The 72,089-nt window shown below is 39.1% G+C and overlaps 3 protein-coding genes across 4 annotated transcripts in view; 2 read left to right on the top strand and 1 right to left on the bottom strand.

Moving 5' to 3' along the window:
* kcnj19a (potassium inwardly rectifying channel subfamily J member 19a) overlaps positions 1-12,146 on the bottom strand; it is a 14,818-nt gene extending 2,672 nt beyond the window's left edge. For both annotated transcript variants that reach the window (XM_062438404.1, XM_062438405.1), the window contains exons 1-2: positions 11,481-12,146; positions 1,748-1,964 (exon numbers count right to left, since the gene is read on the bottom strand). In XM_062438404.1, the coding sequence (XP_062294388.1) occupies positions 1,748-1,964; positions 11,481-12,146 (883 nt within the window). The remainder of the gene's footprint in view (positions 1-1,747; positions 1,965-11,480) is intronic.
* Positions 12,147-18,233: 6,087 nt separating this feature from the next.
* Positions 18,234-28,048, top strand: znf281a (zinc finger protein 281a). The gene is made up of 7 exons (XM_062438828.1): positions 18,234-18,363; positions 20,138-20,591; positions 23,242-23,334; positions 23,630-23,756; positions 24,802-24,885; positions 25,011-25,129; positions 25,256-28,048. Exons 2-7 carry the CDS (start codon positions 20,187-20,189, stop codon positions 26,867-26,869), a joined length of 2,442 nt encoding a protein of 813 aa, XP_062294812.1. The 5' UTR covers positions 18,234-18,363; positions 20,138-20,186; the 3' UTR covers positions 26,870-28,048.
* Positions 28,049-49,763: 21,715 nt separating this feature from the next.
* si:ch211-198m17.1 (uncharacterized) lies at positions 49,764-54,802 on the top strand. The gene is made up of 10 exons (XM_062438503.1): positions 49,764-49,818; positions 50,618-50,716; positions 50,817-50,926; positions 51,013-51,071; positions 51,169-51,302; positions 52,322-52,364; positions 52,614-52,651; positions 52,753-52,840; positions 53,527-53,725; positions 54,674-54,802. The coding sequence occupies exons 1-10, from the start codon at positions 49,764-49,766 to the stop codon at positions 54,800-54,802; spliced, it is 954 nt and encodes a 317-aa protein (XP_062294487.1).
* Positions 54,803-72,089: the final 17,287 nt, after the last annotated feature.

Here is a 72,089-nt window from a genome sequence, read left to right as displayed (position 1 = left end):
TTTCAAAGAGGCTGAATTAAACCGTTCGGTAGTTCTGCAGTTTTTAGCAAACATCTCTCAAACAGGAGTCAAAAGTGCATTTGTTGGGAAGTATCTTAATCTGAGGATTAGTATAATCTGAGTATTTAAATCAGCAGGATAGAGTCAAACTAAACTACATTGTCCATGATCATGTGGCTCATTTGTGTGTATTTAAATAGCTTTTTGACAAGGACAGACCCATACATTTCTGAGTGCCATTGATAGCATGGGAGTAGGGTATAGTTATCGGATTTGTCACTAAGTATGACTACAGGAAATGTCTCTAGGAATGGGAGAAGCGCTGGGATAAGTGCATCGCATCTCAAGTGGAGTACTTTGAAGGGGATTAGAAAGGTGGATTTGGAAACACAGACAATACTTATTAGATGGATCTATTAGATGTTGGTTTTGGTGCTTCATTGGATTTGCTGACCAAACTGTTATATTGCCAGCCTTATCCTTAAAAGAAAATAAAGAGATTATGTTTAGGCTGGTTTTGACACATTATTGAGTAAAACTGTAACTGTGAAGGTTATTTGTTCTATAGAGTCTTTACTCTCCATCTATACGTCTACTCTGTAAAGCTGCTTACACCTGCTCGGGGTAATGTACTTCTTCACACTTGATAGAAAAATGTTTTGTGCAGAAACGTGCTCAGAGCCACTCTTTCTGCTTTTGCTCTGACGTGTAAAAACAGAATCAATACTGCCACTAAGACATGAACTAAAACTGACTCAAGTATTAAAGCAACTGCATTATAATGTGTCAAGTCTGGTTGAAAGACAATTGAAATGAATTGGGGAGACAATCAACAAGCTGAACAGCTGTGTCAGTTCCGGCTGGATGTGAGGGGATAACTCTTAATGCTTTCGGGTTAATGGGATACGTGTTACTGTGAGGATGATGGGATATCAGGATCCACTGGAGGTGACACTACCAGGGTTTCCCTCCAGTGACAGTAAACTTGTGGCTGCACCCTGATTTATTGGTATTATCAACAGAGCGCACACCATGTTGCCTGCCTGCCTCTACGCTTCTCTGCTGATCCCTCCTCCTGCTCTAAGCCTATTCAGCTCTGTGGTTTCTTCTACAGCGGTGGCAAAGTGAGGGTTATGGGGGATGGATAGAAGCAGGGCTGCAAAGAAAAGAGTATGATGGATTTATTTGTGTTGGACTTTAGGGAAGAATCATTCTGTCAAATATGTTTTAAAAAAAAAGAGCAGTGTTGTTGCTGAGACTACTCTAGCATGGCTGCCTGTAGTTTACAGCAAGGGCTGTATACCAATGTCTCACAGGCTCAGAATTACCTCCGCTCTCAGCTGTCATCTGAAAAATGGAGTGGAACTTCTACTAAAACCCTGGCTCATTCATCAAAATGACACACGCATCTATGACCACAGGCTTTTATTATGCATAGAGTGGGCATAAACTGATTCTGCAGTAATAAAATATCCCTCATAATTCAATCAGTGTTTCGTTCTCATGTGTTGTTCTCATTCTTACTTTTTCAGGTCCTACCTTCTTCAAATATGCAAAATGAGGAAGGCAGTGAAATAAGATTTCACTACAGTCTAGATTACGAAGCTGATATTAATATAGGAATTTACATTTAGATTGTGAGGTAGAAGAGTGAAGAAAAGAAGTGATGAGAATTGGATTGAAGGGACACAAAAAAGCATTAAAAGAAAGAGCTGAAAGAAGCTTTAATTCGAGCAGGATTCCTCACCAGTGGTCTCCACGATGCCCTCGAGAATAACAACAATCTCAAACTCTTCGTTCATGAGCGAGCGCTGGGATAGGTCAAAAAAGGGGCTCTTGGGATTGATTTCATGGCAGATGGTAAGAGGGGAAACCAGGAAGAGCTGGTCTGCACCCGTTCCAAAACCAACATCCAATTCACACTGGTCCAGAGGCAGGAATTCACCCTCAGGCGTCTGACGAGACTGAGAGTCGGAAAGAGAGACAGGGACAGAAATAGAGGAAGACAGAGGGAAAGAAAGTGAAATAAAGATAGGAAAAGATATAAAAGAGGATTAAATGCACAACATGGTAAAACAAAATAACAAAGATTCTTGTTCTTAAGCGTAATTCTATAAAAAAAAAACGTCCACTATATCATCCTCCTTAAAAAGTGACATGTATGCAATGACCACAGACTTGGCACTTCACATTGATTTATAGAGGAAATAGTAGTATGTGGATATGTAAACTAGACATATGAGACATCAGTGTTTGGACAGGACGTGCCCAAAGAGCGTTAACTGATGCGGAAGCATTTAATTGCCCAGATGATGATGGAGCACAGCACCAAGGTCTTGGATGTATTTTCTCCTTTCCTGTCTTATACTGTTTAATCAATCTGTCTACCTTTCCTCCTCCTGTTTGCTCCCCCCACTTAGCACTCTGTTTTTTCCCTTAAAGGTGAATCCATTTTCTTATATCCTGCTCCTAGAAAATAGATGTCTGGGTTTTTTTTCTTTAAAAGAAAGCTTTTTCTATGTTAAAAAAAACAAAAACGCTTGAAGAGATGGTCAACTCTACTAAAAACAGCCTCATGTGTTTCATGTTTTGACAAATAATATTATTTCTGTGTCATTTAAAAATATGCCCCTCAAAGGTCATCTTTTTCCGTCGTGGTTTGATAAAAAATAATGATATTATAAATTGCATCACAAAAATACTCTATGCTTGGAGAACTTTCTTTTTAAATCAACAATACAGAAAAACTTGAGTTGATTTTCTCATAAAGAATTTACGAACAAAGACAAGTTTTAAACTCTTTTTCTACATTGTTTCACCTCCAACTAGTAATTTAGATGTGTCAGCCACCAGCCACCCACTCATTATTTCTCCACCACACAGTTTATAATAATGATAACGATCTCCTACACAGACACAAACGCAGTCCCACCCCATCTCTGTAACCCACTTTCTGCCATTTCTGGATCTTTTGTTCTTGTTGTAAATCCTAAAATATTCTCACATCATTCCCACAAAGGCATTTTGCTCTTTCAACCTTTATAACTGAGTCATTGTCATCTAGATGTATTTAGTATTAACCAGTAATTGACCATTCCCCCAAAGCCTCCTCCCTCATTGATTACTTTTGATACGTCTGTCGAAAACTGGTTTACAATTATAACGTTTTCAAAATTACCGTTGAAAATATAGTAATTTTTGAACAATGGGTTCTTGACTTCAAAAAACAGGCTTCTAATTTCTATCTGCTAACCAGCAATTTTGCTGATGGTCGATTGCAGATTTTATTAGCTCTAGTTAGCTAGCTAATTAAGCTAACGTTAACTCAATGAGTTGTGGTTGAAAACACCCTCTCTGGATGAAGTTTTAATGTTTGACATGAAATCTTGTGAAAGAGTCTTAAGAATGTATTTTATTGCTTCATTGTGCTAAAAGACTGAGGCTTAAGTTGCATTTAGCAGTGTAGAGCTAATTATTCCTAGTAATTAAAAAATGATAAGGGAAAATTAAAGGCAGACTGTTATTTCCCTTTTTTTGGCCGCTTGGCGTGTTCTTATTTCCAAATGGTATGTTTCATTTTTATTGTGAAAAGAAAAAAAGGCTTTTATGTTTGGAACTATTTGATGAGCATGACAGAGATGCTAACATTCCCATAAACTAAAAGTGAATTTGGATTTTTATTTAACCTACGACCCTCACAGACTGGTGCTATCATTAGAGCCACTCCCTGACCTGACTTCATCAGGTAGTCATGCTAATAACTATATTTTCACATGAAAGCAGAGAAACAATTCAATCTGTTAAATTCGATATTTACACTTTTGATTTTTGGAAAGGCTAAGATTGGACAACTGCATTTCAGTGGAAAGCAAAGGAAGAAAAAACACAAATGTGAGCAGAAGTTTGACTGTAATAATTATAAAACAACTTTGAGGACTGTTTTTAACTGGTTTCCGAATATAAATATTCTCTAATTTCAACATTTGTAGTCATATTTACAGGGGATTTTAACATTGGTGCTTGCTATTATATCTAGACGTTTTTACATCAGATATTTTGGTGAATCAAAAAAATAAGGATTTATATTTTCATTAATAAATTAAGTGAGTGAGTGAGTTTATTACATCTCTTGTACTGCTTTCTATCTCATTTATCCACCAAGGTCACTCCTGTACTGCAGCTACATGCCACTCAGAGCCCTTTCATCCTGACCCTCCGGTGACATTGCTGTATGGTTTATATTTCCGAGACGCAACATGTGAATGAAGTGTGAGTAAACAGGCTTTCTATATATATCTCCTGCGAATATCAATGAGATGCTCTTCTGGATTTTAGTTGGGAACAACTTTCATGTCAAGGGACATTGATCACTTGTCAGGTGCTTACAGACCGCTGAATACTGTTTGGCATCTTTCCTCCATGTGGGATATCTCATGCTAGCTTAGGGAAATTCTACTTTTCACTCTCTGTCTTTGTTGCTTAAGATTAAAAAGATGGATGACTGTATGCAAACATTGACAGGCAAAGCTTCTTACACAGACCCTGTTCGCACTCTCCTACGCTTCTTCCAGCACAAAGATTCAGAGATAGCCGAGCTTGTCTACCGTGTTTTCTGTGAATCTGATATTCTGTTCCAACAAATAAACAGATTTTTCTCTCCAAGCTCTGACGCATCAAGACAAGGACTTTTTAAAATTCATTTTGTTCAATGCTTCTGGGGATATGTTACAGCAAAAGCACCAGATGAGAACACAAAACACATTTCTGTTCAAAATCCTACCTATTACATCTGACGACTCACCAACCCAGTCAACCTGCCAGCTGTTCATTATCATTAGAAAGGCAACATGGTTTTGTTTCATGCTCACAAAAGGAGAGTTTCAACGGTGTGAATGATTCTCATGGATGAAGACAGGTGATAAATAAAATTGATTAGACTTAAAGTGGCCTGATCTTCCTACTCAACTCTACTCCATGCTGTGCTGAGCCTTCATCAATCAGTTGCCTGAGAGTGGGGGTGGAGGAGATTGTAGGCTGTCAGGTCACTTGACAAGCCAGCTGAATCAAGCAAGCTTTCACACTACCAGATACAGTCTGCCTACTCTACATTTAGACAGCTTGGGTCAGTCTTACATTTCAACAAACAACTAAGTGTCAGCCAATCCATCCGAGATGAGTAAGATGAATTGGTCAAATCAAATCAAGACTGGTAGTGTAGTTTCATAAAGATTTCATTCCGTGCTGAAACATCCAAGCAATGTGAAAATAGCTCCAACTCTTCTTCCTCCTCTTGGTGGAAAACAATAAATGTGCGTCAAATCATGAGCAAGGAGAGACACAAACAAAACTCCATCTCTACTTATTAAACCTCTGTTTTGTCCTCTCTCCTTCATTTACAAATGTTGCCTTTGTCAGTCAACTCACCCACCACAATTCCTTTGTTGCTGCACTGACACAACAATCAAACTAGCATTTTATGACACAATAAACCCTAAATGCAGCTTAATGACGACACCTGTGCTGCATGATCAGGAATGCTGACGTTTAAAATGAATGATCACAGAGATGGTTAGAGGCGACAGAAAGTGGATTCTTAATTACTGCAACACAGTCCATTGATGGTGTCTGAGCAGGCTCACGTCATCATTTTTCAAGGGAGGCATTTTAAGATGTATGAATTCTTGGGTGCGTCGCTGAGAATCTAGTGCGGACAGATGGACAAAATGGTAAGAAAAAGATGCACTGTTAGATTTACTCAGCACAGTGTGAACATAGTCTAAGTCACTTCTACTTTGAACCTGATATTTTTGTTCTTAAGCATAAAGAAGGTCATGGGCAAACACATCAAAACTCTCTGTCAGCTGTTTTTTTAAAGTTTGTGTTTGCATTAAGGGGATAGCTTCTTACACGTATACTCAAGTCTTGTGCTGCAGGCAAAACATCTGTATCATGGCCCATCCAAGGTTGGAGTGACCGATTATTATTCACATTTCTAACTCACTATGTTAGAAATCACCATTCTGACAAAGATGACACCAACTGGTGCACCAAACATTTACATAAAACCACCTTTGCCAGACTTTGATAAATTGATAATGGATAATTCACACATAATTGCACTCAATAATACAATTACTATTTTCATTATCAAATAATCTTCAGATTATTCTCTTGATTAATTGCTTTATTGTTTCAGTAAGTGTCCAACGAACAGCCCAAAATCCAAAGACGTTCAGTTTACTATCATGTATGTCCAAGAAAAACACAATATCTTCATATATGAGAAGCCGAAACCAGCACATTTTTTGATATTTTTGCTTAAAAAGTGACTAAAAGGAATATTTCATTATCAAAATATTTTTAATTAATTGACTCATTTTTGCAGCTCTATACTAATTTACATGTGTTACAGCGTCAGTGCATGGCAACTACTGCATGATAACGGTTAGGCAAATTAAACATTCATTTTAGATAATTTAAAAAGACGATGTTAATTTTTTTTCTCCCTGGTTTTCTGGCATAAAAGTCAACCGTTACAATCTTTTCTCCACCTGCCGCTGTGTATAAATGGCAAAGTGCTTCCTGGATTACATCTGAATGCTGGCATCAACATAATTGTGCACTAGAGAATCATTCAATCTTAAAGCAATCCATAGGGATACTTGAGTCTTTTCTCAATGTTCTAAAAATATCGGGTGGCCAAACTATCTCACAATATGAAATCACCAAATTTTGTCTGGATTGTCAGTCTAGTGATATGGAGGCATGTGAGGTCACACTGATTAGTTGATTACAGAAATATAGTCCACAAAAATCGCCATGTTTTGAAGTAATAGGGTCTTGCCTGAAATTTATGTATGCTGCGTCGCCTTCTGCTTGCAAACTGTTTTAAATCTCAATGTGGCATTTAGGGACTTTGGCAGAAATGGTCTCCCAATATTCTTTTGCCAAAAATGTGTGTTGTCTTGGACTGTGCTGCCTCTGATTTTCACTTGGATGTGGAAAAGTCTGCAACTAGGCTCATACATTATTACTGTCAGTCTTGTGTGTAAGAATTCTGAAGGTGTGGGGTTTCTTCAATAGGACCTATACTACATTTTTACCTTTTGTGTTTCCTGGCACAGACATAGGAAATAATACACACTTCACCTCACACGGCTTCTTTTGAATGCATACTCGGCAAGGAATCCAAGGTGAAAAAACAAACTGGAAGTGCTTTTGTCTGTACCTTTTGTGTATTTGTAAGCATGAATCCTCAACAAAAGAAACAAAAAAACCTTACAGGTAAATGTGTGAGTTGAAGTTCTTGACTCGGGGGCTCGCTAATCAATGACTCCAGGGCTTCAAGGCCTTTATCCAGCCCTCCACAACCTGATGTTATAATTGCATCTCTATTCTTATTAGAAAATAAATGGAAATCAATTCTAGCCCTTGTGACGAGTGTATCTACCCCATCCAGCAATCCTCCCAGGAGATATTCAGCCTCCCTTCTATGTATCTGAAATAAAAAGCACAACTCATACAATGAAAACATTAAGAAAAAAATCTGTTAGTAATTATTTTTTATCTCTCCCCTCTCTTACTGCCAGCCGCTCTCCAGCTCTATCACCACTTTCCATCACTTTCAATCAATCCCTTCACTCTCTCACCCTCCTCTCACAACCCCTCCGGTAATACCAGAGTTATATTTTCAGCTAGGATGTTCCACCAGGATGCCTTCTGAGGTTGTCATGGATGCCCTGCAAAGCTGCATTTCAACTGCTTATGGTGGGACTCTGTATGACAGCTCCCATTGGTCTGTCTTTCCTGTCTTCTTGCTGTCTGCTGTCATCCAGTAATCATCCACGACATTTCAGCAGAGTGCTGGTACACCGACATACTGTCCAAACACAGCAGCGCCAATAAGCGTTTCCATTTCCTCTCTTATTCAGCACTTATTGCAACTTATCCTGGACAAAATGAGCCGTGGCTTCAACTGAGGACTCAATTCTGAATTGACAGTAGTAGCTCTGTCACTGATTCACATACTGTTGCATATGTGCAGGAGCCATTAAAGTGTGTTACCTTCCCAGATCAGGGTTTCAAACCACTTTTGAACCATATCTATGTTCTTTAGGCTTGAATATCTTGAAGCCGATTTTATCAGTATGAACAGCTCTTATGTGAGGAAAGGGAGAGATGCTGTTGTGAACATTGCATGAATGAGAAGGCATTTTAGTTACTACCATGCTATAATTTAGACTTCTTTAGACACTTTACAGCTCACTGTAATAACTTAACCACCGTTACAGCATGTTCTACACTGGCTATGATGGCAACTCCCACACAGACCTGGTCAATAACAATTTTTTTTGTTGCAGCTGTGAGGTAATCTCTTAGCTTAGTAACAGCGGACAGCTGATCTTCACTGTCTTCGTGCAGCTCAACAAAGTATAATGGCTTGTTTAAGCGGTGTCAACCCAGCTCATACAGGCAAAAACCCATTATTTCTGCTTCCTGGGCAGGGAAGACTAACCTAGGTGTAGGCAGATGGCCAGTGGCACACTTCTAACCAAAGGTCAATAGGTCTTTGCATAGCACGGTGAGGAGAACATGGGGAGTGAAATACTGGAATGCACTGAGTCCAGTTAGTGTCGGCAGCAGTAAACCTTGTTCTATATGAAAACAGATGGAGCATGACAGCAAGCTTGCCTAATAGTTGCTGAAGGCTCAGTTGATAAGGAACAAGGTTAAGACCATTCTTTTACAGCTACATACTTTGAGTTGATTGCACTTGACCTTATTTGCTGTGACATACATGCAAAGCTTCAGTGGTCACATCTGCAAAGATGAGCGCCCTGTAGAGTTTCATTAAGGTGGGAGTACGCTTGAAAAGAACTACTTTGTATGACATGACGTTTAATCGCGGTGGCTGGCAAAAGTGTTTGTCGGTGATTCCTGTGGTCACGCTTGAAAGCAGGGTGAAAAAAACCTGCTATCATGGACGAGACGCTATGATCATTCAAGTGTGGAAATAGCGGCTCACACTTAATGTGAAAGGTATTCATAATGTTTTACACCCTCAACAGAATGAAGAGAAAGCTTGAAAGAAAGTGTCAAGCCCTGCTTTCCTTTCTAACCACCACACATTTGGCCAATCACTGTGTGAAGTAGCCGTGAATGTCAGATTGACAGTTTTGAGCTTGTTGGATGCAGCTCTTTAGTTTTTAGCACGGGAAAGGTGTTGGGTGAAGGGAACTTTGGATATTTTCATCCATTCAACAAGCACTTTTTCTTTGAAGCATAACCGTGTCCTTAGAAAACCTGGATAATGTTCACACAATAACTAGGTTTGTTTTCAAAATGTCATATTCAGACCCAATAAGTAACTCAGCTCAGAGTTTTATATAAAAATCTATCTAAAGTTTCAGAGAATACTCATAATCAAATTATGAGGTGGTGTGTTTTGATTTCTATTAGATTTGATGTCAGAGCTGTCTCATTGACTCAGTTTTGGAAACAGCTTGATGAACATGTTACCAGAAGAACCTTTTCACAATCTCTCTCACACACACACACACACTGGTTTTATACAAGTTGAAATGTTTAAGTTATTTATCTGATGAAGCACGACTTGAGGAGGGCTGCAGTTCAACAGCACCACCAACATTTCTGCACAGGGACTGCACTGAAAGCATGACATCTGAAATATGATTACTTGAGTTTTTTTATTTAAGGTTTTTTTTAAACATAACGTGTGACATCTAATAGCTAAAGGTATGTTCAGTTTAAACACAACTGACGTACATGCACACTGACTCACTTATTTTTAATTTTTTTGTGTGTGTGTTCTGTTCTCTGGCAGAGCTACTGCAAAAATTCTCAGGAAGAGAGTCTTTGAAGCGAAAGAACAAGGTTAGACCACAAAGCCCTGGAGCAAAAATAAAAAAATACAAAGGAGCACACAGTGGATGCTGTATTTATTGTATTTCTCAGAGTGAGGGAGTTTAAAAATGATGTGGAGTTGGCAGAGAGGTCTTGAAATTTATACTGATTGTATTTCTTGCAATCCAGAAGGACAGGTAAAAGAGGAATAGCCTCTTGACTATAACATTTTAGTGAACCTCGATTATTTTATGATTCTACATCTGTTCATTTCCTCTTTTTTAAAAACACAAATCCTCATTATTTCAGTTCTAATTCTGGATGTTTTTGTTTAAAAAAAATCACTTTAAAACCTTTATATTTGACTCTATTACATCATATTATATCATAGGTGTGTTGCACAGTCTGAGATGCTGAGAGCTTACAGCTCAGTCTCATAGGAGAGTCAATGGGAAATCAGCGTAGACATGTGTGATTGTACTTTATGCCTATGGGGCTCTTCACTTTCTCCGTGCTTGTAACAGTGGAATAGCTCCCTGCCTCCCTCTCTGCCTGCATGCATCATTAAGCTGACCAACGCTGTGCTAGATGTGGCTGTGTGGAGGAGAACACAGGCATAAACAAGCTCCAAGCACCTCACTAATGCTGTTTGTCTTCTTTATGGCCCATTTTGTATGTTGAACATGGATGTGGTTGAAAGGAGCTCTATTATGAAAATTAAAAGAGAAGCCAGTCAACCTTGCTGCTGTTTTGTGGTGATTTTCTGCATTGTTGCTTGTTTTCAGAGTGTGAGGTTCATTAGACATATTCCCCAAAAGCTAAGTTCTCTATTATTGGATAACCAACGTGGCACAGTTGGAGGATTCAAAGTAGCCCAGTGGCTATGCACTCCTTAGTTTTTTTGTCCTTTTACTGTCTACTGTGTCGTTGAAGCTATGTTAAACACTGGTATGCTTTCTAAAACATTTTATATCTCAGGGAAGAGAAGGAAAAAGAACACCTTGAGGGGAAATAAGGAAGATAATGCTTTTTTCCTCCTCCACATTTTATATCTTCATGCTCAGTTCCAGGAGTGCTATTTCTCTGACGCCACTGATCTGGGGTAGTGTGTGAAGTTTTTGTGTGTAAAAGTCTAACTTTATTCCTCATTGTGCCATCTTTCTGTCATGTCCACTTATTGATACACACCTTTCTGTCCACATGTAACCAGCACGAGAGGAGCTGATGCTGGACACAGTGACTACACACACTGCCACCATCCCCACAAAGACCCAGCAGTCCCTGTACTCTCTTATCTTGGTGGTTTGAGATGCACCTGGCTGCTACTCAGCCTCACCATCCTGCAGCTGAAGGATTATGGTAATGCTACCTTAAGCCTGTATTGTTTAACAAGGCATATATTGTGTACTGGGACCTGCTTACAATTAGGATTTAAATTACAAGAGGTTAGTTATAATCTTTGACATGCAATATGAAACGTTTCCTTTTCTTTTTGTGCTCATTGGTGAAAATAATTTGCTCAATTTCAACTCTGCTCCTACACTTCAAGGTTTCACTGAGTTTTCAAGAAGTTGTTCTCATCAATAGACACAGAGTACCTGGCCTTTTGAGCTTACCTTAATGACTTTGCATCTGATCTGAGCAGACACCATGTGGCTGTTCCTCAGGTTGCCCACACGGAACATAAGGCACAGTTTGCCGTCTCGCTGAGAAATCACCGCGCACTGACTGAACATGAGCGTCTCTGCGCGCTTCTTAGGTTGGGACATTTTTATGAACATGCAGCCGATGAGAAAAGCGTCCACTATGGAGCCCAGTAGCGACTGGAACAAGAACAGGAGGATGCCCTCTGGACACTTCTCTGTGATATACCGGTAGCCGTATCCGATCGTGGCTTCAGTCTCGATAAAAAACAGAAAGGCTGAGGGGAAGTTGTAAACATTGGCCACACAGGGGGTGTAGGACGAGTCGTGGCCGTGATTTATATCTCCCCTGATGTAAGCGATGATCCACCACATAGATGCCATGACCAGCCAAGCGACCGTGTAAGTTAGGATGAAGATGAGCAGGTTCCATCTCCACTTTAGGTCGACCAAAGTGGTGAAGAGGTCAGAGAGGTATCTGCTAGTCTCTCCACCGAGGTTTCCGTGCTGAACATTGCAGCGACCGTTCTTATCCACGAAGCGCTGCCGTTTCTTCTTGACCGGGGCAGCAAAAGTGGTTGCCCGATTTGTGTTAACCACTTGGTAGTCTTCGCCAAATTTTCTACGAAGTGCCGCCATTTGAGCTCCTCTCAAGTAAAGGGAAGATGACTTGCTGTTTAATTCATGTTTTTGGTTGTTTGAGCCACCAAAACACTGGTTACCTGCAGTGCGTAAAATGCGCCATGGCCACTTTAGCGCACACCGATGTAAATCCTAGAGATAAAAAAATACTTGAATGTCAGTGTTTTCAAAGCATACCTACTACCCCCCTTTTAAATCCAACACTCTTCCACTTATTTATGGGTTAATGTAGCGTAGCATCAGAAGATCGCTGACTGGAGCTGTGCGCTCTCCTCAGTCTCCAATCCCACTGACTGGCGCGATGCTCACCAGCGGAGCGAAATACAAGGAGCTGTCTACCATTCACAGCTTCTGGTGGGCTGTAAAAGATGAAGCGTGAGCGTGAGCGTGTGCGTGTGTGTGTGTGTGTGTGTGTGTGAGGGGGAGAGATGCGAAGAGAGTGAGGGAAGGGGGCAGGGAGAGAGGAGGAGAGAGTTACACAAGACTGCGTTTGTGTGTAAAAAGAGAGAGAAAGACAGAGAGAGGTGGACAACATTCAGTTCATTTGGTCAGTTAAATCAGTCATCAACTTAATTGATATATTAATTAATTATACGACTCATTCATTCATTACTCATAGAGCTTTAATTGATTTTACATTCTACCTGATCCTCTGTACCATTAACAGCATGGAGCCTCACAGAGAAGCTAAATGTTGAGTCTGAAGGTTCTTTGTGCTTCCAAGTTAGACTGTGCCATCTACTGGATGGACAAACTATGTGCATATTTTATCTTAAATTGGTCCATTAGGGGCCACATGAGGGATATAGACTAATTTAATTACAGATAGGCTACAGAAATTCTTTGTGAATCCGTGCCAAAATGTATGATATTAAACTGATATATAATGTAAATTAAATAAACAATAACACAAAGGGCTTACAATACGAGTTTGAATTTTAAATATTTTCCAGAACTTCTATTATTTTTGGAACTCCTTGTTTTAAATAAATGAAAAGTACCACTCTATGTCCTGACAGCACCCCATTTTTAAATCTGGCATTGAATCTGTGCCTCTCCTCTTTCCTGTAATGCCGCCTTATTGATTCACACATTGGGAAGCTACTACAGTGGCGGACTTCCTGGACTACATTTCTCCCAAAGGACAGTTGTGAAAGCGTTGAAACGGATCATCCTTGGTTCTTTTTTACCCTCATTTTAATCAGACAGAACACAAAGGTCTGCATCATGTGGAAACAATACTATTATTGACCAAGCTTCATTACAGTCCACAAGCCAAAAACAGATTGCTACATAATTTATTCATGAAGATGCTTTATCATGATATTTTAAGAACTTCATCAGTATATTACCTGATTTTTGGCCTCTGTTTACCTTTTAGTTGTTCTCTGTGGAGGCAACGGGCACAAATTGTAGTTTTGTACACAATTTAAAACGTATCAAATTTTAAAGAAATATGGAAAACTGAAGCTTATGAGGAATCAGTGAGTTAAATGAAGCAGCTTCAGCAGTCGTCCAGTCTCAATGATACACATCTGAGGTTCTGTGAATGAGTGAATGAAGGTGCTTTTCTCAGAAACACATTTTCTTCACATGTCCACAAACAAAAAGTATCAATACTGTTTTTTAAATACTAAAATTCCCTTAGAAATGTTTGTTTGAATAAATGAAGTGCTCCTTTAGTTACGCTCTCTATATAATCAGCTATAATCAGATATTACATTGAGTTGCATATTTCATTAACACTGATTGACACCCTGCACACTCGCACAGGTGTTTTCAATTATTCTGGCTGATTGGACCTCGGCTCTGGTTGAAGCTGGGCTGCTTCACAGATGCAATATTACATACAAGCACAGTCTGTACTTGCCCTCACAGCCCTGACAAGATGTCTAATTATCTCTAATGAGTGAAAACACCTGTGATTGCTCTGCAGTGTTACAGCCTCACATCACCCATTTGTGGATTTAATCTTTCATCTGTGATTTAAACTTAACATGATGTTACACCAATTTCTTGCCGATAGTAACCACCAACAACTACAGCGGTAGCTCAAATGTTCTCAGCCACTTGAACAATAAAAGAGAGGCTTGATATTTCACCATCCCAGTGGCAAGTGGTAGAAATCAGGAACATCAAACAAAGAAATTGAATTGCAACTATCAGAATGATCTAACATTAATTTTAAAGTGTTAAATGAATTCTGGCAGGATATTGAATGCAGACAGACTTCTTGTGGCAGCATGCATTTTGTGACTAATATAAAGATACATAATCATCAAGAAGACCTACAGTCTATTTCATTTACAACAACACATTATTCAAATAGGTTTCCAAAAAAGACAGTATTTCCATTAATAAAAGAAAAATAATGCACCACAGTTTCCTGCTGTGCTGTTCTGCTGTTCACACTATTAAAATGAGCTGCAGAGGAGAGCAGGACAAGACAAGTTTATATGATTGCAGTCAAATTGCTCCTAATCATCATGCAGTCGAAGACATAAAGCTTTTTCTGTCTCATACTTATTGATTTAATCACAAATCAATGAAAATAAGTTATATTAACCCCATTGAAATCAGGTTGAAGAACCTTTTTTAAAGGAATGTTGAATTTTAGTTTTTTTTCTGCTAAACATACTGTGATTAAAATGAACATGAAAAAAGTGGAACCAAACATTTAATTGTAGTTTACACAACACAACTGATGGGGATCTTCTGTCTCAATTGAGGGAACTGATATACGGCTGTGATCCTTCCGACAATTGAGGATTAGAGCGTAGACGGCCAGGATCGCCATCTGTTATGTGTAGGCATCAGGCTTTCCCAGTGAGAGGTTTCCAAATCAGCACAACACAAACAATCAGCAAACCTTGGCTTTCCACTATTCACAGTTTTCTTGGCTTCCACTTTTAGATGATGAGGAAGAAAATTCAACATTCACATCCAAATTTATTTTATGCGAGGTTGGGATAGATTCAGAGGAGGAGGGGGGAGAGGGAACAAAGACTGCGCAGACTGAATTATTGATGAGGACTTCGCATTGATAACACTTTGTGTCATATGATACATGAATTGCCACAGATTCCAGATGTGAAAATAATCAGTTTAAACTCCTTTCTATAGCCAAGGTGTACAGTATTTGCAGGTTCAGGAATGTTCACTTCTCTGTCTCCTGCACAATGACGGAAGATTACTTGATTCAAAGTGGAGTCAGTGGAGGATGACATGACTCAAAGTGCAGGAGTCGTCATGTCTCTGACCTTAATGTCTCATTCAGTCCCTGCCATCCGCTCAGCTGGTGGAAAGTTGAGCCGCACATTGACATTTCTTAACCTCAGCTGAGACTGACATATAAGATTCAGAAGATGACACTGAAATGAAAACCCCCGGATTTCCTCTTTTTGTCTCTGAGCGGACTAAAATAACAGAAAGATGCTGAAGGCAGACGAATGTTCTTTTAGTGCTATCAGCTGATAAGAGGGTGTTTTTTTCATTAAGTTTGATAAATTGAAAAAGTGCAATCAGATGAACATCTTTATACTTTGATAAGGTGTGAAGGTTCATAGCCAAGAATTTAGAAACACTTCGTCATGTTTAGGTATGGATTTAAAATAAGTTAAAAAAGAAATGTTCTTAAATTATACGTTCACAAAAGTTTGTCTTAAACCTGTCGACTGCCCAAATGAACATTAACACGTTTTTCTTTCTGTAATTATTCCTCTTGTTCATACTGACCATTAAGAGATCCCTTCATAATGTGCTTTTATTGTTAAGTGATGGGGGATAAAATCACCCTCCTTCCATGCAAAATGTATTTAAAGGTCTATTTTTAGGTAATTCCTAAAGAGTTCAGCCATCCAAATCAATCAAATCAATATCATTCAAAGCTTCACTTTTCGTTATGATCTTTCCTCTGCAGCTGAACAGGAAAACATTATCCATCGAGACACTAAGAAGGGAATTTTTTAACTAAATCAGTTGTTAAAGGACAACAACTGGCTCAAGCCTCATATTATCTTTAGAAAACCTAAATACATTGTTGCTGGAGGGTAGATTTTTGTCCTCCGTTACTTACAATGTAATGGCATTTGGAGGGGATCTTTTAATGTTCAGTATAACCTGAAGGAATGATTACAACAAGCAAAAACCTGTTTCAATGTTCATATGAGCAGCTGACAATTGTCTTAAGACAGACTTGGAAAATTGCAAACTAATCCTTTTAAAAATTCAATTTCCCCCCTTGTTTTACTTGCTCAATTAATTATAGGCTATTTTCTGCACTTTTCCTTGACATGGAACTCTTAATGCTTCTTCAAAGTCATGTTAACACTTAGAGGCATACAATTATGGTGAGGAAATACTGATTAGTTTATTAGTTGATTTGTTGTTGATATAAAAATAGCCACATTTAAATTACTTGAGTATAAAAATACAGGGATCATTCTATAAGATACCATCATGTGCTGGACTTTTTAAATTGTAGAATGTAACTCCCCCAAGATTTCTAAAACCCCCAAAACCAAAACATTTGGTAAAAAGCCCAAACCAAAAGCTAAGTACATGACCTCAGTGTCCTCAAATGAACTACAGTCCTGACACCACATGGAAAACCAAGCTTGCAATTTCTCTTACTGAATACTTTATTGAGTTGTTAATGAAGTAGGCTGTGATCTTACCCTCTGCACTGCCATACATATGTAGAATAAGCCAAGACAAGACTTGATGATTTTGGTTACAATCAAACTGAAAAAGGTTGTTATTTGCCTTCAAGTAAAAACATTTCCTCACTGATTTTTAAGTACATCCAGTTCATCAGGCAACCATCATACATATTTAAACACTCAGAGATGAGAGTGATTTCAAAGATATCACTGTCAGTACTGTGGGTTGTTATCATGAATATATGAAAGGAGTAGGGACATCAAAAATGCGCACTCTGACCTTTTTTTGCATTACTCTACTGTCTGCATTTCAATTATGCTCTGCGTTCTGAATTAATTGGTTCATTAGTAAAGGCAATTAGGAATGGGGGTGCAGGGCCTGACTCTGATGTGCTTTTAGATGTATACATAGTCATTCATCCAGTAAATCTGAGCGCTTCACTTCTAAATACATCTGTCATAATCATCTGAATGGCTGGTCTTGGATTCGCTCCGTTATTCTGGCATTTGGAACAATAAACCTCAGCCATTTGAATTTGAGGATCTTTATTCACTGCTGCTATTCAAGGTGGGGGTTTTCTTTTCTTATTTCTTTTTTGTCTGATTTTATTAATGGCTGAAATGCTCAACATTAATAGAAAGAGGAGAAATAGCAAGAAAAACCGACAACAAAAGGAAATTAATTAGTTTCACTTTGTAAAGATATGCCACATCTACCAATTTCAAATGATGTATTTGTTCTTCACATGAACTTGTAAGCTATGCTCACTGGTGGAAAGTAAGTAAATATACTTAATCAAGAAACTAATAAAACACTAAAGAAAGAAAGATTGTTTAATATTCCCATCCCAGCAGCAAACATGAATATACATATATATATATATATATATATATATATATATATATATATATATATATATATATATATATATATATATATATATATATATAACAGATAAATATGGATGTATAAATAGTAAAGTGCAGCAGTAGCAGACAGGCTTGCAAAAAATTAAACTTGTATAAAATAATTTTTAGGAGAAAAAAAAACCCATAATATTTGTATCTATTTTTAGGGGTGCTGAAATCAAATTAAGGGGTGCTTGAGCACCTCTAAAAATGGTTTAAAATCGCCACTGTAATTTGCTAATCTATAAAATAACTATGCAGTTGTGTGATAACAAATATACTAATAGACTAATATAAGATATGCTATGTGCTTTCTGAATACATTAATATATGATGTCAAGGCTGCAGAACTGATGGAAATGTCATGAATAGCACATGATAAAGAATAACAATTACACAGTGAATGAGGTTTTTTTTCTCTCTTTTTTTTTTTTTTTTTCTTTATTGTTGAGTCTCTGCAGGACGCGTCCCAGAATCCCCTGCGCCGAGGCAAGATGGAAGAACCCAGCAGCTGCGGGAGAACAATGTTTTGGCTCTAGCTTTCTACAAAAAAAAAACCCCGGACGGCTGAGGACGAAACAACACAAGCCTCAAACAAAACAAAAAGAACACAACAAAACACAGCAGGTCATGGTCGTGCACCGGTAAGATATGATTCCTTAAAGTGAAGTTTTGGGGAGAAGGGAGGTCAGAGTCGGTCGCGTTTTGGTGGTTGAAACTCCTCGTATGGGACAAGACAACAAAAGCAGCAGCAGCACTGACGGGCACCGCTAGTTAGCCTGCTAACTTAGCTTCACCGGCTAATATCAGGACGAGCATCATTGTTCACCGGGGGAGAGTTGTGTGGGTCGTTTTGTTATGGGTCCTGCCTGTGTGTGTTGTGGCTCCATCACTTTAGGTTTTGGGTTTTTGTGTGTTCACCATGCAGTAAGCGAAGAAAACACACGTAGAGAAAATCAGTAACAGAATAATAAGCTCACACGGTGTAAGATACCCTTGATCGTTTTTTGTTTCTAGCTCACAGGTTTGTGTAACGTTAACACAGCGATATTAACCGCTCCTTTTAAATCTCACTTCTTTCATTTCGGACTCTTTAAAAAAATAAGTTTTTGTTCGTTTAGATGCATTAAAAAAGGCATCGACTCGTCCTCTAAAGCTCATTTTATGTGTTTGTGATTGCTTGCTGCGTTAACCCTGCACAGGTCCTAGCTGCTGCTGCTGTTATATTACATTGCATTGCATGGCCCATATTAATTATTGCCTGATCCCGCATCACAAAGAAGGGCCCCCCTGCACAACAGTGGTTAGCCAAATGCTTAAAGCTAGGTAGCTAATTGCAAGGCGAGCACACGCATGGTAACGTTACTTAACATTTAATAAGAAAGAACAAATGCAGCAGACCGCAGAGCTCGTCTCACTGCACTGCAGTGTTTATTTGGTGTAAGACGTTTTTTAATTTTTTTTTTGGAAGCTTAGTCGGAGAAGGGGTTGAAGTGTTGTTTCATGTGTGGGAAAAGTTGTCTTTTGTGTTAGCAGAGTCGGTTATTGGTGCTAGCACATCATCAAAGCTGCAGAGGCATTTGGCAGCAGGCAAGATAGCATTCATTAACTTAGCAGGATGTGTAGCCCAAGCTAATACTGAAACATATACTAATGTTTTTATTAAATAACAGAATCAAACCATATGATTTTAGAAAAAGCATATTATGAAATGATGCACCAATGAGACACGTTTTCCATCGTTTGTTTACATTTCTCAACATGCTAAATCACCAACCTGAACTCTTACAAAAACCCCCAGATAATCTGAATTTACATTTACACATTCACAGCTACAACAAAACATGCTTGATTTGTTTATACAGCATAATTAAACCAGCAGTCTTTCTAATGCAAGTCTGTGTGCACTCTCATTGGCAGATAAGCTCATGCAAATAGGATGACTGGGTCAGACAGGCCCATCAAACAGATTAACACACAACTTCAATCCCCTCATTTCTCATCTCATGTTGTGTCTAGTGTTGCAGTGGCAGTGACCTTTATGCCCTGTAAAATACCGTATATATATATATCTCATCACAAACACAACCACACTGTAATAGACCCAAGAGAATTTTCCCTAGTGTAGCTTCAGTGTAATACTTGTTTCCACTTGTCATCATGCCAGACTGTAGCCCTTTGTTGACCCACAAATCGTCGGTTTTAATCCATCTAAGCGCCTAGTTGTGAGATCATAGGCTGTGACACTGATTCCTGAAGACTGAGTTTAACTGGCTCCATAATTGTTTTCTTTTGGATGTCGTGTATCTTCACAGATTGACTGCTACTTATTTGTGTTTTCTTAAAATATCACATATCACACATTAACCTAATACTGTATTTCATTTAATTGATTTTTTGCTGTTATTTTCCTCACAGGATGACACTGATTGGTACCCCATAGTTTTCCTGCCCGCCGGCATTCACCATGAGCATCATTCAAGACAAACTAGGCAATGAATACCTGCGCTCCAACGGGGGCATGGACTCCAACTTCGGTCCTGGCATGATAATGTTCAGCCACCTCCCCCCGGTGACCAGCTTCACCCGGCTGGCCGCCCAGTCTGTCATGCAGGACCTTCCGCCGCAAGAAATGATCCTGAAGAAGGAGCGTGACTCGCCTGACTGCAGCATGGGCGCTCAGGGTGGCAGCTTGGGGTGCGCGGGGGTGGGAGACTATATTCACGCCATGGGTATCAAGCAGGAGAAACTGTCAGAGCACGATTATCGCCTGCCGCTGTACCCAGGAGGACCGGGCAAGAGCACAGAGCTGCTGGAGGTGACGCTCAGTAACAACCAGGGCCTGATGGTGCATGACCTCAACATGGGCAACGTAAGTACCGCTGATGGGGAACCAGATATTAACCCTTACATACTGTTCCATTTTTACACGTGAGAGCTGTAAAAAATACCTTTTTATAAACATTTCTTTTAGGTGGACTTTTCCTAATGTGACCCCAAATATACAAGAACGTGCATCATATTTTTATTTTATGCAGCTGATACACATATAATATATCTCTAATATGTAATTCATTATACGTTGTGTATGTGTGTGTGTGTGTGTGTGTGTATATATATATAAACATATGTGAATATTATAATTTGTGTATTATAGCGAAGGTGAAACAAGCTGTATTTACAATATTGACTTATCATCACCATATAAACTGAATTTCTGGTCAACACAGAACAACACTCGCATTCATTTATAGCTGTATGTTTCTGTCGACCTGTAAGTCCAAAATTCAGTGATCTTCATCAGCTCCTGTGATAAATATCAGTATCTTTAGCTGCTATTTGATAGTCTTTGTTTAACAGTCACTCTGTCTGCTGTCTGCTGCTGAAACGTGCCGTGGGTTTATTAGGGAAATGACGTAGAGGACAGCAGTGAAAGTGAAACAAAACATGAAAGTTGTGGGCTGTAAAGCTGAAAGACTTTAAAATGCTCTATAAAGCCAAGAGGACTGCAGAGTCTAATATTTCTATGTGGATTAGTCAATACAAGTGACTCTTTTGCATACTCATAGTTTTTTGATTGATTGTTAATATAAAAACATTGATTACAGGATCTTTAAGGTTTTATTTCTGCTACTAATCCACTTTACAAGCGACATCCTGTTGTTGCCGCAGCTCACGCTGTTCACTCAGGGCTATCGACCTGAATACTCAAAACCACATTAACATGAATAGATTTACTAAAAGGTCATGAATTAAGATTAAAGGCCTCCCTCACATGTTAATGTGATTAAAATGAGCTAAATGGAAAAACATTATCATACTAGTGTAGTCAAAATAGGTTGTTTGTTGCCTGTCACATTATCATGTTATTCCTTTATGATTACATTTATACTTACACATATACAATATTTGTTATAAAGAGCTATCCTGAAGTGGAAGGACGTCCTACGCGTTGTGTTAAGATTTTTCACTGTCTTCCTCTCTATGATGCAAATACAGGTTTATATTAACATTTTAGATAAGGCAGGTGTTAAAATTAGTATTAAATCATGTATCGAGCATTGTGGGAATACTACTTCACAAAATTGAATATAAAACAAATATATCTGGTTTTCAGGACTGTTGATAAAATGGCTAGTTTGGTATATAATCCAATATTAGTTAATTGCAGTTTATAAGTGACATGAAAGTAAACACATGCGGAACAGTGTCACCAATCTTCATCAAGTTTATTTTTCGAAGGTAAAAGGAAAGTTCATTTCTTGGCTACAGTTGAAATTATACATTCATAGAAGAAAGCTCATATTTCTCATTATATCATTATTGGATAATAATAAAAAAACATCAGTGTTGGCTTCAAAAACCCTGTATTGCTCAGATGATAGAATATTGTGTGCCTTATTGTGTTATTTATATTAGTCAGTTTTTATGTGGATGTGGCCAATCTGAAATTAAACATGAGAAATAAATACCCAGATGAATTTGAAAAAAAAAAAGATTTTATTTAGATTTTAATTTGGAATCATTTTTGTTTAGTCTGTTACCAAAAAGCAGGCCTGCCATGTTGTCAAACAGCCCATAATTTCACAGCCTGTGAGGGAGGAGCCTGGGAAATGAAGGGTGCAGGGGAGGAGCTTGTGTGAAACAGGTTATGGTGACATAAATCTGCTGACGCCTTGAAATGCAAAATATAAATGAGCCCCCTGCTCCCTCCCCTTTTTTACCCCCTCCTTTCTTTCTCTTCTTTCTGGCTTAAAGGATGATGTCATCCAGCCTCGGCGTGAATGAAAATGTCTTGGCAAGGACACAGCTGTCTTGTTTGAGCTTGCACTTCATTTCAGACTTCTTTTGTGCTCATTCAATTAGAAATACACACTTCCACACATCGGTAACAATAGTCAGGCATCGGAGGTCATCAAGCAGTAGATGTTAGCGTCTTCGAAAAACAGAATGAGTCATTGTCTCCACTGTGCCAGAGGTTTTTTTTAATGGTCTAATGGTCCACTCAAGGATAATTTCATGTTCTTGAAACCAGATTTCCACCTTCAGTCAGGCTCACATGATTATTTTGTATTCTATGTGGATGAAATGTGCAATTTTTTGTAATGTTTCCAACTTGTTATTGTTGTACTTATTCTTTCTATATCCTCCACTTCTTACTCTGCACAGCTTGTTTGGTGAAGTTCAGTTTAGGTACAGCAGCATATGAGGTGTACAGGTTTTGTATATACTATAACGGTAAATGAAAAGCTCTCATTGTGAATTACAGGCCTTTCATCCATAGAAGGGCTATAAATTAAGGGTGTTGTTATTCCGCCCACTAGAACCACATCTTGCGCCTTGACTTTCAACAGACAATCACTAGATGATTGTCCAAGTGTTTTGTTTGTTCGCAGGAGCAACAAACTTGGACTTGTTTGCGTGGCGGTTTTAGACTGAAGGTCTCTTAACCTTCAATCAAGTAATTTCCATGTCATGGCTCGCTCTCACGGCCTCTCCCTCTCCCTTTGTCATCCTTGCAGCTGCCGAGTCAGGAGCCCACTGGGAGAAAAGGTCGAAGGTCAAACGGTGATGGACAGGAGGGTAGACCAAGAAAGAAGCGAAGTGAGGCAAAGGTTTGTCATACATATACTAATATGTTGTTACATTTTAGCATTTCAAGCCCTTTCCACACTTTATTTATGTACATCAGCAATTACAAATCACCACAAAGAAAAGTGTATTCATGTGTTGAAATGAGCACTAATATATCCAAAAATAATCTTTTCTATTGTTAAAAATCCTTTCTTTTACATGGATAGTTCTCATCATACATATAAACCTATTCCTGATACTTCTATATTGATATGACAGAGAAGAAGGCGGCCTGAATCTGACCCCTCTGTTTACCTCATCTGTGTGGTTTTGCAGCAATCAATGATGCTGGATGCAGATGGAGGCAACCTGTCCCCAGGACACAAGCCTCACATCTGTGAACACTGCACTGCATCCTTCAGAAGCTCTTATCACCTACGCAGACACGTCCTCATACACACAGGTATTGTGAAATGCTATGTGATCATATTTTTTCTCGTGTATTTGCTCATAGCTTGTTTTTTAAATTTTGTAGATTTACATAATCAGCACAGATTCTTCAGATAGTTCTCTGTGTAAATAAAATAAGCATGAAATAAGCACATTTTTAGGTGTGTTATCAGCTTTTTTTTAATGTCGGGGCATCAGAAAAGCTGAAAACCTCAATGAAACAGCAGCTACATAAAAACATAATCAGTTCTGGTCTTTGGGGGACAGTTTTGTTCTTTTGGATAGTTTTTGAGACATGTGGTCGCAGATATACACAAGCCCGGAGTGGCTCTGTTTTAATGCCGTATTATGTGAATGTATGGCTGTTTGATGTAAATTTTGTTATGTTTTATCCCCAAATAGTACAGTTTCACTCCTTCCTTGGTATTAGTCAGTACAGGACCGATGCCTTTTTTTTTAATCACTTTTTTTAAACATTTAATCTCATCTTTCCCATTTGTGTAATGTGTCGGAATGATTAAGTGTTGCATGATAATTGCTGGCGTCACAAAACAGTTCAGTGAACCAGAAAATTGACTTTAAAAGTGGAATATCAGCTGGAGGTCATGCACAATTGATCGCTTTATATATTTAGATACTTAGACTGATGAGGCTTATACAGTGTGTTTCATTTTATTTTGTGCCCTTTTCATAAAAATCCTTTTGAACTAATGCAAGAAAACGTTTATAGTCATTAAATTCAGTCATAGTGTGAGAAAAAGAATATTCAGACTTCAATGTTGGATTAGTAGATTCAATACACTGACATCAAAGTATGTGAAATACAATGCAACCCATTGCAATAGCTTTGCAACACAGGTGTCAAGTTTTTGGTACTAATGGAATTACCATAGAGACAAAAGCTTATAGTCCTTATAAAAATATGGAAGTAATTATTGAATCAGATTGCATTACACTGTACAGATGCTTGTGTTATTGTATCACTCCACCTTGTGTAACAAGTGAGCCTTTGAACGACCATCATTGTCATCATATAAATCTCTGTGGTTTCATTTCAGGGGAACGACCTTTCAGATGCAGTCAGTGCAACATGAGTTTCATTCAGAAGTACCTTCTGCAGCGACACGAGAAAATCCACAGTGGTGAGTGATTAACAACCACAACCGTTTGTATCATCAAAGGGCCTGACGCAACCTGTGAGTCATGCCGTGGTACCAGTCAGCCAGAAGAGAACTAACTTTGAGCGATGCGGTTTTTTGTCTGTCAGGAGAGAAGCCATTCAGCTGCGACCAGTGTAACATGCGATTCATTCAAAAGTACCACATGGAGAGGCACAAGAGGACGCACAGTGGAGAAAAGCCGTACAGATGTGAGACCTGCCAACAGGTTAGTGAGCTGCTTTGTATCACAAACATGGTGTTCTGATGGCTATCTTATACTGTATATCAAAAGCTTTAAGATCATTCTTCTTTATCTGTTTTAAAGACAACATTTGGTGTTTGTTCCCTTCAGTATTTTTCTAGGACAGACCGATTGCTTAAGCACAAGCGAACCTGTGGAGAAGCCATAAAGAAGGGGCTGGATCCCGGGATGATGGACCTGGGTTGTGTAGACATGGGACATGGCAGCTATGGAATCACTCAGGGAAATGCAGGGAATAATGGGAGAAAGAGGGGAAGGTCCAAAAATTCTGGAGAGGGAGGGGAGCGCAAGAAGAAGAAGCAGCAGGGGGATGCAGGAGGAGCAGCAGGGATGAGGATACCGCACATTCATGATGCTGTATCTGGAGGCTACAGCATCCACGAATACTCTGTGGAGAATCAAACAGTATCCTCCTCGACTGAGCCAGGACCCAGCATGCAGCACGGCCACCATGGACGAGCTCCAAAGATGGCTTTCAAGAAGGCCAATCGCAAGAGTCTTGATAAAGTGGGCCTGGGGCAGGCCAAAGCAGGCCCGATGGAGCAGAGTGGGGGAATGGATGGTCTTGGCCTCATGCAGGGTAATGGGGCTAAAGTGGGGCCCACGAACAGCAGCAACTACGATGACGCCATGCAGTTTCTCAAGAAGAGACGTTACCTTCATGCAGCAAACAATGCACACTCGTCAGGGCCCGCCGTGGCTGGAGGCAACAACAATGAATATGATGTCAGTGTCGGTCACTTGTCTTCCCATCCGTCTGTTATTCAGGGTGTCGTTTCCAGCGTGTTGGACAATGACGTGCCTCTAAATCTGGACAAGTCAGGGATCCCCGATGAGGTGCTGCAGAGCCTCCTCGACCACTACACCCAGAAACCCGACGGCTCACACCACGACGTTCACTTTGACATCAGTGACCATCACGTGGACATGAACCATCACTCAGCCGACGGTCACGACATCGGCCACAACGACGTCCCCAGCCCGTCTGGAGACAAGACTGTCATGATGCACGAATACTCGCGCTTCCTGCTGCAGGCCCTGGAGCGCACAAGCCACAGTGCCAGCTTCCCTCTTGGTCCCGGGCCTCCTGCCTCTGGACCGTTCACCAGTTCCCATCCGGGCAACCCGCTCTACTCTGACAAAAACATCTACACTACTTCCCCACTGGAGTGTGGCTTCGGCCACTCAGCGGCCTCGCCTTCGCTGCCCTCCTCTGTGCCAAAGTCTCACTTTGCGATGCTGACGGGCTCCTCACCACAGCACAGCTTCCACCTGAGCAGCCTGGAGGCGTCCACACACCAGCAGCTCACCCCTTCTCAGGAGCTCACCGACCAGATGGAGAAGCAGCACTCCTCCACTCCCCCTTCCTCTTACCAGATCAGCCCATCTGACCTGAGCAGCCAGAAGGACCAACCGCCTGTCAAGAACGGCACAACGGTCTACCCTCTAACTCCCTCACACGATCTGGCCCCTCTCGACTCTTCCAAGCCTTCCTACCAGATAGAAAACTTTGCTCAGGCGTTTGGCTCCCAGTTCAAGTCAGACGGCCGCGGCTTGTCTTACAGCACTGACTCTAGCGGGGAAGTGGATCACCACAGGATAAGGACTGTGTCTGAATTCTCAGGGTATAGTAGTTTGTTATCTGATGTCAATGAGCCAGTAAGTACAGGTTCCAAAACTCCAACAAGCCAAAGCTACAGATGAGAGCCTGAGAGGGAGAGAACACTGTCATTAAAGTTGATGTTCTTATGTTAATTATTTAGTGCTCCTATTTTATTATTATTATTATTATTATTATTGTTATTATTTTTTTAAGTGACATCTTTATTTTAATTATACTGATGCTCTGTTTTTGTGCCCACTCCTCTCCCCACAATGAGCCTGCAAGGCTTCCTGCAAATGCAATTTTTTTTTAAAGTATCTGTTATTTTTAAGTTAAATATGTATTGACTGTTTATTCATGTCATATTAGTGACAATAGGTCTGGTCATTAATTATGAACTGAAAGTACTTTTTAAGTAAGCGTAGAGTAGCATCAACGACATATTTCTTTTCCAATGAGCTGAAGTGTTTGAGCAATCAACTTTACAATTGTAAAATAATAATGGAAATAACCATGATGGCAGGGAATAGCCCAGAATTGAAATAGCAAAAAAAGAAAGAAGTTATTGTCTGTTACAAGGTTAAAAGTATTACTCAGGAAAAAGTGGAAAGGAAGAAGCATATGAGGTGCAGTGAGCCCTCTTTCAGTGTCAGTTTGCGAATTCAAAGAGGATTTTTCTTATGTTTTGTTACTTGTTGAATGAGTGTGACGTAAACAGACTGCTGCCAGCTCACTTGAACACTGAAAACACTTTCTACTTGGCTATATAGAGATTATGGTACTTTCGTGTCAATGTGAAACTCATGTTTTCTTCAATAAGGGCCATATATATATCTATATATATTTATAAGAATATATATTATGTAAAATAACAGATTTAATCATTCTGGGGAACTGCCAGTTGAAGTAGAGGGAGAATGAGGGCTGTTTCAGGGGGGTAAATGTTGTCCTTGTTATATTTTTGGAGAACAAAAGTGATGTTAGGGCTTTTCTTTGGCCAATAGAGGTTGCTGTTGGACAGCGATAGAATGGCCTTCCCCTTATCCCGCCCTTGTCGTCTTCCTCATTTCTCTTATGTCTTTAAAAGAATCCAATTAGCACTTTGAGCCGTTTTCTTACATTGTGTAAAGTACCCCGTCACATCAAGGAAGCTCAAACGTCAGGAATGGACTGGCTTTTTGAAAGAGACATGTTGCTGTTTGGGCATATGCAGATGGGGTTTTCTTGGGGCTGTATAATGAGAATACCCTTTGTTTGGGTAGCATGGTTTATACGGGATGGGAGGGATTTGGGGTGGGGGGGCGGCATGGTTGATATGTGAAAGTGGGATTTTTCATTAACATTTTCTCTTTCTCCTTACTTTTAGGGAGGGTTTAGCTGGGAGGGGAAGGGGGAGGGCGGGGCTTTTAAAATACAGACATTTAATCGGGATAATGTAAATGTAATTCAGACCCCTAGTTTTAGTTTGACTTGTTACCCAATTTAGAAGCTTTGCTTTTTTTTTTTTTTTAAATTTGAATTTGATGACAAATGTGTTAGTGATCAAGTATGTCTTCAGCTGTTACTGAGGCAGCCATATGCAGTATGAGCAAAAAGTTGGCTGACCAGAAAATTTGTATGCATTTAGACCTTTCATGTGTGCTGGCAGTACCGAGCATATTTGACCCCATTAGAAATTGGGTGCCTATTCATGAGAAGTACAGGTGCAAGATATTGTCTAGTAAATGTTAGATGTAATCTCTTGCTGATTTTTTAAATGTATTTATGCTGTACGTTTTATTTTGTTTTTCTTCGTAAAGACAACAATAACTGCGCTGTCTTCCATAGCAACAACAGGCAATGAGTGCTGGAAAAAAAGATATCAGTCTGCTGAATGAGTCTTTTAAAAGTCTTTATGCTCCAGTAGCCTGTTGTTTGAAGCAATCATTAAACATGGCAGAATGAACGCAATGCTGTAATATCACATTGACTCGAGTAATACGTGTTGCCATGTCGAGCGGTTGAGGGGTTAACAAGAATTTGCCTCGCATATACCTCATATCACAGTAAACCAGGGACAAAGGAGTGAAGGTTTGATGTATGTAGCAGATATACTGTTGTTTGTAAAAAAAAAAAAAAAAAAAAAAAGGAAAAAAAAGAAAAGAAAAAGTCATGTTTTAGTGGGACTATTTTTAAACATTTGTGTCCATGACATTTATGTGACCCAATGAGACGTTGCTGAAGGGTTTCTGCAAATGTCTCATGCCAGCCAGTGTTGAGTCTCTTCAGTTTGACCTCCTCTCCTCCAGATCGTATTTGCCATATTGTTTCAATATGCTTATTGTTTACAACAACTGTACAAAAACACTACATCTTACTTTACTTAATTCTGACCCCTGTTTAAATTTTATTTTACTATCTATCTTTCCCTCTTTTTTTTTCTTTTTTTTTTTATCACCGCCAAATTTTGTAGCTGATGATATCCTCCATTTTTATGTTCTTTGAGGTTCTTGTGACATGTTTCACAAGACTGTACTGTCCAATGAATTTAAAACTGATTAGGGAGAAAACAATAAAAAATACTGTTATCAAAAATTATCACTGTCATTCTCTATGTGATAAACATGTTGATGCATTTTTATGTTTACTTTAAAAAATCAGATCTTATCAAAGGGATACTGTTAAAGACTGAGTGCTATCTACTCTGCATATTAGTGTAATGTACCACATAAGAGGCTTACTGAAGCTTATTGTGAGTATGTATTTTCGCCACTGGGTGGTGGTGATGTTTTTCTAGAAGAGGGATGCTGTGTGGTGCTTGATTTTTTTTTTCCAGGTGACATGGGCGACTGTTGTGCTACTGTTTAACTAATTGAAAAGCACAAATAAAGCAATCATTTTCTTTTCTTAAATCTTTCTCACCAAACCAGAGCTGCTCAGGATGCAACAGAAATACAACATAAAATATTTTCCTGTCCCACTCAAAAACATTAATAAAAGCTCAGACCCCAATTTTCCTTCATTCTTTGATTTTCTAAACTAAATACAGCCCCTTTATAAACCAGTATAAAATACGTTAAAGTATGTATTAATCATTTGTAGTTATTGCAGATCCACGGTGGGGAAAATGCATTGCTACAGTAGCTCAAAAAGAGTGATATGAGAAAAAAAACATCTATACAACAATAAAATTAAAAACTAAAAAACCACATTAACATTAAAATGCAATTATAACATATATATATATATATATATATATATATATATACATACAAAAAAATAAACAAAAAAGAGGACCCTAAAGTGCAATTATAGTGCAGCATTGTACTTACGTTGTCTTACTGCAGTTGGAATGAAGGACCTGCAGAAGCGCTCCTTCTTACACTTGGATTGTATTAATCTGTCGCTGATGGAGCTGCTTAAGGACCTCAGAATGTAAAAAAGGCCAAGAGATTGTGAATGGAGCTGTATGATAGACTGCTATGACATCATAGCCTCAGAGAATTCTGGGAGTTTTTTTTTTTCCACGGAGAAGTATGTCTGAACTTTGGTTTTATTTCCCTTTTCAGAACCACATTATCACAAGTTTAGTCACCTAAGCCCCTGTTGTGAATAAGTGATCCTGTCAAATGCATTCTGACCGATGCACCTAGGCGAATATCCATCTCCGCACCACTTTATACAGCCCAGCTAATTAACTCCATTTTACAGAGGGTGAGAGGTGTTGTCCATGATGGTGGACAGTTTGGCCAAAACCCTCCTCTCTCCCACCACCTCTATGGGGTCCAGGGAGCAGCCACAGACTGAGCTTGCTCTTTTTATCAGTCTGTTGAGTCTGTTCTTGTCCCGCTCAGAACATCCCCCTAACCCAACACACCACAGCATGAGAGACCACAGATCCCACCACAGAGCTGCAAAGTGAATATATAGACCAAAAAATACTTGCCCCCAAATAGATGTGACAACATTTTCACCACAGGAAAATGTGATTTCTGTATATATAAATACAGTAGAAATGATCCATGAATTGCTGTAACCAGTAATATACATGTGAGAAGAATATGCCTAATTATGCAATTGCAAGGACTGTTTCTACACAACCCATATAATTATCATATTACATTAAAAGTAAAGCATCTCCACAAAATTACACACGAAGGTATCGGTTAAATACATTTATACACAAAATTCTCTTCTCTATAGATTCATATTGTGCAATACGAAAGGGGGAGAAAACTAATTCAATAACTGACATCTTTGTGTGGCCAAGATAAGAAGGCACAGTAAACACTTCAAAGCTAAAATAAAATATGAGCGAGTCAGTAAACATTACAAGAAGCCACTTTCCATCCTCAATATTGGCTAGGGCCCATAAACCCAGCGCCAGAGGTCTTCATGAGCTCTCCAACCTAATAACACAACAGCACCAATTCTTGTCTAAATAAATATAACCTTTCTCACAAACATTGGTGATTTAATATCTTCTTTTATTGTTTTCTGTATCTATTTGGGGAATTAACCTGCTTCTGCAAATAAAAAAGAGAAGTCGTCTGTCTTCCCGTCAACACTTAACACATACCTGTATTTCAGCTGTGTTTTGCATTCAAACATGAATTGCAAATCTTCATACACTGTATGCACTATGTACTTTTGCCCACACCCAAAAACGTTTTGTGATTCAGCGCCAATCCCATTTTGTTCTGTAAATAAATGACCACATTTCAAATGTAATGGTACAACGATGATGCGGTTTCCAAGTTTCAGGAGAATTTTCTTTACATTATCCTGAGTCATTGTTGATAAGCAGGTACTGTAATCAGTGTTAACTGGAAAAAGGAAAAATTCTGGCTGTAAAAGTTTAAGCAAGAATAGTAAAGGTGTGGCGAGCGGGAACATGACGTGATTTTATCAAGTAACCATGGAGTTGTGTGGCTTAGATGAGGCAGCTTTTCTCTATAAAACAGCACTCTATATTCCCTGAGCTGAATGTCAAAGAGGTGAATTTGGCACCACAACAGACGCTGGGGTTAACCCTGCCAAATAGCTAGTGAGCTTTCTGTCCTCTGTGTCTGTGCTCATGTCGCCTCTTTCTTCTCCCAGAGAGGGCAGGTCTATTGATAGAGTGGATGTGAGAGTGATGTACATGATGTTCTTATCAGGGAAGAGGCTGCATGTTGGCTTGTGTACACACAGGGGTAGTGAATGGGAAACATCCGCAATAAAAAAGAGGAGTGAATTTGAACAATGCTATATAATGCATCATAGCTAATAAGAATAAAATAAACAATGCAAATACGTCTTTTTCATATGTGATTCATGCTTAGTAAATAGGCAGAGGTTAGCCTAAAAATACCCATTGTCACTGTAGTTCATCCAAAACTGTCAGTAACAGAAAATAAATACTCTTTCCTTGTACAATATCAAGAATTACAAACCCTTTCACCCAGAGAACCAGTCCTGAAATAAGACTCACTTGGGTCAATAAGGAAAACGTCTTGGTGGTTGCCGAGCTGATAATGAACACAATATATTGGAAAATGTTTCAATGTTCCCACATATTTGCATGAGATAAGAGTGAGGTCAATAAGGTGTGCTTGCCCAGAGTGTCTCGTAGCAAAGCCATAAAAGCTGCACTATTGCAACAGACAAAACAGGAAGCTAATGGGTGAATTTGCCTCCTGTGAAATACATCATATGAATATTTCAAATTTCTGAAATGCTGCAATGAGAAATGAATATGCTCAGATAAAGTCCAAACCTTAGTTAAATAATAACGAAAAACGCCACAATGTGATTCCTGGGAAATAGTTTGCTGCACTGTTAACTGGAAAAACACTCTCATTTGTTATGATAAAGCTATTCAGAGTTTATTGTTAGGATTAATAAGCAGTCTATCAATTCAAATACTCAAACCAATATGTCATTTTTGACATATGTGTACTGTGTTTTAAGTGTTTGTTGCAAATACTAAACAGTGATTAATCCCATATTGTCACCATCAATCATTCATATGTTTCAGTTGCAGAATAAAATAAATAAATTCCTCCTTGATAACAAGAAGAAAAAAACTTCCTTGATAATTAGTGACCCAGTTAGGAGGCGTCAACTGGGACTTGAGCTGTTTTTGTTTCACAATGAATAGCACCGCATACTTTTAGGCTTCATTTGATCATTTGATTGTCTGTTTGCTGGTCTTTCAACATGTGCATTGGGCGATGTGCCATATACTATCAAACGAATGTAAAAACTGAGTCGGTCATGTAAGAAGACAGTGACATTGCATTCACACACCCAGTTTCACAAGAGAAGACACTTACTGACTGTTGAGTGTATGTGGTTTACTGGTACAGGAACAGCAGTGAACAATACACATTTGTGGTGCTGAAATCAAGCGTAAATAAACTGTGTGTAACTGTGTTATTCACACGTAAATGATCAGTTACACTGGCCTCATGAGTTGTTTGTATGAGGATCTCATATAAAGTGTGAACAAATAAAGGTAATAGCGCTGATAATGGTGTGGCTATGCCCTTAAAGAACTTTGTGTGAAGCCGGATCCTTGACCGCAGATATTTTTAGCCATGAAAAGCTGGCACAGTTTAGCCTTCTTTTGATAACCAGAGCTCTGGTTGCGTGCGCTTGGTGGTGGAGGAGTGTTTTCCAGTAATGTAAATTCTGCGTCTGTACAGAATGGCCCTCACAATGCAACTATGTCTGTCTTATTGGTGACAAATTCAATGCTTTTTTTCTAATTTAAAGATCTCCTGATATATATCAAAGTATATGTCCACAGGCAACCAAAGTTTTCTTATAATTTAAACTAAACAATTTATAGCCACATTTAATGTCCACAAACCATTCATTGTATATTGTATGTTGTATGTTGTAGATTGGCCTCTTCTTCCAGACATTACAGCATCCTTGTCATATAGAAAGTACACCTGCAATAGTTACATACAATAGGAATACTTTTTAGTGTAGGAATTCATTGTTTCTAAAATTATTAGTTGCTAAATTTTAGTTTTCTTATGAGGATAAAAAATTTAATGAATACTAAAAATGGATTGATACGATACATGATACGGATGAAAAAAGTTTGGGTGAAGTAAACTTTTAAGCACCTAACTAAAGTGGAGCAAATAATAAATGTTTGGCAGAAATTGCATGTTACCTTCATAGTATTGTCTCATAGGTTACATAACCTTTGAAAATACAAGACTTTTTTTTTTCTTTTTCTTTGAGATCTGTCTTTGCTTGCTTTGCTGTCTTGGGTTTTAACAAAGCCAATTTAGCTTGAAACAGTGGAGCCCATTATGAAGTCTACAATAATAACAAGAAGAAAACAGTTTGACATTGTGCAGGGTTTGTTAAGTTACCATCCTGAATACATTTTACTCCTTTGTTCTCATTTTCGGACAACTCTGACAGGAGAAGATACCGTCATACTAAAAAAAAAGAATGAAAACAAGCTCACCGTACACCTGTGTATCTTCAAAACTTTTACCCCAAAACATATTGATTCACCTAATTATGAGACACAGATTATTCTTACTCCAAACCACATCACCTTCCATGATAATTAGCATGGTATGATTTCACATTACTTAATTTAATATTAAACATTATCGACAGTCTAAAGTATGTGAGGTGAATTGGGTCTTCGTAGAAGTAGGCACTGCATCAATGTTTAGGGCTTCCATTTAATTTAAAAATCAGTACTAAGTAAATTCTTACTTTTCAAAAATAAAGTTTTTATGGTTTTATGACCTCCTGCTAAGCAAATATGATAGAACCAGCCAAATATGAGTGGAATTTTATTGGCATTCGGGTGGGTGGTTACCATTGGTTACAGTATTTCACCCTTGTTGTCTTAATGACTTTTCCTCTCCTTCTACCATCAAGGAGACTTTTTATAATGTTTTATTTAGTGACGCATCTTGACATTTAGTTAATGTATCCAGTAGTTTGCCTAGATGACGAATACGAATGATTTTCCTCTATGGTGCCACTGTGAGCTTCACGTTTGTGGTTTTTGACAACAACTGAATGGATTGTCATAGAATTTGATGCAGACCACCTCAGGATGAATTGTAAAAACATAAAGGAAAAGGCTGGTGATTTTTTGTTTTTCTTATTGTCAACAAATCTCATGCGCAGAGCCATACCAACAATGAATCAATCCTATTTACAGGTATTTTGTGTCTATCCAAAATCTGATATAGAGTATCTTATTCTTCTGTGCCCTAGATCTCCATTGTTGCCACTATTAAAAACTATTAAAACATGCCAACGAGACACACAAAGCTGCACTGGGTGACAGGTTCCTTGTTCTAAAAAAGCATCCTTAATTTAGTTAGTTTAGACTAACAACAATATCAGATGTTCAATCTCTGGCAGGTATTTCCATGTTCCACTGTGCATCTATGAGGACATGGTTCTCTTTACAGTAAACAATGGTCATTTTCCCACGCTCGTTAAACAGATCAGACTCTGATAAATATATGAGATCTCAAGTGAGATTTGCTGACAATAAGCAACATATGGAAACTGGCCAGCTATCCTTTAACTATTGTTCCAGCACAATAACCACGTTGAATTTTGAATGCGTCACATACAGGACTTATGCAAAGAATATGACAAATTTAGCCGTACTTTGTATATAGTGCTGATGGTCAGTCTCTGTCTATCTCTGTGTCTGGCCAATGATACACAAAAATTCAAAATTCAGTATCAAGTATCAACTGAACACTGAATAAATCATAAATATTGGACAAGGGATCAGTGTTTTTAAAGGGCATTGGGGGATTTTTAAAAAAGTTGTATCTGGTGGGAGCTTTTCTACTTTAGCAAAACTATCATTTCCAGTCATAACTTTTATCATTATAGAAGTTAAATGGACTTGTGTTAGTGAATTGTATTTTAAAAGGTCCTTTTCTTAGCTGGGATACATACAGCATATAATATTCCTCTGAAGGGATTGCTGTCCCTCCTAGCTGTTCTTGAGCAAGACCCTATATTTGCCTCCTCTGTGTATAAACTTACAAAAGATTCAAGTTAAAAATAGACTTTTATTGTAAGGTTGTGGTTTCTTTCCTCCTGTGCGGTTGATGACACATTTACGGCCATAGCACTGGGTGGAGACAAAGTGGACTACAGTAATGATGATTGACTGTAGAGACTGGCCAATCAGAGGAGAGAATAAAGCTTTTAATGCTGTTACAGGCTGCAGCTCTGAGCCACCTGTAGCAGGCAGCGACCACAGACCGGAGGACACAGCGACTGTTATACACTCCGTTATACTGGCAGCACACGGACATCATAACCGGCTGCTCCTCCTCAGAAGAACCATCTCTTAAAAAACTTACCTGAAACATGCTTCTCAGATGTCTGCCTGTCGTGTTTTTCCTGACCGCTGTCGCCAAAGGTGAGTGAAGTTTAATTTATCACATATTAGAATAGAAAACTGCTTGTTTGTTTGTTTGTTTGTTTGTTCCTTATTATTTATCGTACATACCGCGACATTACTTTGTATAATGATTCGGACAATGCGACATTATTATGCTACTTTCTACAAGTGTGTAAAGAAAAAAAAGTGGGTTGGTCAGATTGAATAATCACGTAACTAATCCGGTGCCAACTGTGTAGTCAGTGTAAGAATAATGTGAATTTTCATGTATGTAAGTGATATTTTGGGCGTGTTTAAAATCCATATTTTCTGTGTATTATTTTCTTTTGTGGACTATAGCCTACATCTTGAAGCTTGAGTCATGCATTATCTTCAATCAGCATATTAACAACATATTATAATATTCGAATACCTTCAAATATTTCGCCTTCTTTCAATGACAAAAAACTCTCTCTGCCCTATGAAATATTGCATTGTGCTTCATGTATGTATTATGGAAGATGCTTGATTATATAATACACATAATAAAAATACAATCTGTTATAAATTATATTGAAAACAATCTCAAAACCTATATTTTGGCAATGTACATGAATACTCACTTATAAAAACATCAGATTTTGTTGACAAGTTCTTGACTTAGTCCACCAACTTTTATCAAGATGAAGACAGTAAAGTCTGACATGATAGAAAATAAGAACCAAAGAGAAAAAATTGAACCATATGAACAAATAGATTTTTTTTTCAGACAGCAGGCAAGATAAAAAATATCATAAACATCCTAAAATAAGAAGTCACATCATAAAGAAAATGGTTGCGTGGCTGGTTCAAGATGTAAAAATCAGCGAATTACAAAATAAATCATAAAATCTCTATTACAGCAAATGTTGTTAAAGAGTATGTAAAGTGCCTCAAAGGAACTTTTTGGTTTTTGAAGAAATATAACCTTTCTCCTTTTATTCACACACTCATTGGGGGGTTAAGGGGGGGTTAAGGGTTTAAGACTATTTGGAGTGATGTATGAAAGAACCCCTCTTTTATATACGACTCCAAATTGTCTTAAACCCTGACTCACTTCTCCTTCAGGGTGACTCAAAGCTCTTGGGGTGGGCAAATGTCAGGGAGGAGGCATCGGTCAAACAACAGCCGGCTCCCTGAAGCGCAGCACACTCCACACACAAAGTTTACTCTGTGTGCATACGCTGACCCCCTCGACGGCGTGGTGAAGCTGCCTGAGGAATTTTGATGAGCCCTCCACTGTACGGGGCTCACCAAGCTTAGCCCCAGTTAAATCCATTGGTCACCCTTGTATTATTTTGGAGCGTTCTGAAATGCATCACTGTGTTTAAAGGTTCGCATGTACGAAGACTGAGAGTCAGTCACTGTCATGTGGCAGAGCCTCGCTCGTAGCCTGCAGGCTGTTTGTGATTTTCCCCTCTTGTCATGTGTCTGCTTGTATAGAAACACATGAGTTGGAGGGGAGATAGAGGCTGCAGTTTGGGGGCATGACTGAGTGTGTCTGAAGTAGCAGTAAAGAGGTCCAGATGAAAAGACCTCCTGAGGGTCATGATCCTCCTCCTTTAAGGCTGGCGCCACATTTTTCTTGGGCCCTCTATAAGAAATCTTCCAGAGAGAGGCGAGCCGAGGACACTTTATGCTGACCTCTCCTCTCACTGCTGCTGCTTCCTCTCTGAGACCACATGTAGTATATCATGTCTCCTCCACATGTGCCATGTTTTGCTGGCTACTCATCATTAACTCACCACTAGAGCATGCAAGGTCTGCTCACGAGTTAACGGATGGCTGTTTGAATGTGACACTTACTCAGCCCTCAGTGGGAGAACAGAGTTACATTTCAGTGAAAAACAGTGTTGTATCACTCAGCTTCTTCCCTTGTCTCTGTTTACCTTTTGTAATTGACGTGCGGCGCCATCAAGCTTCCCGTGCTGACTCATTTCACAGTGACACCTTCCTCATTGCATGCCCTCTCACTTACTGGCACGCATTGTTTTTACATCCCCATTTTCATACGCACATGTTGCAGTTTCTTCTCTGCCTTTTCCACCTTCTGTCTCTGCGTCCCTTCTGTATCCTGGTGGATTAAACCTGCTCTGAGGCAGTAAATCTCACTCTGTAATTGGAAAGCATGTGCTGGCGGAGCTTTAATTGGACATGATATGTGCAGAGGCCCTGCGAGTGAGCTCTGCTCCAGGGAGCCATCTGTTATATCCCAGTTACAGTATGAGAGCTCTGTTTGCTCAGATACACAGGACTTGTTTCTGTCTGCCTCCTCCCATTGAGGACGCCACTTAAATTGCACACTGTCTGATGAAAGAGGACACATTGAAAAGGGCCTACAGTGTGACATAATCAGCTGTAATAGCTACTGAAATTAGATATATGATCAGCTTCTTTTGATTTGTCTGCCATGCAACACTGTGCACATGTAATTGTAAAACAACTGAGGCTTTTTCTATGATGAGATTGTGCGTGTGTGTGTGTGTGTATGTGTGTGTGTGTGTGTGTGTGTCTGTCTTGTAGATGGCAGGAAGAGTTACGTTCCTGGCCAAGGTGAAGTTTGTCTGAATGTCCAGATGGAGGAGAGCAAATTCTAAGCAGGACAGAGAGTGGGGTTTTAATTTTACCCAATTACCTTTATTGGTCATATGTTGATTATACACACCGTTGCTTCCTGGATTAAAGTGTATTTAACTGAATTTTGACTCACATGAAACTCGGAAAATCTCACAAAAATCATGAATTGAATTAGTGAAATACCACTTTGGAAACACAACAACTAGCTGCGATTATTGCCTGTCAGATGTCCTCTCTCTTTATTTTAATATCTTCCCCCCGGCATTTGACATCATCTCAGCCAGTCATAGCCTACATGAACTCGAAAATAATTTATAATAAATAATTCCACCTTCATGAATGGTGAAGGTATTTCAGAGAGATGTTCAATCAACTTTATGGTCTTTTTACTGCTGTAGTTAGTTTTGCTTTTGAATTTTACTGCGTTATACGAATTTGTTTCCACTCAGTTCATGGTGGACTAAATATCAGAAACACACTATTTGTTAAGTGTAACAATGACTAATAATTTTCATGAATGTAGGATTTAGTGCAGGGTGGTTGTACTGTGGTAGTTATAGCTAAGTGCACCTAATAAACTGCCAATTAATCTTACGATGGTGTAACTTCAAGCATATCACCAAGCCTTTCACCAGAGCTGTTTCAGGCATCTGTGTATTCTCTGATCAGGACTGTTGACAGGAGACACTCAGCAGGATGGTAAACTATTGGTGCAGCTTCCACTCCGTCCTGTGAGGTCGGGTCGGCGACTGGTGAACTGGCGTCATCTGTGTTGCTTTGATGTGGCAGCCCCTCAGGCCTGGTTTCCCCTCAGCAAGGAACGCTGAAGGAAGCTGACCTGTGTGTATCTGTGTGTTTTGGTTTTTCACCACGAGGTGTGTAGCACAGGGACGGGCACCTTTAAATACCAGGAGGCCATAAAGCAGTATGTAAGAAATGTTCGCTCTCATTAGCTGGGATAGGGACCCGAATTGTGACCAGTAATTAGGTGTGAGGTGCAGTCCAGTGTGCCTCCAGCATTTTTTTCTTTGATCAGCTCATTTCAGATGTCATACTGCATGATTTCTGAAACACGGGCACTACACACACACATCATCATAGGTCAGCTCTCCGCATGACTCCTCTGTCTCCTAATGAGATCCTGCCTCTTGGCCTCAGGTTCTTCCTGACTGTTGGGTCACAACCTGTCAGTTCATCTCCTGCTCTGTGTGCATTCTTTAATGAGGTCCATCTTTCTCGCAGGGCTGCTGGATGTGATAGAGAATGTCAGGAACGCACATTGCCCTAATCCCAACAATAAGATGGAAATGTTTCATGGCAACAAGTGAGGAGAGTGTAGACAACAAGTGTAGACGTCCGGATGACAGAGTAGACGTCCGGATGACAGATTCCAGTCCCGGACCTTCTAGCTTCAATGTTTATTTTCTATGTGATTCTCTCTCTCTCCTATTCTTCCTCTCTCTCCCCTCTACCCCAACCGGTCGAGGCAAATGGCCGCCCACTTTGAGCCTGGTTCTGCCTGAGGTTTCTTCCTGTTAAAAGGGAGTTTTTTCTTGCCATTGTCGCTAAATGCTTGCTCATGTGGGAATGTTGGGTCTCTTTATAAATTAAAACTTGAAGAGTTCGGTTTAGAACCTGCTCTATGTGTAAAGTGCCTTGAGATAACTTTGTTGTGATTTGGCGCTATACAAATAAAGATTGATTGATTGATTGATTGATTGAGAGAGTGTGGCTGCAGCCCTCCATACAGCTCAGGATTCCTTCTGGGAATTAGTAGCCCGCACCCAGAGGCGTGTCATCAATACAGACAGGGGTTTAGTCTCGAGCAGTGGCAGCGCTGACACAGAGTTGAGGATGTGTGTTAGAGGAACTGGATCTGACGGTCAGTTCATGAACAGGTACTTCACAGGAGTGCTATTGTGTCCCGTGAATGGAAATCCCCTGAAGTGCAGAGCAGCGCTGAAACACGAGCATCAACGCCAAAATCGTTGAAATGAGGCGAAGCTTTGACAGCTGGAAGCAGACATCCCCTTGGCAACAGATACACTCTCACACTGCACTGCGCTGCTTGTTTGATTTCAGTGTCGGGAAAGAAAGGGAAAGATAAAGATGGAGAGAGCTCATAAGTGGCTTCGGTACCATGATTGTAGCGAGTGTTCTTACTGGGAACAAATGAGTAGTTCCCAGTGGGCAAAGCCGGACCTTCTTATCTACATCCTCCTGAGTCTGTGCACTTGCTGGCGACCTTAGACCCACTTGTCACCCTGCCTGACCCAGTCATCCCTTTTGTGTCTGTGGGGGATTATCTGGCTGTATGTTAAATCCTACGAGGGACAAGGCTCACTGTTTGGCGTGCGTTGTGCTCTTAATAACTCCACTGTTTCAACTGCATTAAACTAAGTAACTGTCTGCTTACATGGTCTTTTATGGGTGTCATAAACATTTCCAAAATAATTAACTTGCAGCTTTGTCAAAACAAGACCCAAACAAGGTATTATAGTGAAAGACAAGCTGTCGTCTGTGGTGAAGTGCTGCAAGGGAGAAGTGTAAACAGCTATTGTTGTATCAATCTTTGGCTATGGCGCCATAGATGTTCTGTGAAGTTCCAGTCGACTCTATTTCTCATTTAATTTGCATGCACATGTCGAACATTTCTATGCAAATGGAAATTAGAAAAGCGGTACTTAACTTTGTGGAAGACAACATTATGAAAATGTCAGGGAAATGAGAACTGCTGTATTTGTTTGCATTTAGCCAAACACATGGCATTTTTTGTCTATAACAATGTCCCCATTCATCCATCACTTCCCTCTGTGTCCATTAATAGAGGTTTTTTTTAGACTTAAGGTGTCTTTAGCTGGATTATGTGTGTCTTCCGTATAGACGGTATGAGAAATACCTCAGCTTGCCAGGAGCCTTTGTTCAATATGATATCTTCAAGGTCTCAGAAGAAATACCCCCCCAAGACTCACTAGATTAGGCAATGAAAAGTGAGTCTAAGTTACATCAGAACATAATCATGTGTCTATGTAAACATGTGACATGTGGATTTATGGTAAATGACACATTGTGATGCTAATATTACATCAGGACATCAAATGTATCAGAAAAAATTGAACTTTAGAAATGCCGTCACACAAAAAGAAACGCTACTGTATGAACTATTTGTTTTCTGTCAGTGTCCATGCAGCCAGGTGCTACTGTTTACAAAGATTGTGTAATGGTCTCAGCTGTACTGAAGAGAGGCAATAAGCAGGATGTAACATTTAGAATTGTGATACATTGTATAATTGGATTTCATAACACATTGCTGATAGCAACGTAGTTCTTACCAAATCTGTAGTCTTCACCATAAACCTACGTTATGTTCCTAAATAAAAGGCCTCTATGAACCTTTGGCTGTCAGTCAAATGTAGTAATGAAGATGATCTTCTCACATACTGATTTAATATTAGTAAACTCATATTAGTTCTCTGAATATTATTTCCGGAATAAATGAGCACACATGCATATTTATAATAGTTTAATTAAGAATAAAGAGTTTGTGTCATGTACTGGCTTAGCTTTTGTTTGAGAGATAATTTACCGGGAAGATACAACAGGAGTCTCCAGTCATGCTAGTGGCTCTGTCGGGCTGTACTTTAAGTTCAGTGCTTTGAGCTGAATGCTAACGTAAGCATACTAACATGTTCACAATAACAGTAATACTACTGTAACATGCTGATGTTTAGGATGTATAATGTTGTAATGTAATGCCATGTTCACCATATAGGTTTAACATCTTAGCTTGCAAACATTTGCTAATTAGCATTAGTCCTGAACAACAGTCCTCAACCTAAAGATATTCACTTTACTATCATAAAGGAGTAATGAAACCAGGATATATTCACATTTAAGAAGCTGTAGTCAGAGAATTAGACACTTTTTCTTAAGAAATGACTCTAAATAATTCATTGATTCATTGATTATCAAAAAAGTTAGCGATGAAATTTCTGTTCATCATTTTTTTATAACCATCATTACAAGAGTCCAACATCTCCAAATATTATGCCAGTCATTTTGACAGAAAATAATTTCACTGAGTAGAAAAGCATCTTTAAGGTACAAGTTTGATCCCCTGTACAATATTTATGATTAATCCAGTGTTTAATTAATGTTTACCTCGATTCTGAATTTTTGAGTTTTAGTGTGTCTCCAATCAAGACAGAGATAGATTGGTAAACTTTCCAATATGACAATTATGTGGAAATTAAAAAGGGTTTGATAATAACCCTCCAAACACACAACACACAGCTGATAATGCTCTTTGATTCCACACCAGTACAGTTTATGTTTGTTTAATATCTGCCTCAGGATTGATTGTGTGTTGATCGATAGCACGTGTTATTTCTAAATGTGTAAATATTTATTTCTCAGTTTTTACTGACCCCCTCTGTAAATGTGTCAGCACACAGATCTAAAGTAGGCCTACCTGCTGGCACTGACAGTGGCTCGGCACCCAGCAACTGTAGCAACACACACCTGACTAATCTACAAGATGGAGTGTAAACTGAAACTGGCTGCCCAGTTTCGATAAAGCAATACGACTCTGAAAAATGGGTAAAATGTTTTTTTTAATGCTATTTTTATGCAGACGAAAACAAAAGCCTTTCAAAAATGTAAAAGAATGCACAGTATGCACGAACAAGGTGAACCATGAAATGCTTAACCTTCAACTCAGTCATTCATGGAAACACACGAGTCCTTGTAAATGATACAGTGGAATCTACTGTGGCGAGAATGTAACACAGAGAATGCAATGACGCTAATTAATACAAGGTTGGCTGGATCTGATTTAAGAGGTTTTTCATTAATCTTGATCTCTGGGCATGCAGTAAGATTAGTCCATTGCCCTTAAATCTTAATCTGGAAAAGCCAGACCCAATATTATACGTGTTTTACAGCGATAATCTCACTCAGTGTTGATTCACATGTAGCTCCACCCTTGTTCAACTCTGTCACACCCTTACCTTACGAGCATTTAACGTCACCTGACATCATTTATACCTTTACAACCTTTTGTCATTTTGCAATATGTCATTGATGATTGCTTGATTTATTATTGCAACCCACTAATACATAACTTTTACAGGTGGGTGGGGGTATGGTACATCATATCCATAAAGGTCTGCTGTCACAGGGTGTGTCAACCCTGTGGTTTTTCATCTCTAATGAGTTTCTGTTACCAAGTGATAAAGAGATTAGGTCACAGAGAGCCTTGTACATGCAGAAAATAATCAAATCAGGTCCAGGATCTGATATTCGTCTTTGTTTTCTCATCACTACCTTGTGCTTTTATGATGCCTTACTGGAGAAAACTGTTTGTTTAAGGCGGCACCCATCTGAGTTTTCGTAGAGTGTTCCTTCTCTGGCTTCTGAAAAAGGGCTTTGAATGTAATAATTCAATGCATACAGATGAGGAGCTGAGGTAAACAAGCTAAAGCCATTATCAAAGACCCCCTACTGTCTGTGCGACTCCTCAAGCTGCCCTCTGGCTTCCTCTGTTCCCCCATAAACACAAGCGGAGAGTGGGAGCAGGCTAAATGGGAACAGGCTAAATAGGAACAGGCGTCATGACAGCACTCTGAATAAACAGGAGGCAGCGCTTTCCCTTAAGATGCTCTAATGAACTTGGCGGCGCTTGTGACTGACACATCTTGCTTTTGTAAACAGACGCCACTTACGGTATTTCTTATCTGCCGAGTCACAGCTTTTGTCAACTTTTTACACGCTTGGTGATAAATGCTTGTTTTTACAGCTTTATTGCCCTCTGTGACTATGGCTTAAACTCAAATAAAGGTAAAGCCATAAATGTGTCTTCAGAGTTGTTGCTGACTCCTTAGTGCTCCTAATCTTATACCAAGTAATGTTTTTGGAATGTCACATGGCTGAAAAGAGATAAAATATATACAGCAGATGAATACATTTTGGTTACAGAATGTAGCATCTTATGAGAAAACTTTCATTTTGCTTTTTGTACAGACTTTTTGTAAATGCATCTGTCTGTTTGTGGAGCCATTTTTGTTAATATTACAGAAATATCATACTTACACAAGCTTCAAGTAGGTGATCTGATTAATGTTTTAACACTGAGCTGTAGATCTAGAAGATAAGAAAAGACTAATAAAGAATGATCTTCTCTTATCTTCTGATTTCTGTGCCTGTGATTCCTGTTTTAGTTTACACTCATCACTCTCTTTAGTGTTGATTCCAGCAGCAGCAGGAAGATGTTTACCTGCTCAGCACCAAATAGCAGACAGACAAAGTTAACGACCAGCTGATGAATATAGTGGAACATTCAGCATCTAAAGAGTTACATTTCCCACAAAAAACAAAACAGAGCTAAGGAGGAGAATGAATACTAAACTATAATTTCTCAGTTGGATACAAAACAAGAATCCAAATGAATGCTAGTGTTGCTCTGTGTCTGCTGGATACGCAAATAGGCAACTGTATGTTATAAGGCATTATTATGACACTGTTATGTTTGCAGTTTGTTGTGCTGCCCCCTAGTGGTCGTAAAATATTGCAGAATTTTATATGATTTTTTTTAACATTTGTCCTGATGACATACATTTTTATTGACAGTTACATTAAAGAGTTGTATTGCTTTGTATCGCACTACTTGGGTGTGCCACACATAGCTTAAATTCGTATTTTTCTTGTGGCCAACATCACAGAATTGGACTAACATTTTGTGCTTTTGTTTTGACTGTAGGAATGACAATGACAGAGCCGAAAGAGCCGAAAGAGCCGCCAGAGCCTACAGAGCCGACAGAGCCGACAGAGCTTCAAACCTCAAACTTCACGGCCTCAGTATGGACTACAACTGGAGAGAAAGACACGACAGAATCTACATCTGTGACTCCAACCACAACTTATGAAGGGACAACCTTCTCTGGGTCAACCACAAAGTCCAGCATCACCACAGAAACAGTCGACCTCAACGAGAACAGTAACTTCACCACCAGAGGAAGCATAACTGACTCTCCATCATCTCCAACCGTTGATGTTGTCACATCGACTGCAAACCCAGAGACAAATCAACCCACCAACACTAGTGAGACTGCAAATACAACCACCACACCTGCTCCACACACCAACAATAGCGATACAACTTCATTCACACCAACTGCACACACCAGTGAGATGCCAAACAATGCCACAACTTTGACCACACTAACCACACACAACAACGACACAACTATGACCACACACAACAATGACACTTCAATCACCCCGACTGAAATGCCAAACAATACCACAACTATGACCACACTAACCACACACAACAACGACACAAGTTTGACCACACTAAACGCACACAACAACGACACAACTTTGACCACACTAACCACACACAACAACGACACAACTATGACCACACACAACAATGACACTTCAATCACCCCGACTGAAATGCCAAACAATACCACAACTATGACCACACTAACCACACACAACAACGACACAAGTTTGACCACACTAAACGCACACAACAACGACACAACTTTGACCACACTAACCACACACAATGACACAACTTTGACCACACACAACAACACTTCAATCATCCCGACTGAAATGCCAAACAATGCGACAACTATAACCTCACTCACCACACACAACAACGACACAACTTTCACCACACTAACTACACACAACAACGACACAACTTTAACCGCACTAACCACACACAACAACGACACAACTTTGGCCACACTTACCACACACAACAACGACACTTCAATCACCCCGACTGAAATACCAAACAATGACACAACTTGGACCACACTCACCACACACAACAACGACACAACTTTAAACACACTCACCACACACAACAACGACACAACTTTAAACACACTAACCACGCACAACAACGACAACACTTCAATCACCCCGACTAAAATGCCAAACAACACCACAACTTTCACCACACTAACTACACACAACAACGACACAACTTTAACCGCACTAACCACACACAACAATGACACAAATTTGACCACACACAACAACAACACTTCAATCACCCCGACTGAAATGCCAAACAATGCCACAACTTTGACCATGCTAACTACACACAACAACGACACAACTTTGACCACGCACGACAACAACAACACTTCAATCACCCCGACTGAAATGCCAAACAATGCCACAACTTTCACTACACTAACCACACACAACAATGACACAACTTTGACCACACTAACCACACACAACAATGACACAACTTTGACCACACACAACAACGACACTTCAATCATCCCGACTGAAATGCCAAACAATGCCACAACTTTGACCATGCTAACTACACACAACAACGACACAACTTTGACCACGCACAACAACGACAACACTTCAATCACCCCGACTGAAATGCCAAACAATGCCACAACTTTCACTACACTAACTACACACAACAATGCCACAACTTTCACCACACTAACTACACACAACAACGACACAACTTTGACCGCATTAACCACACACAACAACGACACTTCAATCACCCCGACTGAAATGACAAACAATGCCACAACTTTGACCACACTAACCACACACAATAACGACACTTCAATCACCCCGACTGAAATGCCAAACAATGCCACAACTTTCACCACACTAACTACACACAACAACGACACAACTTTGACCGCACTAACCACACACAACAACGACACTTCAATCACCCCGACTGAAATGCCAAACAATGCCACAACTTTGACCGCACTAACCACACACAATAACGACACTTCAATCACCCCGACTGAAATGCCAAACAATGCCACAACTTTCACCACGCTAACTACACACAACAACGACACAACTTTGACCGCACTAACCACACAAAACAACTACACAACTTTGACCACACACAATAACGACACTTCAATCACCCCGACTGAAATGCCAAACAATGCCACAACTATGACCACACACAATAACAACACTTCAATCACCCCGACTGAAATGCCAAACAATGCCACAACTTTCACCATGCTAACTACACACAACAACGACACAACTTTGACCGCACTAACCACACAAAACAACTACACAACTTTGACCACACACAATAACGACACTTCAATCACCCCGACTGAAATGCCAAACAATGCCACAACTATGACCACACACAATAACGACACTTCAATCACCCCGACTGAAATGCCAAACAATGCCACAACTTTGACCACACACAATAACAACACTTCGATCACCCCGACTAAAATGCCAAACAACACCACAACTTTCACCACACTAACTACAAAGACCATCAATGGCACAACTTCCATCACGCCGACTGCACAGACCAACAGCAGCACAACTTCCATCACTTCAACTGCACAGACCTTCAACAGCACAACAGCTACAAGTACAGTAACCCCCCAAAACTCTACAACTGTATTACCTACAACTGCACGAACACCCTCTACTAACACCTCTCCTGAGACTCCCACCTCTACCACTGCACCTTCAACTCTCATCACTAATACAACCAGTAGAACAAAAATGACCACACTCCCACCTGGACCCCCATCATCTTCACCTACCTCCAACTCCACCTCCAGCTCTCCCCCTCCACTCCCACCCCCAGGCAGTAGCACCTCATCCCCCAGTGGAAATACAACCACTATCACCACCCTTACTCCCTCAACAACAACCTCAGGAGGTATGACTAACTGCATGATAACTGTTGTGTTCTTGAATAATATGCTATAACATTCAGATAACAGGTAACAGGTAACATGCTAAATGCAGAGCTGTTTTTATCTATTTAAATCATAGTTCCTCAAAAAACAAGTTGCAAGTCACCGAAAGTTTTTCAGGCCTCTTATTTGCCTTTATTAATGACACAGCATCTTTTGACAACTGCGTATGACGAAGTCCTGCCTTATCTAAAGTGTAAAGATGTTTAATGTATTTTTAATGACTTGGTGACATTAAGTCAAGTCTTAACCTTACTTAAGTCAAGTCTGTGAGCAATACATTCTCAATCCTTAGTTATATGACAGCAGCTTAGTCTGGTACAGTAGTTTGGATGTTTAAGCCAATAAACCTAAGTTGTACATATTTTATAAAACTGCTGACACTTATCAAGTTTTTACATTGATTTCCAACCTCCTGGACAACCATTGTTTTACGCTTGTAATTGCTTTTGAAATGATTTGTGGCTGTTTTGAAAGCTCCTCCTTATAGGTTTTTTAAGGAATGTCTCACAATCCAACATTCAGAACTGAGCTCCCATGTAAAGAAATGCAATAGCAGTGGGATTTTCTGTTTTCAATCAGCACAATCAATTACTATACATTCAGCAGGGCTAATTAAACTGAAAACAAAGGAAAAACATAATGTTGAATTACTTATCTCAAACAAGTTTCGAGTCTCTCCATCTTGCATTGTATGAACTCAATCCAAAAGTGAAGACACAAAGTCAGTCTAAAAGTGACTGCTGTGATCTGTGGTTATGTAAATATATATGTATATCTGGTAGTTAACAGTCTATAGCATCAAGAGTTTGCCATAGCACCAGTGTGCTCATATTAAGACTGTAATTCCCATCAAATAATGTAATGTGTTGTCAGCAAATTACACTCAATACAGAAGCCGAGCCAGTCTCTGATTTGTGGTGAATATACAGCTTTTTGCGTAGGCATAATTTGTAATTGTAATTTGTCATAATAGTATAATACTTTTGCTGTATGCAGCTTTATACTGGATCATGTACTGTATGTAAAGTTAGTTGGTGCCATTGACTTAATTATGTGACTGAGTGTCTTTTGACTGACTGTAACATGTTTTTCCACACAGTAGAAATCTCCACTCTGACTCATTCTACTCAACCAGCCACTGACATGACCACAACCTCATCCCACGTCACTACTCTGACCACCAGCACTGCTGCGACCACCAGCACCTCCATTTCTGGTACCACCATCCTTGTCACCAGCCCGACAACAATAGAGATGACCACCATCTCCACAGTACCCCCAACCATCCCTACTGTGGGTCCAGTTAAAGGTTTGTACCTTTCTTCAAAGAGTTTGATATCATTTGTCTTGTTGTATGTCGTGGTGAGATCATATGGTCCAGGCCTCATACAACAACCACACCTACAAACAGATTCATTTTAAGAGGCACTTGGAAGTGATTTAATAAAATTCATCACATACTTAGAATTTTCAGTCAAAATTTACCAGTTCAGACCTGTTCTGTCTCATTAATAATCTTTGTATTCAAGGATGAGAAACGCTTGTTTAACTTAGACATTTTAGGGCAATTTTCCAGAGGCACCAGTCTAATTTTTCACAGCTGTGACTAGTCTTTTTCAAACACCAATGGTTTTTATTGGCATATTTTGGTGCAACAACCTATACATGTCAGTAATTATTGCTGACTCTGGGTCTTTCTGCAGGTCTCTGTCCATTATTACCTTCTGTTCCACCTGACAGTGTAACATCATGTCTGTAGACTATAATATTCATCTACCCTTTCAAACCTCAAAGTTTTAGGATGAGAATGCCAAAATGTTTTTGCATGAGGCCCATTGTGCTTTTGAAAGCCAGATGCATGCTGGTTTTTAATCCTAAACCAAACACAACAGCAGATTACTTAATAGAAGTCAATTTGAAAAGATGTAAGAAATTAGCTGGTTTACCATTAAATGTTCCTGCTCACATTGTTTGAGATCATTTTTTTAATGCATTATTTTTTGCGAAAAATTGCTTATAATGACAAAAGGTTCAGATTTAGTTGAAATGAGAAAAAAATCTGATTGCTGGGTTATAAATGCATAATTTTTCTTTTGTCCCTATGCTAGAATGTACTTCTGACTCATGCCCACTTGACAGCAAGTGTCTTAATGGAACCTGCCAGTGTCTCTCTGATACCTTCTTCATTAATGGCCGTTGCGAAAAAGGTAAGAACATTACAAATCAGATCAGAGTAGGAAGGTGCCAATGAGACTTTTTCTGAAAGACCTTTTGCTTCTTTTTCTCCTCTCATTTTTTTTCACTCAGCCCAAGTGTACGCAGGCCAGCTTCATCTCACCTCCTTGTCATTCAAAAAGGAAATGTTCAACAGGTCCTCAAGTGAATTCCAGACAACGGCGCATAGCATCTCAGCAGTGGTGCGTCCAGAGCTCACAAAACACGTTGAATACTTTTACAGTGATACATGCTCCTGTCTCATTAAAACACATTTTCTGTTTCATAGCTCAACAATGCCCTCAAAGATCAGCCGGGGTACATAAAGTCTGAAGTTGTAGCACTTCAGTGAGTATTTTCACTTTCTCCTCCTACAAACAGAAATTATGCCACATATTACAAAAGATTTCTAAGCTCTTTTGGCGTTTCTCTTTATTTTCTCCAGACCAGGAAGTGTGAGAGCGAATGTGAATAACATCTTTGACAAAACCGATGTCACTCAAGAGTCAGTTGAACAGACCATCCAGAAGTTCATAAACATGTCATCAAACAGTTTATTGGCTAATGCTGCATTTTCAGGTAAATATACCTAATACAAAGTAAAGGGAAGTTTGATTGTGGAGGGGAAACTAAAATATATGAGCCACAGGCTACGTTATCTCAAGTAAAATGTTTTTCTTACACACCTGTTTTAAACCCTCTCTGTCTAAGGTATAAACCTGTGTGTGGAGGAGCCAGTACCTTGTGATGTCTTGAGTACAACATGCTTTAATAGTGATGGCCAGGCTGTTTGTTCCTGTAAAGGAGGCTTCGTGTCCGACGTGTACTCAAATAGAAGTTGCAAAGGTAATATCAACTATTTATCTCTTTATGGATTAATATTCTTGATTTATCTCATTATTTAAGACCAGTGTTAGGTTTGAATAAGAATACTTCACTCTGTACTGTAATCTGCTGCCATATGAATATTAAAGTGTCATATAAACTTTAAGACTCTGACGACCCGCAGAGTCTGAGGACAAGTTCAAGTGAAAGTTTCTCGGCTAATCTAGCTGATGTAACAAAACCTTCTTATACCCGCTGAAATACTTTTGTGTGAGAATGAGGGGGGGAAACAACAGGGAGTGAGACTCAGAGACAAGGTCAAGAGCTGTAGCCTTTTCTCAGCGCCGACCTTTGAACCTTAGTTCATTTATCTCTCAAATGTATTTCTTTTTAATGGGGTTGTTTCCCTGGAAACAAGTGGAAGAATCACAACCTTTTCTCTCTCTCTGTGGAGGGTTGTGACCACAGAGAGCAGCTATAGGAAGAGCTAATAAAGACATTAAGCTGCATACAGTTCCTTTCCCAGGAGAAAACATAATGTACTATTATGCCCTTGTTTGTAATGGTCATCATGCTGCCTCCGTATGAAGAGGCTCTCATTGTGGTCATGTTTTCATTGATTGCCCAACCAAGCATGCAATACTTCTCCATTTACTGAGTCTGAGTTGGAAACTGTAGCTTGTTATTTTCTCATGTCAGTTTCTTTGGACATTGTTTATGTGTGTGTGTGTGTGTGTCTGGCTGTGTTTATGTAATGGTGTTTCTCGTTGCAGCTTGTCCAAGTGGGCAAAGGGCAGTGGGAGACATCTGCCAATCGTGAGTACCCTCATATTTCACATTTTGCTTACAGGGTATGTTTTGCATGTTTTTCAGTTATTGCAGAGTGTCAGTGTGTCACTCTGTGTGTGTGTGTGTGTGTGTGTGTGTGTGTGTGCGTGCATGGGACAGGTTGACGCGCAGTTACTGGCTCCCTCATGTGGATTCATTGTTAAAGTTCATTAGGATGCTACAGGACAACCCTAAAATGCGAATATGATGTGTTTAAAATCTGCTCTTGTCTTTCAGATGTCCATTTGGATATTCTGGCTTCAATTGCAAAGACTGTGAGTAATCACATTGTTACAGAAGCAAAAAATAATTTAGCAGCAGTTATTTACTGACCCCAGAAATTCATAATATGTGTGCCTTATGTGTGTGTTAACAGCGGCTCTGCTGGCAGTCGTGGTCATCTCCTGTGTACTCGGAGGAGTTCTTCTCATCCTTATCTTGGCTTTGCTTATTTACTGCTGCTGGTGAGAATAATTTAAAAAGCTTCTCCCACCTTTACACGCCCTATTTGATTTACTTGCACAGCATATAATCAGCCCATGTATTTTTATACATTGCGTCAGTAACTATACAAACATTAGCCGTGTAAATATGGCTTTGGATATCTGCAGGTGTGCATATGCAAAACTAGAGTCAACTCAGAGGAGACATCTAGAAATACATACATGTGTTTTCCAGCTACAACTGTATTGCATGTATTTTAATGTGTAATTATGACATGCTTCACCCTGAAATGGAGTCATTAAAAGGTTGTTGAAGCAACATTTGTAATGTTAACCTAGGTGTCTAGAAACCTCACAAATTGAGCTGTGTTTTAATGCTGATGCTCTTTTGACTTGCAAATCACCACATTCATGTTTACTGGGAGGTAAATAAGGCTGGTGTTATACTGTACTTTTCCTATTGACAACAATGTGTTGGTTCAGGTCACAAATATATAGTTTCAAATGTAGTTTTTCTAAAGCAGCTGGGCACTGTATATTTTAAGAGATTTTGCTCAAAAAGGAGGAAGTATAGGAATTATTGGGAGTATTTATAGCTGTGGATTTATTTGGTGCTCTAGTTAGTAGTTCCAGTTGTTTTTGGAGCTCTTTGGCATGGATCTCTTTCAGTGTGCTCACACATACATTACCCTCTGTCTGTACAATAGGAGGAGATGCTCTAAGAGCAAGCCAGTCAACAGCAGCAGCAGTCCTTACTCATCAGGTGAAGTAAATCAGACCTGGCCCGCTGGCATCACCCCCATCCCTCGTGCCACCACTAACTGGGATTCGGCTCCTCCCATTGAGATGACAGAAGGGGGCAGCACTCATACCTTGGTGGACAAAAAGCATCAAACCAACGGACTGGTGAGTTATCGCAGCCGTTCTTATGCCGCCGTTGTCGTGTGAACTACTCACCACTAATCTTGTTGATCCAATAAATCAGCCTTCAGTTTGTTCAATGTTGCCCCGTCCTTTTGCATCTGCTTTGTAACAAATCCAACCAGAAAGCATGGGTTTATTGGTGAAAAATACATCTTGTCTAGGTTGAAATCTGGCTATAAGTAGAAAAGTTAACTTATTTTTAGTGGTCTAAGCTTCAAATAACTGCTGTTTCAGTATTTCAATACAATATAACCACATTTAAGTGTGTGGGTAGGAGCTACCCTAGATGCATTTCTACCTCACCTTAGCCATTTTTTAACTCCAGACAACTAGAGGTTATTTGACCTGTAAATCACCAAATCCATGCTCACTGGGCACATAGCTACCCTGTATCATTTCAGACACAGATTACATGCTTTGATAATATGTTTTCAATCCAATGCACAACAGTATGTTAAACCCAATCATCCAGAATGTTTATAGTATTAGATCATAGCTCCTTCCCATGCTCCCTGCTTTGCCTGACTCCCAGTGTGTTGCTTTAGGGTTTTCATCAGAAGCACAGAGGATGGAAAAAGGTAAGGCTTTGCTTTTAGATTCTGATTCTAATGATTTACACTTGCCACAGTGGGAATTACGGTGACGGAGTTTGCGGGTGATGGGAAACGTCATGAGAGATCTCTGATTGTTGTGGAAAGCAGTGTGCTTTCATCCTCATGCTTAATCTTGTGAATGACAGTTCAAAGGAATTAATCTGATGCTAGTTTGGGAGTAGTCATAAGTAGTTTTTCATTCTTACTGCACTTTGGTGACTGTGGTTACTGGTGCATGTGCGCTTGGTTTTTGTGAGTGTGAATGAAGTGAGTGAATGTGTGAAGACTCTACATCTGAAAGACACTAACCTATGGACTGGTTTGACTGGTATTTCAGACAGGATCATATGATCTCAACCCAGATGGAATGAAGACATTCAAAGGTAAAAATCCATCCCGTTATTCATATCTGGTTCAAGGCCACGAGAACCCCTACTTCTTACCAGGAGATGACGGCAACAACTGAGCATCTGGGCAGCTAAGAAGACATCCATGTTGAAGTTTGGAGAAAATCAAAAAGAAGTCACTGATTTAAAACTCTGGGACCACAGGCACGTTTCCTGAGCAAGACTGGGTTTTTATTAAAGGTACTTTTGGACTGTCCTGGTTTAATGACAAATCAGAAAAGACATTTCGTAAAAACGTAAACAAACAAACAAAGAAACAAAAACTCGGGAACAGCCACCAAAGAGATTCATTAACACAAGCAAGAATTTCTGAACAATTTTTAGACAAGTGATATTGTATTTATCAGGCCTTCAATAGGCTAAATGTTACTGATTATAACCAGTAGATGTCACTGTTGCTCAGTACTGTTTTTGAATATACTGCTGACTTTTCTAAGCTTTAAAAAAAATCCTCCTGTAGTCTTTGAAAATTAAGCTGTGTGATTCTTATTTTGCTAATTGCACTTAAATGTGTGTTAAGTTTACCACCAGTTTTCCATTTGAATCGAATGTGGGATTTACAGGGCTACTATAGATTCTTTTTTTTTCTTTTTCTTTTTGATTAGTTTTTAGAAAAATAAATCTTCAATGACTAAAGGGGCTGGATCCCTGGTTTTGGGTATTTTTAAAGGGATTTATATTGTAGCAGTCTAAAGTGGAGTTTTCTGTATTTGTTGAAGCTGCACTTGCAAAATGTGCCTGTTTTAATGATCTGTTTGGCAAATAGGAAAGCATTATGCAAAGCTGGTGATAAAGCCTGTCTGCTGGATGTGCCAATTATCACTTGAATACATTTCTTTTGAAGACTCTTATACATATACATATATAAATATATATATTTATCCTCGTATGTCTGAGACAGTGCACTATTTTATAAGTGTGTCAAGTTTCTGTAAATTATTGAAGATCTTTTTGGCAGAGAATGTGGGTGTGTCTATGTGTGCATGTGTGCGCGTATGTGTGTGTGCAATGGAAATAAATTAATTTCAACAACTACTTTGTTTGTCATCATTTATGGATGCAGTTAGTAGTATCAGATCATGAACAGCTTCATTGCCCACTAATTCAACATGGTGTGCCTTTCTGAGGTTTTTATAGCGTATTTATACCACTAATCATTAGCTGTGTACAGAAGAGTAGACATCTGAAGAGTCAGAAATATCTAAATATATGAATTGATCAAAGGACTAAGACTATATAGAGCTTTAAACTGACTTTTGATTTGTTCATACATCCACTTTAATGTAATTAAACTGGCTGTCCTAATGTTCAGAATGAAAATCAGCATCTGCAGAGTTCAACATTTGAATTTCTTTACCGCATTCACAAACACCACCACTTTGAATTTAAGAGAATGATATTCAAGTATGACGCATTTCATTATGCATATCACAGCAGCGTCAGGCTACAGTAAGTAAATGGCCACATGAATCACATTGTAAATTGGATTGTTCCTATAAAAGGAGTTGATGTCGACTTTGCATTTTACCTAGGAACGCTCCATCTCACTGTGTAGTGATATTTCACCCTGAGGTAAAAAGTGTCACAAAGTCTCAGGAGTTCATGTTGGTGTTCGTGCAAAAGTTGCCTGGCAGTGTGTTGCTATGGCATTAGAATCGAATCTGCTCCTCAGGCTCTTAAAAGCTGGATTTTGTTTGCTGGGAGGCTAAATCTGGCTTTGCCAGGCTTTAATCTTGGGCACTGGGTCACTGGAACACTGCGACTTGCATGCAGGGGGTACAAATTAGATGGACATGTTGATTAATATTTGCATGTATATAGTGGGTTCATATATGTGTGTACTGTGCAGCACTCTGATCTGTGGCTTAAAACTAATGCCAGTTGCAAGGCTGGATTTTTGGATTTTAATACTCATCTGAAAGCGTACAAATAAATCTGCCACAAAACTTTACTGGGAGGGAATCTGCTCAAGTGAAGTCAAGGAAACTGAAGAATATCACCATTTCAATTTTAACATTTACTTTGTCCATTTGATGATTTATTGTCTTTTATGTTTACTGTCAACCACTCAAATTTATTTCATTTCACCACAGTTTCTTAAAATTATCAAATTCCTTTTCTTACAAGTAAATACTGTACATAATAAAAAAAACCAAACATAAATTATATTTGTAAGTTTAGTTAAGGCAAGAACTGGACTGAAATCCACACAGGCATCAAGTCATGGAGCAGCTGAACATTTGAATGATATTACAGATTAAGTGACTCACTGAATTACTGTGCACCATTCAATGTTGTAGGAGCAGCATGTTTTCAGGGTCTGGCTCTAGTATATTTGATTTTATAATGCAAGAGAAATATTTTTTATATTTTGGTAATTTCCTCATGCCAAATTTAAGTTCTTTAAAAATCCAATTTATTGTTAAAAGAACTTTTTGGTCAGATTTGAAGTGTTTTGAAGATAAACTAACTTCAATAAACAGCAGGAAAATGCAGATTTAAAAACTGTAGCATCATTTAAATCATACACTTCATATTCTACTTCGTATACAATAACCATCCTTCTCTGTACACTTAAACCAAGTTAGCAGTTCTCATCAGTGGAGGAATGCATCATATTTTGTGCCTATTACCAGCCTGCCAAGTCCTGGCTCTGTCTGCTAACCCATCACCCCCCAGGCTCGGCTGTCTGATCGATACACCACTTAACGGCCGTGAGCTACACATCCCAGTCATTTGACCTGCTGGAGCTGTGGGAATGGGCACACAATCCAATAAGCATTGAGCCACTGAGACAAACGAGCTGGACCGCCAACTTGAGGAACTTCCTCCTCCCTCTGAGGCTGTTCCCCAGGATGGGAGAAGAGGCGATGCAGTGCTATGCAGATCAAGCCTGTCTCAACTAGTCATACTTTTTTTGGGTGAGATAAAGATGAGGCTCCTCAATGAGTTATTGATCGTTTCATCTGGAAAAGAATGGCACTAAGAGAATTCTAATACATATAAGTACAACCTAATTCTTCATAATCAGTGCAACTGAAAGATACACAACCTCCAGCAGTATTTGTTTAGAGTAATGGATTAAAGTATACACAACTTTTTATGAATTTTGGCCAGGATCAATATGGCAAGACTAATACATTATGTTAAAATAGTTCTTTTTCAAGTAAACTGTGTATAAGAATCTGGGAGAAAGTTGATTTGGCATCACAACAATAGAGAAATAACAATACGATCAAGCAACATTTGAAAACTCTGAAAATCTTCATGACTAAATATACAATTTAAAGATAAAGTTCAGTAAACAACATGATTAAGTATTATTTATTAAGAGTTTAACACCTAAAAACTAATTTTGCTTCATCAAGACTGTGAATATTATATTATAGGTGTGATGCTGAGTTCACAACCAAACAAGAAAGAAAGATAGAAGCATTTGAAGCACTTTGAAGATAAGATTAGAGCCTTTTTAACTGCAGCAGATGGAGACGATCGTACGCAAACACTTAACAATGCACGATTGCCAACAAAACAATCTAATAAATTCCTGCCAAAAGGCCCACAAAGGAAGCTGAGGCCACCTGCTTTACTATTTTATTGCTGTGAATGAGCAGAAATCCGCCTCTGTTATTCTCTCCCTCCGGTTCTTCTCAGCTTTCTTTCCCTCCCCTCTTCGGTTTCTATTAAGTCACACAGAGGGCAGTAATTCACTTTCACTAATGCAGCTCTGCAGCAGCCAGTGAAGTACATAAAATTATGAAACATTTCCCAGCAACCTTATAGGTCTCGGCTAACAGCTGCCAAAAACACCCCACGGTCCTTCTCAGCTTTACACCCTCTTGATAGAATTAGAACCAGCGATGTAAAGCCATTTAAACTGAGCTCAACAATAGTTTTTTATTCGGAAAAGAAGGAATATTCAACTATTATGGCTGATGAATGTTTCGTAAATAAATGTAATTTTTAAGCAGTGGCAATAGCTGGATGTTCAAATGTACGCTGTATGAGAGGAAGAGAATGAATTGGTTTCTTCTGAAATTATAATTAAGTTTTGTCTCTCTGTTTCTGCTCATATTTTGATGACAATGAACTGGAGACATTTTAAACATAATTTTGAGTTATGTCTGCGTTGATCTATTTTTGCATTATTTATTGTTATTTATAGCATCAATACAGAAGTTGCAAACCTAATCTCACTGTAATTGTGTACTGACAATAAATATATTCTATTGTATTTGCCACAGTCATTTCCACTGCCTACATATAATCATTTCTTCATATTTAACAATGGAGGAACAGCCAGGTATTTATATTAAATGAGAAATATCAGGGTTTAAGAAGGTAAGAAAAGAATCGAAGTGTTGGACTCAAGCTTGTTTTTCATCCCTAAATTTGCCTTATCAAAGTCGTTTAATCTGATTGGCTACAACCTGATTTGTAATCTTCCCATCTCCCCCTTGTTATCTCAGATGGTGGAGAGGAGGTAGTAGCCGGAGGGCTTTGAGGAGTGCCAGGAGATAATGTAGAGAAGGCCAGACAGACAATCATATTGATGACTCTTGCAGGCCGAGAGAACGGTGAGAAAGACGTGGCGCCGGGCGAGCATTAGTCTGAGAGGACATTAAGCCTCCTGCTTCCAGACAAACAGCAGCGACCTGATGAAAGGGAGAAGAGTAAATATGATTGCAGTTAATATTATACAGAGAGGTGATGCCTTCATCTCTGTTAATCCCTCTTCACTTACACAGCAAACTGACACCTTAAGATCTAATATATGGGATTGACAAAATAGAAGGAACATCTTATACTCTAATCCTCAGCCTTTTTTTCTTGTAATCCCTTAAATAAAGCAATTCTTCTGGTGAACCCTCATCACAGATTATGGCCCGTGTGGACAAGTGTTGTGATCCATTCAGTCCTCAGAATGGTCTCATTTGACAGGGTTTTAGAGGCTTAAGACAGGTTAAAAATATATCTATTACTTTGCATGAAAGACAGCAGTAATCGGAGAAATGTTTATTTATTTAAATTTTCTTCTAACTAGTCAAATAAAAAATGAAAAACTACTGTGCATTTGATCAAGTGTTTCTTTTTTAATTATACACTCCAATTTATTGAGGAAACTTATTATACTGTTTTGAAACTGTATTTTTTGCTAAAATGAGTTTGACACCCCTGGTTTAGAAGATGATGTATTGATAAACTTGCCTCACTAAGACTAACACAACAGTAATATGAAGATTATTCCTTTCAACTTTGTCAAAGATGATTATTTTTGTTGTATAGTATTGTTGCTTTGGATAGACAAATAGAAGTCATGAATTAGATCACTTCCATAACATTTGTATGTGTAGATTATGTACGTTCAGTAAAATGAAGAAACTAAACTAAACCTTTATTTTCATGGATCTTTCCAAATCTTATCATTCCACACCTGTCCACTAGTAGCCCTCATAGTGTTTTCCCGCCTTTGCCAGTCATGTGACCTGCTCCTCCATGCACACCTGCCTCTCATTACCCCATTAGCTCCACAGTATATAAACTGCTTAATTGCTAAAATACCTTGTTGCAGCCATTCTTCCATTAACCTTCAATTACAGTGTTCCTGCCTGCTGCTTGTTCTGCAGTCTGCTGCCTGTGTATCGACTCACAGCTTGTCCCTGACCTGCGTGCATGTCTGAAATAATTTGCCTGACTCTTGACTGCCTTCAGTTTGCTGATTTCAGTAAAGCCCCTTTAATTCAACTTATTTCTGTTGTCTGCCTTGTTGCCAGCTACCTTGGACTGTGACATCTCTGGCACACAAACCAGTCTGTCATTTACTTTTTTTTATACGTATACTTGGCTGTTTTAGTGAGTCGTGCCTTTGCTGCTAAGTCATGCAGCGCTTGGGGAGAATGGATGTGTTTCAGAAATGAGTTATGCTTGATTTAGGGACAATTTGTATAGACAAGTCATGAATATTGCATCTATTGCATACATACAACTGTATATTCTATGAGGTAGTTATTAGCTTTTGTTTCCCGTCTTGTGTTCACTTTGAGCAGAGGGGATTCTTTCTTCTTTCATTCTTAAATCACTACAAACAAAGGCAGTACTGCAATTTAGCTGTGAGCAGATATTTTTACCTCCAAAAACATTGATATCATGACAGAATAGGGAAACTTTTCTGCTGATGCACTATTTGGAAGTCATTGTGATTACAGATGACCCTCTGGCAATACGGCAGTGTCTCTAATGAGTATAATAAATTGCCATCCAAGGGTAAAAAAAACATCCTTTAGAGAATGTATATCTCTTCTAGCTATTATCTATTTAACAGTTCTATAAATAATCTATGCCTAATAGCGCACATACTTTTGGCACACCAACTGGGTTTTGTTTCGGCATGTTGCCCACCACGGGGAAATGCTTAGGCACGATTCAAAGTATTTTTGAGCGTTTTCTTTGTGTATAAAATGCTTTCCTGTTCTGTGATACAGCACAGCAGGTTGCTCCAGCACTGCAGAAAAATGATACTAAGCAGTTACTCCACAGTATCTAATGTATTGTTCTACTATTATAGTCTGATTTAATGTGCATCCACGTCTAGAAAGATGAACATCCGCAGACTGAGATAAGAGTACAATAAGAGAGACTAGAATTTTTTGTACAAATTAATTACCTTTTTGAGTCATTTCTGCATTGTCATCCTGCACAGAGGATGCATGAGAATAGAGATGCCAGAGGGAACTGACATGAAACAAAGCTAATGAGGCAGACTTATTTCACTACAGGGCATGTCTGGCTTCTGCAGCTTCTTAAATAGTAAGTAATTACTCGGCTTCATCATTTTGCGATGTAGCATCACTCTGTACATCTGCACACAATAATGGCTCACAGAATATCCAGAATGTGCCCCATTATTTGATGTCAGCTCCAACTGTGTAGTCCCTCCGGAGCTGACTGAACACACACACCGATCCAGTTTATGACCTATTTGAGGGATCAGAACACAGCTTGGACCTCCTGCTTCATCCCACACTGTGGACATCAGGCCAGTCTCCCCTGCTCCCCAGAGGAGGAGGTTAGCAGATGCCACTGAATCAATATGGCCGAAGACCCATAACGACCTCCGCTGTAGCTGATGGGGATGTTTGGAGTGTGGATACTCCATCTGCCCAGCTGACCTGCTGTCACTGCACTGACTCGACTGTAACAGGTCAGGACTCCCAAGTTTTTTTATTTATTGATTTGTTTATTTTACAGTGAGAGTTTTCATATTAGAAACCATCTTAATAACCTGGGAGACATGGAAAAAGTAAGTTTATATAATATATTAATATATTATGTGTGTATGTTATAATCTCCACTATAAATGGTGATTAATTGATTATTGATACAACTACAGTAAAATCTCCAACTGGGTGATTATCAATATAAAAACATTACCAGTTTAAACAAAAATCAATGCAAAAAATAAATAAATAAGAAATTCATACACATTTCATACTTATGTCTTAAACATTAAATGAAATAGTATTTTGAACTCAATACTTCCCTATGTGAGCTCAGCAGTTGTGCACTCTGAAGTTTTATAAATAAAGACTTGTTTTCATTTTAACTTCAGGAAACCAGCATGCAGTTAGTCCCTATAATTTGTTTTTCTAATCTGATTTAACCTTTACCATTACATTGTCTTTACACGCTGCTTTGTATATTTCTACCTTAAATAACAAGCACCTTAACACATACTTTTCATGTTATCTTTTAGGAATTTGCACAGTTATTGGTTTTGGTTACTTACTGAATGTTTGATTTATGTTCCATATAAACCCATAAAATATCTGTAGATTTGTAGTATTTGTAGGTACATGTAACCCACTTAATGAGAAATAACCACAATGTTGGGATGTTTTTCATAAAGCCACTGCCTGGCCAGTCGGGGACAGTACCTTTCACCTGATTTGACTCTAGTATGTGCACACGGATCAGTATGAAAAACATATGTAGATCCCTTTTTTTAATAGACAATTTCTCTAGTATCTGCCTACTCAGGGTTTATTTTCATGTGCAGTTCAAATCTTTTTATCCTGAGATCCTTAGCAGTAAGGACATGAGGGAGGGCACCCAGGCACAAAGACAGACTGGAAACACCCACAATTATCATGTGAATGAAGGGGTGGGGAGGAGGAGTGTGTGTGTGTGTGTGTGTGTGTGTGTGTGTGTGTGTGTGTGTGTGTGTGTGTGTGTGTGTGTGTGTGTGTGTGTGTGTGTGTGTGGAAGGCAGGGGGGTCAACTGGTCATTAAGATGCTGTGTGTCTGCTGTGTGAGCTACATGTGTGCAGACAAAGAGAAAGCAGCCGCTGCGTAGCTGGATGTGGGCCGCCACAACTTCAGCTTCAGTCCTGCCAGGCTTGGGGAGGAGGGGGGGAGGGGCAGAATATCTGATCCAATTAGCCACCACAACACGTCAGAATCAGACCAAAGTGAAAGGGCAGAGATACGACTTTACTGTGGCAACCATATCTAGAGAATCTCATGGCCCCAGTTTGTGCCTCTATTATCAATTACATTTGAGTCACAGAGATAAGTATTTCATTTTGTAAAAGGTAAATCCTTGCTGATCAAATTACATTGCGTAATGTGAGGCGTTGCTCATAGTCATGAACCTGCACTGAATGATCTGCAACTCTGCAGCTCTCCTCAGCTTTTTTGAGCTTTATAGGAAGTTTTAGCTCATTGTTTAGTGGTCTGGCTGCAACTTTACTGTTGCACACAAACAGACACAGTTAGCTTTAGACTAGCTGGTGAACATAGTGGAGCATTTAGCAGCTAAAGAGCCAGAGATATTTCTCAGGAGTTAAAAGGGATTGAACAAAACAGAGCTACAAATGAATATACGACTTACATTCACCAGGTTGACAGAGACATGATTCTTAATGAAGGATAATGTTGCCCTATAAGCAGCTGTTTGCTATTTACTTAAAAGCTGACCTCATGTCAGTGTTGTGTTCATACTTTGTGAACACTTGTGCCGTCAAGTGCATAAAAACTCAGTTAATACAGGTTTAAAATGTCCGATATTCACTCTCCTTCCAGCTCTGGTTTGGTCTCCACCAGCTTCTTAGGGGCCATATCTGGCTCTTTAGATGCTAAATGTTCCATTATGTTCACCAGCTAGTTGCTAACTTTGTCTTTTTGATGGTTTGTGTTCATCAGAGCTTTTGACCAGAACAAGTTTGGTGAAAACAGTGAGACTGAGCTAAACAGTTAAGTTTCAAGCTATAAAACCCAAACAATGAACCCTAACATGTTAATTTATCCACATCTGTGTCAGGTGGTAATTCTCATTTGGTTTGTCACTGTGAGTGCCCCTCTTACATTACATGTAGCCATTTGATCCATTGGTAGTATAAAATATAGATTAGATAGATTTTAGATTTTCTGATTCTTTGCAGATTCTGGAAATAGCCAGCTACCTTGGACTGTGACATCTCTGGCACACGAACCAGTCTGCCATTTACTTTTTTAAAACATCTACTTGGCTGTTTTAGTGAGTCGTGCCTTTGCTGGTAAGTCATGCATCTCTTGGTGAGAATGGATGCGTTTCAGAAATGAGTCATGCTCGATTTAGGGACAATTTGTACGGTTAAGTCATGAATATTACATGTATTGCATACATACAACTGTATATTCTATGAGGTAGTTATTAAAAACTGCAGTAAGTGTTGTTAAAGGATATTCTAGGTTATACTGCAAGGTGGACAGGGATTTACAGTATATTTAATAAAAACAGATGCTTGGCTCTGTGACTTGAATGTAATGATAACACTGTGTAACACATCTTTTCTGTTCCAGGAGAGTAAGTGTTATTTCCTAATCGCTTATGCCTAGAAAGTAAAGAAAATGCCTATTTTACCCTTCAAACTTTGCTTTTTTCACCTGAAAAATATATTTTCAAATGTATTTATTTCCAATGGGCAAACGCAAATTTGCACATTTTCATCCACATAAAGTCAGAAAAAAACTACCTGTGAATCAGTGGATATGATGATGAGAGACTGATTCCCGACAGTGATTTAGAATATAATTGTAAATCTCGAAAATCTTCTAAATTGTGCTTATTTGCTGATTTTCTTATTGGAAATAGGCAAATTTCAAAATATCATTGTCCAGGTCACATAAGCAAAGTTTGAAGGGAATAAAAGCAATTTTCTTTTTTTCTTTTTTTTTTTAGGAATAAGTCATTTGGAAATAACACTTACTACCCAAGAACAACATTTGTGTTACATAGTGTAATATATAAGAGGCATGAACTGGCCCTACAGCATCACGTAGGCAGCAAAATATAAAATCTCAGCCCCTCTATGGCATTCTTCATCCACTGGTGTTGTGGACAGAGAGCGCATCAGAGATGTTAGGGAGGAGAGTGGTAAGGGGAGGGGCTGAAAGAGGCAGAGGGAGAGAAAGAGGGGAAGAGGCGGACACTCAGCGGCAGCAGGTTTGTGAGAGCAGCAGCCAGAGGAGAAGGAGGAAAAAGGAAGGAGGAGGAATCAGAGCGAGAGAAACAGTGTGGCTGCAGTCAGGAGGGACACAAACACTGAGAGGGAGCGAGAGAGATAGAGAGAGAGAGAGGAGGAGATAGAGAGAAGAGAAGGTAAGAAGGCAGTTTCTACTATTTTCTTTCCACAATCATCTACCTCAACACCTTTTTTGTTTTCTGCATGAACACAAGGTATCAGCTGGAAGGCAGGATGCTCTGTTATCCAGTGTGTGTTGTCCTTTCTTCCTCCGTCTGCCAGCTGACGGCAGGCTGTATGTGGGGAGAGCAGAGCGCCGTAGCACTGCAGAGTGATGCAGAGAGACTGAGGAGAGAGAAAGAGGGAGGGAGGATGGGATGGAGGGCCGGCATTATGCTCTACAGACATGAAGAAGTAAGAATAGAAAGAGAGAGGAGGGGAGACAGAAAGAGATAATAGACATCTGCTGTGAAGCAGTGTGGGGTGGGTGTAAGGGGGATTGGGGAGGGGGGCAGCGTTTCAGTGACACTGAGTAGGAGTGTGTCAGTTGTCAACATCAGTAGTTTCCCTCCATGATGAAAATGTTACAAGTTTCTGTATGACCACACCCTCTGCTCGCTCCGGTGAGGAGAGATTAGATGATGGGTGATGGTGTGGTTGCATCCGTGTGTCGGTGTGAGTCTGGGAAGTGTGTGTGTGTGTGTGTGTGAAAAAGGCATATTGGATGCTGGCCAAACATGCTTAGTGTTGCCTCCCATTACTGTCAGGGCAGTGGATTAGCCTGTATTGGAGCGGTGTGCATTCTCAAGGCAGTGAGGAGTCAAGCCAAGATGCTCAATCATGAACTGACTGAGATGTTGTCACTGTCAGCTGTGTGTATGGACAGTCGCATAGATACAGTGCGCGTCAGTGTTCCCCCGTCCGTCCATGCATACATGTGCAAACTGCTTCACTCCCTCCACTGCTGTTGTGCACAAGGCTCCAATGCTGAAAACTCAGCCTGCCTTCTGTTCCTGGCATCAATCCTTGGTTCAGATTCTTCACTACCACCGTTTGGGGACTGATGCGGAAATAATATCCTCCACCATATTGTAAAGGCACGTAGCTAAGAATGGGAGTGCATGGTCCTGAAGCAGGGACAGGAGCAGGGTTGACCCTCGTCATCTGGCAAAGGGAAATACTAAACAATCTGCTATGAACAGCTTGACTGAGCATTTGTTGTTTTTGTGCCTCAATGCCAAAGCATTTTCACAGCATAGTACACAATGCATTTTCATTCAGATCTATTATGTTCAAGAGGGTGTTTCTAGTGATTCCCTTTTCCCACACAAAGGCATCACATTAACCCCTCAGGATGTCCCATTTTGTGTTCTAAAATCCTCAGACATACATAGAGAGCTAGAAGTACATCACCAAGCATTATTTAATGTTTATTTGTATAGGGACAATTATGATATACTGTAGAATAAACATGCATACCACAGCTTTTATAGCCTAAACCAGTTTGTGATATTGATCAGTGATCACATACCTCGGACAAATATACACAATGGTCTCCCTTTTCCTCTAGATAAAGGTCTCAGTCTGACAAAATAGGTTGATTGAATAGGTTTATCTGCACTTACCCTGGAACCCTGTGGAGTTTCTGACCTCTAGTAATTATGTTGAGCAGGATGCACATGCATGCTGGTGACATTATACACAGTCCTGCCCTCATACTATTCCAGAGGTCTACAGGTGGCTCTAATGCACCAAGAAATGTATCAATGCACCAGCGAAGGCAGAAGAAGAAGGTTGCAAGCAAGTAAACATAGATGTAAACAAAGTAGAATCAGTGCTAATGCTTAATCAGCTTTGCAAATGTGAGGAAGGAATGCATTGAACATATTTACTTCAGGAATTCAAACAATGCATTTGGTTGGGTAATGCTAAGTTTAACCATAGCCTTTGTTCGTTTACCTCAAAATTCCACAGTGCCTCTTTAAGGTGCTGTTAGGGTGAGACAACTTCTTTGTTTAGGTTAGAAAATTATAACCTGGACAGTAAATAGAACCTTACCCCAGCCTCTTTGACGCGTGTACATCCCAAACTCAATCCTAAAATGTTTTGTAGAGCAACGTGATGTTACAGTACATCTCTCTTTTTCCTCCCAAAGACAAACAAATATAATTTTTTCCTGGTAAATTAAGTCATTACTTGCATGACTGCAATAAGTCACTTGCCTGGAGAATATAAGCACAAGAACGACAGTCTCAAGAACCTTCTGTGCATAACATTTCTTCCTTGTCCTACTTTTTCCACATAAAATTAAAAATAAAATGGAAGCAGTAGCAGAACCAACTGGGGCTGAAACAATTAGTCAGCGATCCTGTTAGTCAGTCGATAGAAACAAATCTGCAACTGTTTTGATGATCACTTATTGTCATATTCTTTATCATGTACAAATGTTAAATATATCGAGAGGAACAGTGAGGTTTAAGTGTTTGTTTTGGAGTGAAGAAGTGATTTTTAGAGCCCTATCAACATCATTCTTTGAGGGGACACTTTGAGGTTTTATAACCTTACTAGGCAGGTGCAGCTGAGTCGCATCTTCAGAAGCTGTCACGGCAGAGGTTATATTGGATGAGGCATCAAAGAGAGACTCTGATAGACCTGATGAATCTCTTGACAGTGAGTGGATGGCTGCGAGGGCCAACTGCTATCCAGCTGAACCTACTGACGTCACACCACCTCCGGGGCTTGTGATTGAAAGCAGGGCCTGTGGAGCAGCTTGTGTGAGTGTGACAAAGAAAAAGATGAAACAAGGACAGAAAGAATGTGGATAGAAACAGAGTGAGGGGGGGGAATAAATGGGAGAGTAGGATGAAGTAGGAGGAGATCAGAGACATGATGTCTGAGTATGTTGCTTGTGTGTTAATATGAGTTTAGTACTGTGAGTCCAAACTGCTTATCTAACTAATGTAGCTAAATGTGTCTAGATGAACATTATATGATGAAGGCTGTTATCTGATCAGCTGACTTCTGAGCTTTTTCAGTGCTCTCACTGGGACTCCATCATGTCTGTGTGATCTGTGGCTAAGCTCTTAACTAGATTTGAACTACAACGTCATTTTTGCTGGGACGAAATGCAGAAAGTGTGATGTCTGAGTCTATTTCTGGATCAGTGACGTTTGTTGATTTGATGTTCATAGACGTGTTTTGAGGTGATGTGAGACAGCTGGACTCTGGTGCTTTCTGAACGTCTGATTCGCTAAAAGACCATGGACTGATTCCTGCAGGTTTTCTGTGAGTTGTAAAGCCAGAGATCATGTATAAGATAACTTGCTAATAGAAATATATTGTTTGTTCATTTGAAGGGGACAGTAAACATATCTGTTTAGACTGTATACCACAGGGATGTTTTGGCTGTGTTAGTAGGTTGCAAGAAAGTGTGAAATAGTAAAGTGTGAGCTAAAAGCAATTACTGATTGTTTAACATAGGGGTCTGTATTATATTTAGCCATTTGATAAGATATTGCTAATGGAGCTTTTCTACTTGACTTTAAGACATGTTTTAGCATTACACTCCAATAATATCAGACATATGTTGATCTTTTTAAAAAAAAAAATTCATCTTTCTTGTCAAAAGCGCGCATCTGTCATGCAACTCAATTCACTTGCTAGAGGTTGGGCAATCTCATTTCTTTCTAACTTTACACTCAGATTTTTCTTTCTTTTTCAAATTTCTAGTCTTGAGCCCGAAGTGATGTTGATGCAAGTGACGTAACATCAGGAAATTAATCAGCACAGGTCCCTTTGGAGCCACGAAAGGCTTTATACAACTTGTTTCACATATGCAGTAGTGCTCCATAAGACCTGAAAACAAACTTTGATGTGTAAACTCAGGTTCCCCCTTTTAATGATAATCACTATTAGATGGGATTCACAGTGGAATCAAGGTCAATACTTTAAGTTTTGAAGAGTATACCAAGGAAGTAAGAATCTATCACAGCACTGATGCCTCTGACCATAAGGACATTTCTGACTGAAATTAGTATATTTCAAAGGGTGGACTTGTGACTCTACATTGATCTTTTTGCATGAAGTTTAAATTTAATTAACTTCGACATGCACATTTGAATTGCAACTATTGCATTAATTGCAAACCATAATTACATTGCTGACCTTTGAGGAAAAGGAATACCAGAGTGAAAATATGGAGGAAGGTAATCATATCGGTGGTATTGCACCATAACATTTTAATAACCCTGCTCTGTCTGGGTATAAACTACAAAAGAGATGCAGCATTGTTTGCAGTCAGTTGTGAAACAAAAGTGGATAGAACAAAAACATTCACTTGAATACAAAGTGTTATTTTCTGGTTAGTGACTAAGAGCACAAGTCACCAGAAAAGGTCTCCCTACATCATCCAGCTTAATGAATTAACCCTATATTTACCTATATTTTACCTATTGCAGTTCTCAGCATGCTCAGTATTATCATTAATTCTGACATGTTGACGTTAAGTATTAGTTAGCTTGAAGGGCTATTATGTGTTTATACACATAATAGCACATAATCCCTTTTTAATTTGAATACTTCAATTAACTATATACACAAAGGAAACCGATGACAAGCATTTTGGTTATTTCTACAATGATTCTCAATGTCTGCCACCATTTTTATATTACAGCGCAATCAAGGCTAATTCTTACAAAGCTACATTTTTCTTTTTAGCAACTGGAAGTGTTTAGGACAAGGAGCAATAGAGCTTATAGCAAAAACAAGCCATATGCCTCAATTACATTATATATAGCACTACTATAATGTATTAATGTTGACAGTGTACTATTGTACCAGTTCCCCTATTTTACCAAAAAAATAATTTATCAAATTATGACTTAAAATCTTAAAGCCCCCCATGGGGCTGCTCCACTAATGTCTCTCGGTGATGACCTCACTGTGTTGATGTGAGTTGTTCAACAGATGATGTCAACCTCTGATGATTGTCACTGAACTGCTGCAGAGGGAGATGTAATGAAACACATTCTTGTGATTGTTTAAAAGCTCCAATTTCTAAACAAATCCATTTATTTTAATTATTTAGAAAAATATAATTTGGCCTCAGTTTTCAGCTAATTAATCTTACATAATTGTATTTTGTTTTATTCAAACTGATTTTGACAGCATTGGTGGCAGAAATAACAAAGGGACTCATGATGTGAAAAAAAATGAAGATGATGATTAAGAAATAAAGATGCTGTTTCTAATCCTTTATTTAAGGGAGACTTATTGTGTTAATTGTGACAATATGAAACAGACCATGACACAAAAATTATCAATTGACACAAATTGCACATTTTGGGAATATTTGTTAGAAGTCAAATCCAGATTCAAATAACAAAATGTGTAGTCTTAAGAAGTCCCCATTAGGTTAGAAACAATCCACTACATTTCAGTCCTCACAATCCTAAATCAGTATAAGTGCAGTGTAATTCTGAATAACTACATTTATTCCTAAAATCAGTAGGGATCTTCTGATTTGTCTTCAAGACAAAAGTTAAGATGGGTCCCCATATCCCTGTTGCACTGGTTTAATTGTGGAAAATGTCCTCATAAACCATCTGAATCTGACACTCCCATTTCCAGTTCATGCATTCTTGAGTATTTGAAGACTGAACTATATATTATAGATAAAAGCTATATTTCATATTTCATATTTCATATGAACTTGGTATGATTAATATACTGAGGCACTGAAAACTGCAATTTTGATACACTCCTCCCAAGAAAAATGACAGGATAAGTTTTTTTATCCAAGTGCCCCAAAACAACATACACTGAAGTAACAGATGTCTTCTAGCAGCTGAAGTAATTATGAGTAGAGCAAAAGAGGAAATACTGTAAATTGATGTTATTATATTGTGAACACGTAGGGAGATGGTCAGGGTGAATTGATTGGTCAACGAAACATCAGAGCTTTAACACAAGACACTGCTGTGTGTTTGCTGTTTCAATCAACATGTCAACGTTGTCTCTTAAAAGAAACCACGGTTGTGATTATCCATTAACCTTAACCAAGTGGTTATTAATGCAGCCATGAAGACGAAGGTCTCATAATATTAAGGAAGAAGTAAATGTTAAATGTTTTCCTGAACCATCATAAGTCATTTTTTATCCTAAACCTAACAAAACCTTGCTGTTCCCACATCATAAAACATTGAATTGTGAAGATTTTGGAAGGCACAGACAAATGATTTTGAGGCATCAGATAAGAAAACACTTTGATGTGTCGCTCTGGAGTGCATGGACCAACAATGTATTTTGTCATTTAATGTTCGTCATCTACATTAGTATATTAAGTTCCTAAAAACAAACTTAACTCTATAAAGCAAATCTGAAATGAAAATTGAAATCTAAACAAATTTGTGCCTTGTGTCCCTGCACTGCCTCTAAATGAAGCCCAATCCATTCACATCATGTCTTTAATATAAATCAACTCTTTGAGGGAGGCATTACATTTTCATTTGCTCATTAATGCTCCCTGTCTACAAGTTCTACCAGTGATAATATGGACGGGAGGAGTTAGGAAGAAATGTTTAAAGGTTTTTTAGGGTGAAAATAGATATATGGAGTACAGAGTGAAGCACAGACTTTACCATTCCAAGAGACGCATTATTGCTAATGATGTTTTCACCCCTTTGAGTTAAATATGGTGGGGTTATAGGGAGGAAATCCCAGCTGACACACCTGAGAATAAAGAACTGTCACTCTCTTGTGGATCTTCTGATTCTCCTGACAGTACAAAAAAGTCCTGTAACCCTCCTATTGCTCAAGTTGTTCATCTCTTCCTCATTTCTCTTTC

Source organism: Scomber scombrus, chromosome 18, assembly GCF_963691925.1.
Source record: "Scomber scombrus chromosome 18, fScoSco1.1, whole genome shotgun sequence".
Classification (NCBI taxonomy): domain Eukaryota; kingdom Metazoa; phylum Chordata; class Actinopteri; order Scombriformes; family Scombridae; genus Scomber; species Scomber scombrus.
The sequence above is the reverse complement of the archived record's forward strand: the minus strand, read 5'-3'. Positions and strand labels throughout refer to the sequence as shown.

Bases quoted from the DNA above. Each gene is read 5' to 3' on its own strand.
- si:ch211-198m17.1 (XM_062438503.1), top strand. From the start codon at position 49,764: ATGACCACCATCTCCACAGTACCCCCAACCATCCCTACTGTGGGTCCA. The intron at 50,927-51,012 runs GTGCGTCCAGAG...TCTGTTTCATAG, and splicing joins CGCATAGCATCTCAGCAGTG to CTCAACAATGCCCTCAAAGA. The intron at 51,072-51,168 runs GTGAGTATTTTC...TATTTTCTCCAG, and splicing joins TCTGAAGTTGTAGCACTTCA to ACCAGGAAGTGTGAGAGCGA.
- znf281a (XM_062438828.1), top strand. From the start codon at position 20,187: ATGAGCATCATTCAAGACAAACTAGGCAATGAATACCTGCGCTCCAAC. The intron at 23,335-23,629 runs GTTTGTCATACA...GTGGTTTTGCAG, and splicing joins AGAAGCGAAGTGAGGCAAAG to CAATCAATGATGCTGGATGC. The intron at 23,757-24,801 runs GTATTGTGAAAT...GTTTCATTTCAG, and splicing joins ACACGTCCTCATACACACAG to GGGAACGACCTTTCAGATGC.